The following is a 70,713-nucleotide window of genomic DNA, read 5'->3' as shown; positions in this document are numbered from 1 at the left end:
TATTGTGGGTATTCCGTCAGAGGCAGTCCAACCTGGCATTGTAAATATTGTGTGATATGTTTGATATTGGGGTGCTGATGGCCTAGCGGTCTAAGCACCCCACATACAGAGGCTATAGACCTCGTCACAGAGGTAGCAGGTTCGATTCCAGCCTTGACCATTTACTACATGTCCTCCCCCACTCTCCACTCCCCACGTTTCCTGTCTCTCTTCAGCTGTCCTATCCATAAAGGCACAAAATACAACTTTAAACATGTTTGATATTTATGATCCAAGATCGGGGAGGCTCTGACCCGGTCTGGACAAGTAAAAAAAAGCGTGTTGACACATCACACTTGGAAGTTATTTGGACAAATAAAAGGTTGCAATGAGCCCCAAATCAGGCCGAGCCCCCACGATCGTTGGGGTGGCATATCATTCCTAAATCTGTCTTTAAATGGTCTAGTGTGCAAATAGCCTGAGCTGGTCTCTGCCTTTAAGGTCCATTTAATGTTACAACACATATACCATTCATATCACTCATGTAGAGGAAGACACTGTTCAGGAGTGGTGTAGTGTTTGGTCCAAGCAGAGACACTCTGTGCAGCCTCATGGTAGAGTTATGCACATGTCAGAATTTATTGTAAATACCAGGCAAGTGTTTGTCTGTGTCCAGAACTCAATTTTACACAGACTGTCATGGACTGAATGAAAAAGCCAATCACTGTCTCAGTTTATTTATTTGTTTCAAGGTCAAGGTCTGACTGAATAGAACCACTCAGAGCGGGCAAAGTGCAGCTGTAGAGGTTTATTGTCGCTGTTGTAACCTTGAGGCTAACTTTAATAGCCGGCTGTAATTCAAACTTTTGCTGAAACATTCACTTTTTGTCTGACCTCGGTTCCTCGAGTGTGAATCCTCCTTGGACAATCAGTAACCAGGAATAGTAACCGGCCATTACCTAACGCTCAGATCCTCCTGCCTCTATTCTGTTTTTATGAGGTGGCATCTTGTAATGTGCATGAAGACAGAAAGAACGAAATAAAGAGGACTATGCTGAGCTGGTGGTGAAGATGACTAAACAAGAGGAAAAACAAGAATATGAACAAGGAGTTAACGAAGAGCGAGAGAGGGGGAAGAGGGAAAAGAAGAAAAGATTCTAAAGAAAGATACATATAGATAGATTCCTTTTATCTACAGCTATAAAGAGGGGATTTGCGATGGAGGAATTAAAGGAGGGGAAGCCTTGATATGCAAATGAAGCTGCTGCTAATCAAAGCAATAAGATTAGCCTTCCAAATTGAGATGAAGAAAGGCTCCATTATCTGGGCCGAGTGTCATGTTTAATAACGCGGAACGGCATGGTAATTCACCAGTGATGCAACTAGAGCCTATGTGTGTGTGTGTGTGTGTGTGAGAGAGGGAGTCTGTGTATGCGTGTGAGAGAGAACGATGTGTGTATTTAAGTGTGAGAGGGAGAAAGTGAAAGAAAAATCATATAGAGGGAATTAAACATGTGAAAGACAAAAAGTGACCTTGTCTGTTTGTTTGTGTGCACTGTGTCACCCAGCAGGAGTGTGTGTGTGTGTGTGTGTGTGTGTGTGTGTGTGTGTGTGTGTGTGTGTGTGTGTGTGTGTGTGTGTGTGTGTGTGTTGAAGAGGGAGAGATAGCGGTGCAGGGAAAAGGAGGGTGTATTAGGCTGGTTCTCATGAGAGACGGAACAAAACTTTGGCATCAAAGCGATGTGCACACACACACACACACACACACACTGAGTTGTATAGCGTGTTTGATAATGATATGGGGAAGCTTGATGCTTTATGCTCACACACACAACAGTGCCTCTGCTGGTTTGACAAGACGTCGTAATTAATATTAAAAGAGCGAGAGAGAGGTGGACAGGTGTCAGACGCCTGCAGGTGAAACATGATGCAACACATAATTATGCTTCACATGTTCAATATTTTAGATTTGGGTGGACTTAGGTTGGAGTTTTCTATATGCATAAGGACACATGTTTGTGTTTTGCAATATCAAAAAGCATTTCTATATGAGACACTGGTTTAATGGTTAAAGCACACGCGCCATACACAGAGGCCGTAGTCCCTGTCCTATAGTGGCTGTGAGTTCTGACCTCTGACCTTTGCTGCAGGTCCCTCTGTCAACTGGAATCTGTTTCCTCCTGATATGTCTTTTCTCTCTTCAGCTACCCTACCTATGAACCCCCCAAAGAACCCTTCAAAATAAAATCTCTATATAGCTTGACTTCTTTTCTGTCACATTGGGAATAACAGAAGCAGAAAAATAAAGATTTAATAACTAAAGAACAAAAGGTACAAACAAAACTTACTACAATGTTTAAGAAACTAAATCCAAAAGAAAACATGAGGATAAAGAAACATACGATGAATGCAAGGAAGGAGTACAATGATCCAACACAGGACAGGGGAAGCAGAGAAACTGAATACACAAGTGATCAACACATGTGTGGAACACAGGACACAGGTGAAACTAATCAGGTTAATCTTCTTCTTCTTCTTCTTTTTTCATGTTTTACAGCGGTTGGCATCCAGCTTAATGGTGCATTACCGCCCCCTTCTGCTCTGGAGTGTGGATCAAACAGTGAGCTAAAAAAAAACACCAAAAAAACAAAAACCTAACCAAAACCACAAACACACACACACGTTTATATACTCCCTATACACCGCTTTACCCTAACTTCTCTTTATCCAAACTATCTAATCCCCTCAGTATCCTCCCAATTCACCTCACACCCTGTTACAAAAATCAGGTTCATCAATAGGAGGGAAACACACAAGGACAGGAAGTAAACTGGAAAAACAGGGATCAAGAACTACAAAATAAAACAGGAAACACAACAGACCACACTAAAACACAAGAGAATAAACAAGAGAATACAACAGGAGACATGGATCACTAATACAAGGAAGACATTGGATAACTTATACAGAACACAGAAGGAGGAAACAAGGCATGAAAGTCAAGACAAAAACAAAACTAAAGATCAACTCATGTCATCTTCTCTCATGCTTTTCTCTGGAGCCCGGCAAGAACAAGCTGTCTTGATTTCATCTTTTGTTTCTTTAGGAAACCTTCATTGTTTTCCCTGATATGAGAGTCTAATCTGAAATTAGATGAAATATGCCCTTATCATGCAGGCACGCCTAAAAATTATAAGTCAATGTTTGGAACAGACTGTCCCTGAAATGTTTCAGAGTTGCTGGAAGCTTGTTTCAGGAGGCAGAATATGTCATTAAAAAGGAAGTTACAGTTGTACAATGTATTCAAGACAGCAGGTGAAGCAGAGTTCAGGGGTATGATGACAGTCTTTTGTGTTGCTTTGTGTAAACAGATGTATTCACAGTATCTAATGTTACTTATGAGTGGAAAAGAAAAGACTGGAGATCACTCGTCCTGCTGACATAGGTTATTGCAATGGAAGCATCACCAATCATGGAATTTGAGGGTCTATTTTTTTTTTAAAGCTGTATAAATAAAAAATTTAGAAATCAATAACATCATCTTTCAAATTATTTTTTGTGTGAACATGTTTAAGTTTTTAGTTTGTAGCTGAGTAATGAGCATGGGGTCCTGCTCACTCTGTCTGGGTTCTAATTCTCATAACCACCTGCTCATTATAATTAATTTGAGTAGAAATACGTTAGAGGCTTAAGATAAGATAAGATACTCCTTTATTCGTCCCACAACGGGGAAATTCATGGAGTTACAGCAGCAAACAAGAAGGTGTACAGTACAAGAATTTCCACAAGAATATATATAGAGAAGAAATGTCCATCAAAGACGACAGCTTGGCCATAATTCTCCTGTCAGCCATCACCTCCACAGGGTCCAGGACTGAGCTGGCCTTCTTCACCAGTTTGTTCAGTCTTGCTCTCCTGCATCCTGTCCACCCACAGCAGGTGAAATCCTTCCAATGTGGCGTTGGTATCCGGTGTTAGCTCTGTTAGCATGATGCCAGTATTCCCTCTGGTGCTGGGTTAGCTCGTCCACCTTATCGTAGGTAGATCGTACATTCTCAATAACGGTGGGTGGTAACACATACAGAGGAATAATTGTGTGCAGTGCTAAAAGTACAAAGTAACTTCCTTTTCAAACTTTAGACCTGTGTGCTTTCTGAGAACAGAAATATCAGACGATCCAGAAAACTGCTTCTAAAGGTCCTTGCAGACTTTGAACCTCACTGCTGCACACTTAAGCTGCTCTAACATTGTGTAATAACGTCAGAATTAGTGTGACATGAATCAGAATAAAGATGCTGTAACATAGATTAGCTTCTCACAAAAGCACGTGGTAGGCGGCGTTAGTCATTTATGGAAACATCACATGCAGAAAGACTTCCTTCTACAGGAATGTAAATGTGGAGTAAAGGGATGTGAAGGAAGAACGAGCAGAAACATCTTTGCAGCAAGGCGGTTTATTATAAATATGAGACCAGAAAAACCACTGGTGTGCAAGAGAGCCTTCCAATTGTTTATGCTAATTATACCAGTCTATCACTACTGATTTGAGCATGACTGTTGATGGCTGAAAAAACGCTGCACATTGCACCTTTAACTCTGAAAGGCCTGACAGGACGAGCTGCCTCAGTAACTCGGGCAATGAGCCAATCTAACCATTAAACACTGAGACAGAAATAGGCCACGCGAGCCGCCAACAGTAAGCACTCTGTTGTTGTTATCTTTACTGTTTCTCAATCCATCCTGACAGCCTTACCATCCTTTGGGGAAGGAAACGGCAGTCACTGGTGATTATAAAGCCCCCACCGGCAGCCACCTCCGCCCCTCATCCAGGGAGCCAAATTATGCCGGCATTAATATTTCATATTACACAGGACTTGCAGAGAAACCACATGTGTACTCAGGCCTTTGTCTTGATGTCAAATGAAATGTGCTCAGCAATCATCAGAGGGTGAGAGGAGGGGAGACAGCAGGAGGGGAGGAGGAGAAACGATAGAGATGAGAGGAAAGGATGGAGTAAAGGAGACAGGAGAGGAGAGGAAGAACATGGAAAAAGTAGATGGAGAGATGGGGACAGAAAAAAGACAAGAGAATCTACGGCTGACGGGAGAGATGAGGCAACAAAAGGAGAGGAGTGATGAGAAATGTAAGCGGGGGAAAGTTGAGTTGTTAGCTGAGATGAAAGGCAAAAAGAACAAAGAAAAAGTAAAGAGAGAGAGAGAGAGAGAGAGAAGATGGGGGAGTGGATAAATACCTCTGTGCTTTAAATAATGTAAAGAGGTGAAGGCGTTTGCTGGGCTGAGCAGAGGACAAAGAGGTGTGTAATACATTTAAGAGCCTGACAGCCATGGGGTGTTGTGATGTTTTTAGCTATCTTAATTAATCGCTAACCTTAATATTTTATTTTAGAGATAATTTAGTGTTGCAGCAGGACAGAATAGTGGTTAAAGGTATGAGATAGAGCATTTTGAATGTGGATACATTTCTCTAGCAATAACACATGTACTCCAGCATTTCACTGATGTGAGTTTAAAAACCCTGAACAATCCTAATCTGATGTAGAACACATTTCATGACATTTGTTCATGCAAACCTAGTTATATAAAACACTGACTGTTAATAGAGATTGAAGACATGTAAGTACCTTCTCCTGTTGTACAAAAGTGAAGCCATGATACACCTGCAGCAGGCGCTAGCATCTCTTACAAGTCTTTGAAGCCAGAGTCTGAGATTTAGAGGTCGGCTGACCCGCCCTTTTAAAAACACACCAAAACACAAATCAAACATTTCATTAAAAACAACTTCAATCGCTGGACTGTACACCAATATGTTATCTTTTTGGTACAGAACTGAAAAAAACACTGGATCAAACACAAACACACAAAGAGGATTGCTATAATATCCTACATAGCAAAGAAATGTATTCTTCTCAGGTGGAATCAGCACAGACCCCCCTACATTTAACCTGTTCAAACAAACTTTGAATGAAAGCTTACGTCTGGAACAACACACACACACTCTGAAAAACAAGGGGGATGTTTTCCTAAAAGTTTGGCAGCCGCTTATGGACCTCTGACATTTGCCCAGCATGGTTGGCCTTGCTTAGACTTTGAGTACAAAAAAGACAATGTAATATGACCATGGTATATGTATTTGCACTTATTATTTGTACTTATTATAATGTATGTATTTGTGTTTTACAAGCTGTTATTATTTTATTTGTATTGATTTATTAATTTATTAGTTTATTTATTTTTTCCTCTTTTTTTCCATCTTCTTTTGACTTTCCTCTCTTGTGTTTGTTTTTCGTCTTGTATGTTATAAAATGTTGAAAATAAATGAAAAGATAATTGAAAAAAAACAACAAGTTCAGGACAGTAGCCTTCAGATTATAGCATAATATATTTTTGTGTTGGTTAGAAGCAGGCACTGTGTTATAGAAAGTTTAATGAGTTTGCTACATTTCTGGTGCACACAGAGCTGCAGGAGTCCCATTTGTCAACAGAGCTGTCAGTCATCACGTTAACCCCAAAGCACTAATGAATCAATTAAAAAGAAACTCCTCAGAAAGATGAACACTCGGACATAAATCAGCATAACAAGGGTTAATTATAATCACAGAAACCTTCCTTTAGAGCAGGGGTTCCCAAATTTCTCAGCCCACGACCCCCAAAATATAGGTACCAAAGACTTGTGATGCCCCTCGAAGTGATTAAATGTTGTTTCATACTTCATTTAGCTGTTCTGCAGAAAATTAAGCACCTACATGCACACCTGGCTGTATTTCCTGTGGTGCTGTGAATTAACTTGCTGCTACTGATGCTTTTATTAATTCATTGTTAACTTACCCTAACCTTAGGAGTCATTAGGCAGTAAAAAAAGACAGAAATTTAATGAAGCATTTTTAATTTTGCAAGATTTTATTTGAAATTTAAATATTTTTGTCAATATTTTTAGAATAATGGGTAATATAGGCAACTTTAGATGGTTTTATAAAGAAAAATAATACTGGAAGACATCTTGCGACCCTAAATTAGTGTCTCGCGACCCCCCCAGGGGGTCCCAACCCACACTTTGGGAACCTCTGATCTAGAGGAATGTCTTCGACGTGTGTTTGGGTTTTATATGTTCCACTTGTTAACATGACGGAGGCAGGCTTCCTGTTCTGTACTGCAGCCAGTCAGTGGGCGGCAATGTTGTTTATCTTTTTATAGTCTATGATTTAAAGTGTCAACATGTGTGACAAAAAGCAAGGAGGTGTGGCATTTAGCCTGAAGATGTACTTGTTATTAAAATTTGCATTGCCGGACACAACCATCACATGTGTGTTACTGGAGGATACCTCTAGGGGGCATACCAGAGACCCGAGGCCATATGCAGCTACCAGATGCACTGGATGTAAACAAAATACATAGCAACACTTGAGCAAGTTACTGTAATGTTAATTCTGAGATCCAGTTGAAAAGGCAAGTGATGCCAACATAAGTGGTGAAGCCCTTAAATCAAGTCTGTCAGGACAATGATGAGTATGTTTCTCTCGCACTGCCAACAGGAGAAATGGATGATGAATAACATCAGCACAATTCTCAAATGTCTGCCAGGGTGTTTGATGACCTGCTGTGTTGGACTGGCCCTGCAAATCATGCACCACAAAACGCACAATGAGCCTGTCAGGTCAGCAGAGCGACTTGTCCTCAACCTTCGTTTATAACCAACAGGCAGCAGCTTTCAGGCCTTGTCAGCGATCAGCTACAGTGGGACAAAGCATCAAAGCTATTATTGACCGCTCTGAAAGATGAGGTTGTAGCCAGCCGCAGTGAAGCTCAATGTAAGAAGATACAGAAAGACTTCTTCTGTTTCAGAATTACACATACTGTTTTGACAGGTACAGATGGTACATCTCTGAATCTGTGCCCCAGTTAAAAGTGAAAGTCTGTAACTTTAATGGATGTTTAAGCTCCATTCTCATCCTCAAGTTATTATGTTATGCCTGATGCAGATTTACAGTTGTGGACTTGGGGCATACAGCTGTGACAGTGATGTAGGAGGGCTTTTGAGATGTGCCTTTGGATCCCAGCTTATTCTGCCACCTCAAACTTTCCTACCTGGGAAAAAATACAACAAAATACAACATTGTGTATTTTAGCTCTACAGCATACACTCGCAATGTACTGGGGCATAACTTTACAGTCTACTAAGCTTCTTTGCATATTTATGCAAGTAATACTTATGTCCCCATTTTTGGATTTCCAAATGTCTTTCCTGGGTAACACACATAAACTGGCTATATATTACCATATTTGGATTTGGATAGTCATGTGACAGGTTATTGCATTAGCCAACTTATTTAGGACCCCCAAAACTAACCACAAGGTCAGAAAGTCTCTCTTAAGATGTTGATATTTTGACCTTTTTGGTCACTGGTGCACTATGTCCTCAAATCCTGGAGATAAATCAAGAATAATTCCTGCTATGGCTGCATGGTGTATGATGACACCATGATGGCGGCTATGAAGCAGAAAAAAAACACGTTAAAGCTGTGGAATCTTAAAAGCAATCTTCTCTCTTTGTCAGACAGATTTTCTCAGCACATTCACTGATGTATAAGTCCTGAAGGTGTTTTTACTAGTCTTGAAGATTGCTCAGAATGAGAATCAATTAAGCTATCTTGTTGTTGAAGAATCTAAGGCTTAGAAAGATGTTAATAGTATAGTTTTAGAATAACTTTGTGTCAGAAAAATAAATGTAACATCTCCAGAGAAAACCAGGATGCTAACGAAAGAGAAGCTAGCTAGCTGAGCAGGTGGTAATTCAGCCCTCAGTAAGCTAACATACGAATGTAAAGCTAATGTATGCAAGAAAACATTTTAATTTGTTAGCGTCTCCATTTCTATTCATGTGTGAGTGCAAAAGATTTTTTTTTTTTACTTATAAGTAGTTAGAGGACATACGGTCTTTGTCTTGCTTTGCTTTTCATTTTTCAAAGTGTTTTTTAAGCTAGCCTGAACACATCTCTGATTAGCTTAACATTGAAAGCAGAGGAGAGAATTTCAGAATAAGCCAACAAACCAAAGACTCTTCTCAAATATTGATGTGTTATTTCTCCTTTCATTTATGTCCTGTACTAGCCTTCAGTTATTTTCAGTCTGTTTATAAAAACTGCAAGTGTTTTGGATTTTGTGTAAACCTCCAAATCTCACTGAATAGAGAGAAGTCTATTTAAACACGTGAACCAGGGACAAGAGAAAAAGAGGACATACTGTTTATACTGACCTCAAAGTGAGCTTAACTCTAATCTGCAGCTCAGTTGCACTCGTATGGAGCATTTTTAAGGTGGAGGAGAGATTACTGAAACGTAAATATGTTGGCTAAAGATAAAAGACAAGCCATAAAATGCTTTGTGTGTACGATAATCTGCATATTGAGGGACTCTTTGTGCAAGTTAAAAAGCTTCATACCTTTGTTGTGTGAACTAGCAAACAGAGAAAAATCCGTCTTAAAGTTTAGTCTGTCTTGTGTCGCAAAAATCTTTCTCTTATCACTTAAATGTTGTCAATGGTTCAATCCAATCCGAGCGCAGAGGCTGTAGGGGCTAATTTGGCTCGTATGTGACGGATAATGTCACTCTTACCTCCAGTTGCCTGAAATAACTGCTAAAAACCTGGAGAACAAAATGGGAGAAAATCATGTACCTTTTTTGTTGCAAATGTGAATAGAAGTGATTAGAGAAGAGGGATCACAGTTTTCGGCACAGTAATTGGTGTAGTGATTGGCTTTAAATTGTCATAAAATGTTAGGTTGGTGGTGCCAAAGATAGTAATTTTCATTCTGAGGTCTGTTGTTCACTCTGCTGTTTTTGCTGGGAATGACAAAGGAAGTTCTTTTTATAATGCAAGAAACATCTCAGAGGCTGTGGATTCTGAAAGCTGGGCCTCTGCAGAAAGTTTACTTGTTGGAAAATGAAGTTTCTTTTAAAACAGTGCATAACTTTATCAGCGGCAGAGTGTGTCAGAGGGAGGTTTGTTTCAGTTTCATAAAACTGCTCACAACATGCTCCAAATCTCTTCTTTGTATCAGGCCGTGTGATGATTTGTATCATAGTCAAAATGACCCAGTGCCACAAGAATTTTGTTGTGATTTAGTGCAAAAATACAACAAAAATGTATTGATTGTTTAATTTTCTGTCGGATTATGAATTCTGATTATTTTTTCTTGGATTATATCTCTGACTGCACTGTCTCAGCCTATTTCCTCTTTAATCATCTACTATCAAAATGCATTTCCTCTTACTGAATAAATATGGACTTCTTTTTTTTATTTATTCAAAACATACTGTATGATGGGGCTGCACAGCTAGAAGGTTCCTGGTTCAAATCCCCGGTCGGGCAGGTGCCTTTCTGTGTGGAGTTTGCATGTTCTCCCCGTGCATGCGTGGGTTCTCTCCGGGTACTCTGGCTTCCTCCCACAGTCCAAAAACATGGTTGATTGATCACTCTAAATAAGCACACACTCTAATAAGGTATGAATGTGTGCATGAATGGTTGTCTGTCTCTCTGTGTTAGCCCTGTGGTATGCTGGCGATCTGTCCAGGGTGAATCCTGCCTTCCACCTGAAGCCAGCTGGGAAAGGCTCCAGCCCCCCGTGACCCCTAGCAGGATTAGCAGTCAAGATAATGAATGGATACTGTATGATGCCTATTCTTATTTCTTAATGCCTTTTTCATACTGTACGTGATGTAAATGAGGAAATTTATTTAAAAAACATTGAGCTGGTGGCCTAGCGGTCTAAGCGCCCCACATACAGAGGCTACAGTCCTCGTCCCAAAGGTCGCTGGTTCGACTCCCGGCCCCGACCATTTCCTGCATGTCTTCCCCCACTCTCTACTCCCCACATTTCCTGTCTCTCTTCAGCTATCCTATCAAATAAAGGCAAAAAGCCCAAAATATAAATAAAAAAAAAGGAAAAAGAAAACATTGAGAATTGGCATCATAGTCAACGTAAGGGATAATGTACGGTTAGCAGGTAGTTATGGGAAACAGAATCCTGACAGGGTGAGACAAGACCCTGACGCGAAGCTTAAAGCGCAAGCACATTGATGTCGATTACGGTCTATAGTGTCAACAAGCAGCAGCTAAATGTGTCTGAACTCTTTCCCACAGATTGATTTGACATGACGTGTGATCAGTTTGCCTCTGGCGTTGCTCATGTTAGTGAAAGTTAATAACCATTGTCAAGGGGTTTGGACCAATCAGAATCAAGCATCTAACACAGCTGGAAGATCAGTAAGACAGACGGATAATAAGATCTGTTATATTACAGTTTTATGGGTTTAATGTAGTCATAAGCATATTATTTTATTATGGACTGTATATAGTGATGCCTATTTTACCCTCTTATGGGCTCACTTTTCAGAGTGTGTCGTATTACACTTTTTTTATTGAAGTTTTCCATGGCGGACCGACTGACCGTCAGTGTCCATCCCTGGAGCCATGCCATCAGAAGGGCTAACAAGATTCAGCTGCACCAGAAATCAATTTAAGCTAATGGAGGAAATTAACACAATCAGGTTCACTCTAATATGAATGAAATCAAGAAATACCCAGAGGGACTGTGTCCATCTGAAACAAACCTCCTCTCAAACAATGAAAGCCATAAATCAAACTATCCGCCTGTCATACTAAACGACACATCCCCCCATTTAGGTTTGATAACACTGATACAGGTGGCATCAGATTCATCCCATTGTCCACAAATGGGGACAATGTCGCCAACAGATGGGGCTACTCTTGTTGGAGACAAAGAAACACATACACAGACACACAAGAGATGACTAAATGACTGGGAGATGCTTTCAGGACAGGATTTATACGAAATGTTGAAATGTAGAAAGAGAGGACGAGACCGTCTCTGTCCAGCTTCATGCTTAATTACACACACAGACAGACACACACACTTGACAGGGAGTTACTACCTAGTTGGTTGGCTGATTAACACTAGCCTGCCTGTAGTCGAGTGCGCTCCCATCACGCTGAGATTGCTGCAGCCTCTTGTTAACCCTCATTGTACGAAACAACCCAGTGGCTCAACCTCAAGCACACTTATCAGCCTCTTATCGCCAAACCTCTCTCACTATCAACAATTATGAATGTTTATGTGCGCGTTCGTGTGTGTGTGTGCGTGTGTGTGTATCTCTGTCCTCTCACTACCTAGGAAGTTAGCAGCAGCAGCTTCAAGAGCGCTTCAGTATCCTCTCCCTCTAACCTGATTATTAATTACAGTCTGCCTCAAGCTGACCGCAGCCAAAACATTGTCTGACACTGTTACCAAGGAGACGAACCCAGAGTCATTCATAAACAAGATTCGGGAAACAAAGATTTTAGCTCATTCATCACAGCCTACTCTTATTTTTTGAGCATATTCAAGACTGTATGTAAAGATGGGCATCATGTCAACTCTCTGGAGTGAAGCCAAAATATTTAGAGCTCACCCTGTGTGACTACAGTAGAGGTCATAACTGGTTTATGAGCTGTATCTGTGCAGCTCTGGTTCTTCAAGAACATGTCAAATCTTTCAATCATAGACTGCATAAAAAGACAGACACTGTGGCAGCTCTCCTTCGATGATAGTCTGAACATTTCAGTCGCCCCCTGCTGACTGGCTGCAGTAGGTCACAAAGTCTTTCCTGCAGGCCTTGTGACTTGAGATGTTCTTTTAAAATCATAGACTGCATAAAAAGACGGACAACCCATTAAAACATATACAAATGATGTTATGTTGACTTCCTGTCTAAGCATTTTCTCATCATTCTTGCACAAAGTCCACAATGTGCAGATTTGTGCAGGTGTGTAGATCTTTCTACTATTATCTGTTTTTGCTTTGTGGATTTGCCTCCTGGTACGTACAAAGGATATTGAGCTCAGCTTATGGTAGTGCAGATAGATGTGAGGATGAGGGCACATGTCCGTAATAAAGCTTTTAGCTAAGTTATAAAAATAAAATACAGTGACAGTAAAATACCTCCCTCTGCATTTAAGACAGGTACATTGGTCACACCGGGAAGAATCTGTATTAGAGGGGACTTCATTCCTGTGTCTCCACCTGCCAGTCCCTACTGCACAGATCCCAGCTCCAAAATAGTGTCACTAGTGCAAGATATCAAAGCCAAGCACAGGGGTATTTGGCTTCCTACAGTGGGAGTAGCTGAAGGTGTGTCACCCCCTTTACACACTCAGTGGTTTCAACAGGGAAATTCAAAGTGTTTAAATTGACATGCATGCTGATCAGAAGTTATTCACTCATGCTGTATATAAATGAAAAGCATTAATGGGAAGGTAATACCTGTCAAAAGCGCAGCATCATCTCAAAAAACGTCGTAACTCTGCTAACACTCAAGATGAAACCTATCATCTGGATGCAAAATCACACGTTGATCAAAGTGACTGTGTGCCAGAAAGTCAGTCACGCCTGAGCTGCACGGCACTCAGCAGTAATCAACCTGGAGCGCTGCCTGCAGCGAGGCCGAGGGACATCACTCTTTAAATGGGCTGCTGGCAATCAGCTGTGTGTGTGTGTGTGTGTGTGTGTGTGTGTGTGTGTGTGTGTGTGTGTAAGTGCATGTATCACACTTGTGATAAGATGGAGAGCAGATTAAGCACTTGCCAGCAGTAAAATATGGCTTATAATGCTACACTAGTGTGATCTGCGTTATTTAAGTACAGACCATACGGTGACACACACACACACACACTCACACACACACGCTCACACACTTTGTAAAATGTTTTAAGTCTGATGTCAGCCAAGTGTCAGACATCACACGGCCTTCAGAAGAGCTTCTCATCTGCCAATAAAGAAAGTATGCAGAATGTGTTGTAATAAATGCAGACCCTGTGGAGCTTTGTGCTACATCGTTAGCTTTTGATTCTGTGTTTTGAATCAAAGGGAAATGTGTGTTTCCTTAAGGCCTTACAAAATGTGTTGAACTCCTGTCTTCCTAGTGTAACAGAAGATTATATATGGTAAGCCGTTCAGGAAATAAAAATATATTGAATGGAAGTCTGAATATATTGAATGAAAGTCTGAATATGTGGAATGAAAGTCTGAATATGTGGAATGAAAGTCTGAATATGTGGAATGAAAGTCTGAATATATTAAATGAAGTCTGAATATATGGAATGAAAGTCTGAATGTCTGAATATATGGAATTAAGTCTGAATATATGGAATGAAAGTCTGAATATATGGAATGAAAGTCTGAATATATGGAATGAAAGTCTGAATATATGGAATGAAGTCTGAATATATTGAATGAAAGTCTGAATATATTGAATGAAGTCTGAATATATGGAATGAATGTCTGAATATATGGAATGAAGTCCGAATATATTAAATGAAGTCTGAATATATTGAATGAAAGTCTGAATATATTGAATGAAAGTCTGAATATATTGAATGAAGTCTGAATATATGGAATGAATGTCTGAATATATTAAATGAAGTCTGAATATATTGAATGGAAGTCTGAATATATGGAATGAAAGTCTGAATATATAGAATGAAGTCTGAATATATGGAATGAAGTCTGAATATATGGAATGAAAGTCTGAATATATGGAATGAAGTCTGAATATGTGGAATGAAGTCTGAATATATAGAATGAAGTCTGAATATATGGAATGAAAGTCTGAATATATGGAATGAAGTCTGAATATATGGAATAAAAGTCTGAATATATGGAATGAAGTCTGAAAATATGGAATGAAGTCTGAATATATTAAATGAAGTCTGAATATATGGAATGAAGTCTGAAAATATGGAATGAAGTCTGAATATGTGGAATGAAGTCTGAATATGTGGAATGAAAGTCTGTATATGTGTAATGAAAGTCTGAATATATTAAATGAGACCCTGAATATATGGAATGGAAGTCTGAATATATTGAATAAAGTCTGAATATATGGAATGTATATGTTTATATTTAAAAAACCAAACCGAATAAACCCTTTTTTGTGAACAAATAAAACCTCAACTAACACCAAGATCCTAAAAATACAAATGATAAAAACATCAACTATTGAACCTTGTTACCTTGTTGAATGCTGTGAGGGACAAAGGATGTGGTGCCTCTTTAAACTCACACCCAGGGCAGTCTGTTTTGATTTCCATTTGGTTTGGTCTGGATAAAGTCAGGGGGGGAAAGCTGCGATTTGAGAGATATTCACAGCTCTGATGAACATTTTACCTTCCATGACCATCCATTACCCATTTATCTATAAAAAACACATTATACATTTGACCATACAGCAAAGGGCCATACCAAATAATGCAACGAGTAGCAGAAAACCTTTACAAGATAATCCTGTGTTGTTGTTTTGTTGTTGTTTTTCAATCTGATTCATTTATAGTCCACACCACTGCAGTTTCATTTCAAGGACTGAGGGGGCTGTTTTTCACGCTGAGCCGGGGTCTGTCAGAGCACAGCCAAAGACCGCCTGTGGTCTTGATTCCTCTGGCCTTACTGCCATGAAATGTGCGCACATCTGTGCACGAATGTGTGTGTGTGTTTCCTCAAGAGGGAGACTTCTTTTGGAGATGAATGGGTGGAATCACTGTTGTACATTTCAATAAAGCTCCAGCAATGTTTTCATCTGCTGATTGGAGAGCAGAAAGAGTTTTACTTCATGCTGCTGCTCTGATGTTGAACCTGCTCAGCAGGGGGCCGCGGCTTCAGTTTCATTCTTCAATCACATCACAGACAAAGGCACAAAGACATCAGCTGTTCTAATCACTCCCACAAGATGGCTACCAAACTTTCTTAAAACATATTTCTTGTTTGCACACGATCAACGGTTCAGAGTTTGTTTACTTTTTTAAGTTTATCCGGCTTCATCTCAACCCTTCAATATTGCAATACGGGGCAAAGCAGACACCATCATGGGGCTGTCCTTACAGCATTATGTCACAGTATCCTTCTCCCACAGTGTAGGTAACAGATGCCATGTGTACTGGTCACAATGGACACTACAATGAGTCATGGGTTGACTTGGAGGAGCATGGAGGTCAGTGGCTCATTGACATTTCGGCAGATGAGTGTATTTGTTGTAGAGGTCCAATCATGTGATGTTTCCATGCATAGATCTTCTGCTATCTTCTGCTTAAGATGATGACGTGATCCACCCAGTGGCGGTTCTAGACCAATTTTACTCGGGGGGCCAGGCTGGGGCCAAGGGTGTTGTCAGAGGGACACATTCAACCCTGACAAAAGAGATTGAGAAGGGCGAGGACCGGCTGAGAACAAACTGGCAAAACATCAGTGCATCCCTATATACTAGACATATAGACTACTGTGTACTAGATCAACATGCAGACTGACAGCAGCTGTTTGGCTGTTTACACTCAACATGAGTCCCTTAGCGCTCTAAGGGACTGGAACCAAGTGCCACACACGTGTTCCGCCTGTAACATTGGCACGATACTGAAGCTTTTTTATTGTATAATATTATTTTGGTGTGGAGGGGGGGGGGCACAGGGGGGTCCAGGTTCAGTTTTACAGGGGCACTGACCCCTGTTGGCCCCTCCCCAGAACCGCCCCTGCATCCACCATTATTCCCATCAGTGCTATATGTCAGCACCCTGAGGTGGCATTTTAACAAGGAGTTAAAGGCTCACTGTCCCTGGTAATATATTGTCAATGGAAGGAAGGGTCACAGTCTGCAAGCAGGCTGTAGGGTCAACCTATAATTGAAAGGTTGGTTTGATCTCCAGCTCCTCTTGGGCAAGTTACTGAACACCAAATTGCATCTAAAGTCAAAACCAACAGTTAATGAATCCGTGTGAATGCTGATGTAATTAGTGTCCTTCACTGTATGTATGTGTATATCAAAGATTGAATGTAGTATGAGCACAAAACACTAAAAAGTGCAGACTATCTACTTTTTAAAAAACAACATTTTTGCAAACACGCTGGCTCCTGTTTTCTTTTTAACTTGTTCTTTTGTGTTTTTGGATAAAGTCAGATGTTGAGGGCTGATTGTTTGAACTTTGTAAAGTTGCCCCATTGTGCAGATGGATATTGAAAGAAGTAGCATGAATAGTTGCCTCTTAAACATTGATTTATTCCCTTCAAAGTGCTTTTTCATGTGGTGATCTGTTATTCTTTGTCTGGCCCCTGCTGAGTGAGGAACAGAGGACAGTCCAAACCAATGTGCTGCCTGAGATAAAAGCAGAGACATGGATGGTGAACAGAATGAGAATAAGTGACGCCAGCAGGGGGGGAACAAAATGCATGGGAAGCAGATATGAGTAATTCACATTTTAAGGGCTCTTTCATTTGTGTCCACAAGGGGGAGCATGTTTTGGGCAGTTACATTTAAACATCATGACAGATGGAGCTGAGGGGGCTCGCAGTGGGCTGGGGTTTCCCAGTTGGTAAGATGGATTAAATTTTAGAAACTGGGGAGGGGGGACCCTGATATGAAGGAGGAGGAAAAGAAGGACTGTGGAGGACACAAAGCTAATGGTAGCCTACTTTTGATTGGCGGTTCCTGCCAACCAATGGGTGACAGATAAGAATAAAGCGACTCAGTGGTGATTAGAGGGTCTCATCTATTAGCAGCTGGGGGAAGGGGCTGATGAAACAAGGGTTAATGTGTGCTGAGTGGTTTTTTTTTTTGAGAGGGGGCTTTGTGCGTGCTGAATGACCAGAACAGATAAATGATTATAGTAAATCTGAGTATTAACGGCAAATATATGATTCTGGAGACTTAAAAATGGTGACAAATCTCATTTATTATAAACATTAATGCACTGTATTATTTTCAGATGTCATCGTAAAGGTTTTCATATGGTAATGTTTTTGTTCGTATAAAATCAAACTGCAATTACCATCAAAAATTAACATAACAAACAAACGTTGTTTTTTTTAATCTCCTCTGTTGTCTCTCCTTTGTCTTCTGCGCACCACCTTTCTGTTTTTAAATCCTTTCATGTCAGCTCTTTTCTCTCCTTCTGTGTGCATGTTATATGCACCTGATTGGTCTCCCTCTGTCTCTCTCTATGTCTATGTCTTCTTGTCTTTCTTTTTGGCGAGGTAGCTGTGGTAGTAGAAGTTACTGAAGAGCGCAATGAGGCTGAGTGAGTAGGCCAGCACCACCACGTTCATGGAGTCAGGGAAGTCACAGTCAGCAAACAAGTTGTAGGTGGTGTGGATGGTTACAATGAAAAACTGGATCTGGGAGACACAGACAGACAGACAGACAGACACAGACAGGAGAAACAAGAGAGAGATCAAACCAAATTATCAGAGCAGACAGACACACATTTCATCAGATGAACAAAAATGTTAGCTAAATTCAAAACATAATGCTCAACTATGAAAACAACAGTGTACATCATCTTTTCAATTATTGTCCTTTTCTCAGTCACTTTAGATACATCATGTTTCTTTATACATTAGTCACAGTTGTTTGCTGCAGAGCATGTACTATAAAATGCAGAATTTTCAAAGTAGGGATGTTACGTTTAGTCAACTAAACAACTTGATGTCATTCTTGCAAGACCTCACCAGAGTTACTAGTCTTTTAAACAATATTCTAATACTAGTTTTTCTTAAAATTCTAGATCTGAAATGTCATATGTGTGGAAGCTGTAGTGCAGCCATCCTCCTCTAACTTGGGTTAATGCTACTGATATTGAGGCGACTATAAGCAAGGACAATTCTGCATGTGACTGCAGGAGCTGGGATCGATTTCCAGCCACCATGTCTCTAAAGACATTCAATGATGTCCTGTGTCATACATTTTGATAACATAGAAACAAGGCAGGGCTGACGAGAGCATGACAAACTCACAGCAGTTTGATGTTCTGTTTTACAAATAAAGTCCTTCTAAATACTTTAAATTGTGTTTATGCTTGAAATATATTTTATTTAAAGTCTGTTTAGGTAGTCAACAAAGAAACATAAAGTACCTGACACATAAACCTGGGTAACAATCAGTTTCTGGAGGTTTAAATTGCTGGGGTCAAATTAACCCTAAGGATAAAAGATGTTAGTACATTTGAGGGTAACAGGAGGGTTAAATAAATTGTTCTAAATGTTGACTATTTACCAAGCTTGTTCTTATTTTCAGACTATTTGGTTAGTCATAGTTTAAATTTTCATTGAAAGGACGAAGAAATGAGTCTCCTCTGAGCATCCCGAGGTCAAACTCTCCCACAGTAAACAATAATAGAGGCCATTATTTATGAAAAACCTGAAATCCAAATTGCAAAGTGCTTTACAGAGGCGACAAAAGGTCGTGAAACTACAAGGAGAAGCACAGATTGAGTTATAAAATATTCTGAAAGACATCAAATTCTTAAGAAATAATAATTTTGATATTGAATACATCCAGGTAAATTCAAGTAAATTCAGAAAAGGCTAAACAGACGATAGAAGTATGTTTTGAGAAGGATCTGTTATTGCCCTTTTCAAATTTCTGAATGCATCTTGCACTATGTTCTACTTAAATATAATCGCCTACATTTCCAACAATGGCAAACTATCTGTCAGTCTTTCAGGTTGTAGCAGGTCTTCCAGTGTCTCACATCTACAAAGTGGCCCTTGTTTTTCAGTATCTTTGAACAGATAATCAAGTCTGAAAACTCTTAAACATGAACTGATGAATGTGAGGTTTGATTGCTAATTCATGCAAGCAGAAATCTGAACAGAAATATAGGTCTGCATAAATCTAGTCATGTTTAGTTAATATAAGACATTTCTACTAAGACAACTGTTACAATAGGTCAATATGTAACCGCCAATATAGGTTATTGTAGTCTGGTCTATATCCATACGTTTATTGTGGCTAACAGGCTGGGATTATGTGTATGAATGGACACAATGAACGATGCTCATCCAAGTTTCCCACTCCGCACAAACACCTCTTCTTTCAGTGTAAAATTATAATTACCTCTCATAAACACACAAAAGAAAACCTCCTTAAACACACAAAGAAATCTCCAATCTCCTCAATTAACTCCCCAGTTTCAGCCTCAGTTCAGTAAACTGTGAAGCCAACTGTTAATAAAGGCTGGGGGGGGTCAACTCTGGGGTCAGCACAGTTATTGTTACATAATGGCAGCCAGTCACCATACTGACCTATATATGTTGAAGCCACACAGAGAGAAAAAACCCTACAGGACGCATGTCTCCTCATCAGTGAGTAGAAAACAGATGGTCCAGTAGTTAGCTGAGGAGCATCAGTGCGGCTAAGTCTGCTAGTTATTAAAACAGCCAACAAGGACAATGAGGAAGCGAGCAGGTGGCCTCATTTTGGAGGAGGTTGAACTTCTCCAAACAAGCTTTTTTGTGGTTCTGGGTATTTTGGACACATGCAAACTGATTTCAGTTGGAAAGGATGGTTAATGTGTTGAAACAAAGACAACAGCACAGTTTCACATACCCATGCAAACAGTTATATGTTCACCAACTAGGGACCTGACTCTCTAAATGCTGCTTAAGAAACATCAGTTCTCCTCTGTAGACCAAAAACAAAACAATATGGCAGTTTACCAGAGGAGCAGCATAACAACATAGAGCTCCTCCTACTGACTGGCTGCAGTATAGGTCATACACCCAACCATGTTTTATGTCAACAATGTTACACTGGAAAAAAATGCAGCTCCAAAAACAAGAAAAAAAGGTGAAATAAGCAACAAAGTCTGCCAATAGAACAAGTGAAAATTGGCTTGGTAAGATTTTTTAAAATAAGACATAATATTTAGAAAACTGTGATCTTAAAATTAGCAGGGAAAACTTATTGTAAGCAAGATTTTACCAGTACTTTGAAGCTTAGTTTCTCAGGATAAGCAACAATTAGTATTTTTTCACTCAAAGATTTTTGCACTAATACATTTCATGTCAACTTCTTAATTTGAGATATATTCACCTTAATTTGAGTTGTATTATAGCAGCACTTCTCTAGGTTTAAGACCATCTTGTACTTGAAATAAGATTCCAAAGTTTAATTTGAGCATCTTGAGATATAATGTCTTCTCATAGTTAGCTGGATATACTAATATTCAGTCATGTTGTTTTTTAGGATAAGCAAACAATGCTCAAAAGTAGGTGTTTCATTGTGTGCATGTAGTTTGAGGATGTATATTTGAATCTGATTTAGAAGAAACAGTGCCTGAAAACTGTAACCCACACTTAAAAAAACAACTTTTCTTTCTTTCTTTCTTTTATCAATGGAGCTGTTTTCTGATAGATTCTCCAATAAAATGCATTTACTTAAAGCAATTCTAATTCTGTAATTCTAAAATTACAACTCAAAACAAGATCATTTCAAGATCGTTTGAATTGAATTGTTTGATTGTTGTCGTCTTTTCTCTGCAGGTAAAAAGGCCGGCAGTAGTGATAATTGATGGTTTTAATTGCAAGATGCATATTGTTCACCTGCCTCATTTTCCCCACAGAGATGTTGACATGTTGCCACATTATGAAGCAAAATGGTTCATTTATGGAGACAAAACTCAGAATATCAGAGGTAGGACCATGAGAAAATGAAAAAGAAAGAAGAAAGGAAAGCAGAGGCAAAGTAGATAGGAATAATGGCACACACACAAAGTATATCAACGCATACTGACCAGCTGCAGAGTTGTGAGGTAGCGTTTCCACCAGAGGTATTTCGTCATTCCCGGTCCAAAAGCTGCGAGGCCGTAGTACAGATACATGACCACATGGACCAGGGAGTTAATCTGACCAATCAGGAAAGCTGTGGACGGATACAGAGGATGAGATTTTTATATCATCTACTTTTCTGAATACACATGAGTCGAGCAGTTTGTCTTCTTTTTCATTGGGGGTATTCTGAGGGTGTGTTGGCACGCACTCACACTGGCCACCAGCCACATATTTAACCCCGGCCCACCAGTTGAAGATCATAGTGGCGTGATGGTAAATATGGAGGAAGGTCAGCTGACTGTTCTTCTTCCTCAGAATGAAAAACATCTGAAGCAAACACACACACACACACACACACACACACACACACATAAACACACACACACACAGAGGCTTATTGCAATATCTTGCAGCTGTATGTGTTTAGCATTTACTGAAACACATGCAGGTGAGCATGCTGGAGAACAAATTTCTGTAACTATGTGTATTTGGGGATTTGAGAATACATTCTGAGTTGTAAGTAACAAACTAGCTCTATTCAAATGAAACTCTAAATTTCCCTCCTCTCATACTCACAGTGTCACTGAGCTCTATGACTTTAGAGAAGTAGAACCACCAGCACACTTTGGCCATCTGTCAAACAGGAGGAAAAATGCTTTATCAGTCAACCCACAAAAATTCATATCTGAACTTTTTATATACTGATTTGTCATTGTTGTGCATTTTTTTATGTATTCTAAATACTCAATACTAAATAACAAGTTTCATACATTTAAACTGCAATTTCAGATACACATAGATATTTTGTGAAGTACATTTTAAGAACATTTGAAGGTCATTTCACCAAAGCCTCTGTATGCTACAGAATAATTCTAGAGTTGAGCTTAATCCAAAAAGATAGCATTAAATGTACTTCTGACGTAATGAAAGATTTACCCTCATGGCCAGCGGGCTGTCACTGTAGTCCACAGGCTGGCACAGGAGACTGTATCGCGCCAACCAGGACGAGGCTGTGAACTGGACAGAGAGAACTTGTTTTAATTTGGCCTTTTTTTTTTCTCAGCTCAGTCATGACAGGGACGTGTTGTCCTATTTTGAAGATGAAGATTACACATGGAATAACATTTTTTTTTAAAGCAGAATCAAACTATAAACACACCAGTGATATAGTATCCCCTTGTATTAACACAGACAGTGTTTACAGATATCTAGTACATATGGAGCGTTCGGGGTGGTCAAGACCCCTCCGCTTCACATGTCTTGTCTCACACTATCTGGGATTCTTTTTCCCATAACAACCTGCTAACCATACATTATCACTCATGTATCTAATATAACACCTCTTCTTAAAACATACAAACAAATAAAAAAAACTCTCCTGGTGTGTTTACTTTGTGTTGTTTTTTTTAGGATATAGTTAATGTATATCCATTCTGCATGTTAACAGCTGCTTAAAGTTACAGATGTTCAAACAAACTTCCTTTTGCCTTCAGCAATCTTATACTGCCATCACATTTCTGCAAAATAAGCTTCTCAACTTTGTACATCCTTCAAGAAGTTTCCACTCACAGTAAAGTATTACCTCATAGAACATGTATGCTGACAGGCAGACCATGGCAAAGTTGTAAACTATCAACACAGGTTTGAGGTTGACGGGCTGCCTTTTGGCCATCAGCTTTGGTCCCACCCAGATAATGAACAGGTAGCACAGGAAGATAGAAGCCACAGGCACAGGAGAGTGGACCAGAGGCCAACTGTCTGTCCTCTTGTCTACACAGAGGAACAAAGCAAAGATCAAGCAAAGTTCTGCATCAAAATATCTCATCAGAAATTACTGAAATATGTGAGTTATTGTACAGATTAAGTAACACTAAAGACTCGCCTCCATTTCCCAGAAGCCCTTGGTAGTATAGCTGCAATTTCTGCCACATGGTGAGAGCCTGAAAACCCTGCAATGTATACCCAAGAGCAGAACAGACACTTCTGTTAGCAACACAATTTCAATAGAAACATAACACAATGTTCAAAAGATAACCTGGGAAGACTTGCAACTCAAAAGAAGGATGGTAATAAATAAAAAATGAACATGCTGAAGGAAATATACAGCATATTCACGTTAACTTTGAAGTTATAGCTTTGTTTGATTTAATTTCTAATGCTTTTATCAGTCTGAAGAAATTTTTCCTTATGATACACAACAGAGAAATATTACTGCTACTCATACTGGGATTTAAAGTCAGCACATCATCAAGTTTAAGCAGGAACATCTGATGTCAAAACAACACTTTGAAGTGATGTGCAATATTCTCTGTATTTCATGTGCTCATAAATGAAACCATCTTTTGAAAGGTCTTACATAAAGAAGAACAAAATTAAATGAAGCCACCCAGACATAATCCGGATTATAATTCAAGGATTATATTGACTAATCCAAACGTATCTCCTGATGATGGATAATAACTAATTATCCTCTTGGTGAGTGGCAGCATGAGGAGTTGGACTGGGAGATAGATTTTTAATGAGAGTAACATGGGACAGTGCTGCCACCTGGTGTCGGCTTAGAACTTCATCTTCAGTTACACACTGTAAAAAAAAATCCGTTGTTTTTACGGAAAAATACTGGCAGCTGTGGTTGCCAGAATAATACTGTTAAAAATACAGTCAAATGTAAACAGCATTACGGTACAACTTGTACATTTTACTGGGATTCCATGTACAATTAATGATAACTAAATGTAAATTTTACAGGTATGCAATGTACAATAATCAATACATAACTGTTAATTTTACGGATATTCAATGTATAATAAACAATGATTTCATGAACATTTCACCAGGATTCAATGTAAAATAAGCAGTTTTAGGACGTAAAATTTACAAGTTGTTCCGCAATGTTTAATACGGTATGTACTGTATTTTTAACAGGATTATTCTGGCAACCACAGCTGCCAGTTTTTATCCGTAAAAACAACGGGACATGTAAAATAAGCAGTTTTAGAATGTAAAATTTACAAGTTGTTCTGTAATGTTTACATATAGTATGTACTGTATTTTTAACAGGATTATTCTGGCAACCACAGCTGCCAGTTTTTATCCGTAAAACCAACGGGACATGTACACATGTATTACAGTTTTCTTCTTATCAGCAGCGCTTTAAATTACTTCTAAATGTTAAGTTAAAGATAGGCTGTAACAAACCACTCGTTAGTCAATGAATGATTCAGAAGAATACAAATTTATTTTTGTAAAAACAATGGAGATATGAGCACTGTGGTCACTCAAAGGAACAACTATGGGAATAGAGAAGAGAAAGAAACACATAATTGAACTCCATTAGTTTCATTTGTTAAGTCAGTCAATAATGAAAGACAACAGTAGCACTAGCACTAGCACACACACCTTTTTAAATTGCTCGCCAATCATGGGCGGGAACATCTAGAAGTTAGAAGTCTTGCCTTACTATCAGCCCCGTATTTTGGTCACTCAAAGGAACAACTATGGGAATAGAGGAGAGAAAGACACACATACACGAACTCCCATTAGTTTCATTTGTTAAGTCAGTCAACAATCAAAGACAACAGAAGCACTACCACTAGCACACGCACCTTTTTAAGTGGCTCGCCAATCATGGGCGGGAACATCTCGAAGAACACTCTGAAGAGCATTTAGGGAAACATGGACTGCTGTGGTCACTCAAAGGAACACCTGGGGAATAGAGAAGAGAAAGAAACGCATACATGAACTCCGATTAGTTTCATTTGTTAAAGGGAAACTTCGGTTTATTTCAACCTGTCTCCTATAGTCATGAATTCGCTTCGCGTGACTAGTGAGGTGTAAATATTAGTTGTCATGTTAGCCGTTGTCTAGATACAGCCGGGACGCTGCTACCAGCTTCAGACCGGTTGAAAAGAAAGTGAACGGACATACTTTCATGGGCAAAGTTAGTCCACTAAACAAACTTTTTTCCACTAAAACCACCTCACATCGTTAGTATAAATGTCAGAGATTATATAGAAACTACATGGAAAAGTGTGTGTTAGCTTACCCGTTTTAAGACGTCTTTGTTTACATGTTTGAGCTAATTACCTCTACTCGTGTGGATGAAAGTTGGATGAAAGCTGCATTGGGTAACAGGTAAGCTAACATCGCACATTTACATGCCATTTCTATATGTTCTGACATTTTCTAACTATGTGTGGCGGTTTTAGTGTAAAACAAGCTTGTTTAGTGGACAAACTTTGCCTGTGTCCGTTCACTTTCATTTCAACCGGTCTGAAGCTAGTAGCAGCGTCCCGGCTGTATCTAGATGATGGCTAACATGACAACTATTATTTACACGTCACTAGTCACACGAAGCAAATTCATGAAGATAGGAGACAGGTTGAAATAAACCGAAGTTTCCCTTTAAGTCAGTCAATAATCAAAGTAAACAGTAGCACTAGCACTAGCACACGCACCTTTTTAAGTGGCTCTCCAATCATGGGCGGGAACATGTAGAAGAACACCCTGAAGAACATTTAGGGAAACATGAACCGCTGTGGTCACTCAGAGGAACACCTGGGGAATAGAGAACACACACACAAGTCTCCATTAATCAGTAGCAGTGGGAAAAATAACTTCTGTATGGTTGCTGCAGTCCCATGGACTGTCCCAGTGCCAGTCAGGCACTGTCCTGGGACACTAGGCAATGTGCCGAGACAGCCAGGCACTGTCTGTCCTGCACAGTCAGGCACTGTGCCTAGCACCCCTGGACAATACCTGGCTGTCTCAGGATGGCGGCAGTGCCTGTTTCGTGACAATGCGTAGCATCATGGAACAGTGCCTTGCACAGGACAATAGCAACAGTACAGTTACCGTTCCCACTGTCTCATTAATTTCATTTGTAAAGTCAGTCAATAATCAAAGACAATAGTTGCACTAGCACTAGTACCTTTTTAATCGGAACGCCATTCGTGGTCGGAGAGGTCCTGAATCAACGTAATGACTCTTGGATTGACATGCAAGCGCTTTGCATTTGTTCGCTCCACTTTCGTCCCCTTCTCTGGATTAATGGAGAAGAAACAGCTAGGAATACAGAGGGAACACATATCACTTATACATGATACAACCGTCTCCATTAGTCAACAAAGGAAACCTGCATCAAAACACCCTTTGCCCCCAAGGTATTTGCATTAGTGTACTATGACCACTGTATTTTGTATGATGAATACCGCCACCTTGTAGAAAACTACTTACCTCTGTAGGAACTCCAGGGTGGATGCAAGTGCAGTTGGGTAATGGATGTTGAAGCAGTAATAAGACCCAAACAGCATGCACAAGGACGAGATGAAGGAAGAGATGTTCTCATTCACGATGACGTGATCCACACTCAGCATCATCCTTCTGGAGGAATAGCAGGATTGTCCTTAAAAAAAAGGGGGAAAAAAAGGAAAATTAAAAATAATCCAGAAATCAAGTTTACATTTTCACATGTCAGTCACTAACTCGTGTGTCAAGCGTGAAAACAAGTATGTATGAAAAAACCCACACCAACAGAAAAAAGAGGTGTGAATCCATTATTCCCAGACAGCATCTACTGTATGTGTAAGCCTTTCCTCTTCAACTCAGGTGAGTGAGGTTAACTTACCACATACAACAATTGTGGGAGTCAAGGGAACTCGGTCCATGACCACTTCGCCAGCCAGGCAAGTGTCCTCCACGTAATGGAACATCACATCATCTCTCTCGTCAAAATAAGCCAGAAGAAGCAGCACCATCTCTGTGACCTGTGTATTGCCTGGGTGTTCTCCCATCATCATCTGTAGCTTTGTTGCAGCTTGATAGAATCTTTTGGATTTGTTGACAGCAACTGTCTTCATGAAGTTCAAGAGCCTTTCCCCCTTCTGTTCCACATTTTTCAAGAAGGTTTCCTTCAGGGCAACTCCAGTGAGCTCGTTAAAGTGAACATTCATGCCATTTTCATGAAACCAATATGGCCAGTTTTCCAGGAGGTACTTCATGTCTTTCCCTTGGTTCACGTCTTGTCGCTGGCTGTAGAATGTGGACTTCATCAGCATTTTCAAAGGACCTGGGCTTTGTTCATTCTGGCTGAACAGATTTTTTAGCTCCTCTTTCTTCTGCTGCTGGCTTTCGGGCGTTTCCCCAAGGGGCAGAAACTTGACATGCCAACGGATGCACCCATAGGTGTCTTGAATCGCTGCCCGTTTTTCAGGGGGGACTTCGTCGGTGTCAGAGTAGTGTGATTTTCTTTTTTGAATTTTTGGTGTTGTAGGTCTTTTCACATTTTCGATCCGATTTTGAATTTGTTTCACGAGGGAGCTGTACCCTGTGCCAATTATGTCGCCCTCAATGACATCTTGGAGTGACTTGGGGTATTTTGACACTAATTGCCTAGCCACATCAGTAGCATTCTTCTTACTTAATGAGGTGGCTGCTTTCATCATTTCGCGGACCACAATTCTGACCATCTCTTTCCTCATACTTGGTTTTGGACGCCTTCCTCTCTCCAAATCCTGTGTCAAAGCCTCTGGGAACTGTCCCCATGGTATCATGAATGAGTCTGGAAGACTGCCTCTTGGGCTCTGACTGCTGGATGATGACGTTGAAATTGGCGACAGAGACACCATGGAAGGGGAAGGTCCTGGTGAGGCAGTAAGGCTTGAAGAACCACTTTCTTGGAAGGGACCTTTAAAAGCACACATACACAAAACAGACATAACATGGATGTTTTTACATTTTAATTTAACTAAATAGCAATGTTGATAACTGATCACATCTTAAACGGGGACAGGTCTCCATTTAGAAACCCCACTGTTCCGACAATAGACTTTCGTACTTCGGAATGGCAGGGTTTCCTTTTTCATGCATACACTAGTGTTGATATTTTTCTTCTGCATGTACACCTCTTCTATGATATTTTTACCAGTTTGTTCAGTCTGGAAAATAATATCTGCGCCGTGTGGAGAGAGAGAGAGAGAGAGAGAGAGAGAGAGAGAGAGAGAGAGAGAGAGAGAGAGATTCGGAATGGGGGGTTGTCTAAATGTAGACTTGTCCCCGGCTCTCTCTGGCTACACACACGGCGCAGAAATTACTTTCCAGACTGAACAAACTGGTAAAAATATCATAGAAGAGGTGTACATGCAGAAGAAAAATACCAACACTAGTGTGTGTGTGTGTGTGTGTGTGTGTGTGTGTGTGTGTGTGTGTGTGTGTGTGTGTGTGTGTGTGTGTGTGTGTGTGTGTGAAAAAGGAAACCCCGCCATTCTGAATAATGGAAGTCTATTGTCGGAACAGTTGGGTTTCTAAATGGAGGGGTGTGACCATCTTAAACAACCATGTTAGACTTACATTTTAGACCCCACGCAGCAACCAGCTTCCGGGCTTGTATGGGCCTCAAGGCTGACAACAAATCTTCTTCCTTAACAAACTGAAAGTCATCATGGGTCTCTACACCTAGAGATTGAAGAGTTTCTTGCAGGATATCCTTTGCTACGTCTGGAAGGTCAGGCAAGGCCTCCGTGATGGCAGAGCGTAGAAATGATTCAGACATCTGTATTTAAATCATAAGGAAATATTTACAATATGTAGCTGATTTACTACATTTACTTCAGAACATTGCATTCATATTAGGCACAACTCTAACTTCAATATGAATTAGGCCCAAACTAGTCTGTGAAAATCTTGAAATACTTCAGACTCATCATTCTAGCCACCATTTCTGACCAAATCACTTTGACAAAATGCTGTGTTTCAGTGGGATGACTCTGTGTCCATCAATGATGTATGAGGTCAATGGGTAAAAATCTAACAAGTCGTTAATGTTAACACACTTCATTTCTGTACTTTGTTGTGTAATGGCGTACAGGTGATATTTGGGAAGACAGTCTGATTTGTGTAAATCCATAAGAAAATACACAGCATTATCCTTAGTTAAAATGATGACAATCTCGCCAAATTCCATAGACTCATTCAAGACCAAAAAATCCCCCTTCTTGTATGCTGTACCTCTGTACTGAATTTCTGTCGAGACAACTGTATCTTTTTCTGAAAATCCGTATTCACTAACAGCATGATTGACTGTGTCGCTGTAAAGGTTGGGAATGAAAGCACAACCATTTTTAATTAGCAGAAGCTCACTACATCCTGGTCCTGCTGAGACATATGCTTGAAACATCTGATGCCTTTCAGAAAGAGTTAGGCAAATGTTCTTAAAGTTTTTCAAATGCCTGGCACATCGCTTGAAATAGCTGTGTTTGCTTTCAAAACGCATCGTCCATAGACGAATGAGGGGTCCAAATTTCAGGATTAGTGAGGGATAATGTCTCATGTAATGGTGTTTTGGTTTGAGAGTACTATGAGGAAACAAACACGCCCTTGAATCCAGATACTCCTGGATTATGATTTCAAGGTACGCTATCTGTGGCAGTGAAATCTTTTGTGCACAAACTAGGTCAACAATATCTTTGAGGAGGAGAGTCAACTGCCACACGTCATCATCAGCATTTTGCACCTTGTCGCCAATTAGAACAGGTAGCAACCTCAAAAAATTCCAATTCTGAACCGCATTACCAGAGAGTTTGAGTGTACCAGATGGGACAGTGCATGGCTTGGAGAGAGCATCTGAACCTTTGAACTGGAATTGTTTGATTCGCCTGTTCAAAAGGGTATATGTGAACCATTTCTTTGTCTTGATGAAATAATTCAAGTACAGACCAAGGTCATAGGACAACACGCCCTCAAAAATGTCATGGCCTAAGCATGGTGGGAGACCAGGTTGGCATACATGAAAGTTTGGGACATCATTGAAAACTGACCTCAGTTTTATTCCTTTGACTTCTCTGCTCTCCTCAGACAGAGAGGCGACAGCAGCGTCATAGGTATCAGCAGTTCGTTGCTGGCCGCAAAGATTGGGTTCCTTCTTAAATTCGTCTCTGGTTACCTCACAGTACCTGCAAAAATAACGAGACGTGAAGTTTTCGTTAAAGCCTCCAATACCATGTGACCCTAAATTATCCCCCGCTATACAGTACAAAGCCCCACGGACTGTTTCCCCTCCTACAGTAATTCCATTTTCTGCCAAATCTTTCAAATCAGATATCATGTTAGCAAATACTTTAGCACATCCAAACTTTTTTAGATCGTTCTCTCTACACAACAAGACTAGGGACATGTGATCTGTGTTGGATCGCAAATGAACTGGCAAATTTGCAACAGAAAGATAAACAGCGAGAACTTTGTGTGTCTTTTTTGCTGAGCCGAGAGGATTGACTACTTCAAATGCGTCTTGGTACAAAATAAGCTGCAGGGCTCCTGGGTTTGCAATGAAGAATGGATTGGACTTGTAGGCCTGTCCGTCACAAGTGTCACTAAGAACGCATGCATCTGTGTCAGTAGTCTGTTGCAACACAGAATTTTTCCAAAATTGTGATTCTAGTAAGTTAGTCAGTGTTTGCTTCACAGGTATGTAATAAGCATTTCTTTGTCTCATATTATCATCATATCCTAATCTTACTACTTTGGGCTCTACATATTTAAACATGCGTTTGAATGTCTGAGCTCTTGTGTAGGCTGTTCTCAACGGGCCTTTATGAGATGAAGAGAACAGATCAGAATCCTTAATACAATCAGAGACTTTCCCCATTACATCATCAGTTAGATTTAACTCATCTTTCATGAGGGAGTGTAATTTGCTTAAAGCGTAATCAAGTCCTAAATCATGTAGATTTTGCATCTCTTCAACGATTACCTGTATCGTTGAATCTGGAAGCAGGAGCTGTCCTTGCAGTTTTAGATAGAACAGGCAAACACTCCTAAGAAAGGTTTCATCGGAAATCTGTGTTGGTTCAGTACTTACTGGTACTTCAGCTGCACCATCCACCGTCTGCGAAACCTCTTCACAAGCCGTGGCAGAGGACTGCGGTGTGATTTCTCTGTAAAGATCATTTATGTTATTCACTGAACAGTGTGGATGTTTCCTGGACAAGTGCGCTGTAAATGATGACTTCACAGCAAATGTGCTTTGACAACCTGCCACTGGACACTTAACAGATCTTCCCTCCACTAAATGTTTTTTTAAGTGTACAAGAAGTTCCTGCACGGTCTGGAATCGGTGTGAGCAAAGTGGCATGGCGCACACAAAAGTTGATATAATGGCTGTGTTAGCAGTAACAGACGGTGCTGGGACATTGTGCTTCCGATAAAAGTGACACTTAAATGATGCATACGTGCAAAATGTCTGCCTGCAATTTGCACTCTCACACCTGAACACACAGCGTGGTTCGTTTCTATGAATCCTACAATGCAACACATAACCCTTCAACGTTTGCAAGGTTCTCCCGCAAAAACGACAACGAATCATGGCAAGGGGAGCTCGAAACAGGTAGCTATTCGTTGCATGGGGAGCTTGAAACAGGCCAAATAGCAATTAGCTGCTAGCAGCCAACAGCAAATCAACCAGCAGTGATGGTTGTCTGCTTATCAATGAGTGTAAAATAAAATTAAGACAGAAATAACAGCTACCTTAAACTCTGACTTAACAGAACGAGAGGCTGATAGTTTGACTAAATTACCTTCTAACTTTGACGACAGGAACGTTTCACTGGCTGCGCTGCCGAACTACTCCAAGGGACCAGTGTGTGAGACCATAAGGCACTGCGATGCGTGTGACCTCACATCGCCACGCACGCGCACGACTCACTGATCTCCAGAAAACCATGGGCTACACTAGTCTTTGTGAAATAAATTATCATGCACAAAAATAGCATTGTTTACTTACCTTGAGATTATCGTTGTCTATTTGCACCCCTGATACAGATAGCCTTGGCCACACCTCCTTAGATGTATAACGTGAAAACATGACGGACATTCTTCCAAGCCAGCAGAAAAGAGCACATTTACAAAGGTTTCATCTCTGTTTGTTCTAAATACATTTAAGCTGTATTATACTTACATAATCTATCTTTAGTGATTGCATGTACAAGCCTACCTTTGCTTGTTGTTCATTTCGCACGCAGCGAGCCTATAGCGCAATAGGAAGAGTATCCGGCTGGGAGGCAGGGGATGAGTGTTCGAACCCAGCACGTGCAGGTTATTTCTGTTGTTAAATTTATCATTTTTAATTCTTTGCGCTATATATATGTGTGTGTGTGTGTGTGTGTGTGTGTGTGTCTGTGTGTGTGTGTGTGTGTGTGTGTGTGTGTAATCATGAAATGTTCATTCTTAATTTCTACAACCCCCATTTGCCTTTTTTTTTTAGTGGCTAATAGGCAGTCTTCCTTGTAGCATTTTGGAAACCATGCATGTTTTAAGTCTACAGGATTTAATTGTAATTTTAACACAATTTTACTGTTATTTAATATACATTGCATTGTTTTTTGCAATACAGTATTTATGTGTCAATATAACATCAATAAGTAATTTTAACAACGAATTTATGTTTTAAAAACAGCATTTTCATGTTAAATTTACAGTTATATTTAGTTTAAAAAATTACTAAATTACACTGTAAAGAAAACAATGTTTTGCTGTAATTCCCTTTACGGTTTTTTAATGTTGGGATTTAACAGTGTTTTTCTGTTATTTCTACGGACATTTTTTACAGTGCAGCATGCATCAGATAGAGCTAAGTTTGAATGTATCCCAGTGTTTGTTTATTTATTCATTCATTCATTCATTCATTCATTCATTTATCTATTTATTTATTTATTTATTTATTTATTTATTTAGACAGTTCATGGGCTCCCTGAGTGCTCTTGATTCTTTCACAGTTTGAGTTTTTTGTATGCAACTATAGGAACACTAAACCAGTTTTTTAATACTTGCCACGATATTGTTGAAAGTCATTTTTATATATATACATTAAATATGCTTGATGATCCAAGAGGAAAATTTGCTCTGGGCAACAGTGCATTGATGCATTCTCTTTAGAGCTAAAACACAGTCTAGTAACTATAAAGTCTAGTCTAGTAATATTAAAATAAGAATATGCTTTAGCAAGTGAGATGATGTACAAGGATTTGCTTACAATGAATATTGATAATGAAATGTTTTTTGATGAGTAAATGTGGTTTTTTAGTGCTGCAGGCCTCTTTTTCTGGAGCTAATCAATGTTGGTATTAAGGAATGAACATTACTGTCACATTTTCTTTTAAAGTAAACTCAAGACATACATTTTAACTTGGCTTTTAAATTGGATTAATTTATTTTGAGCCTTGGACTACATTATTACCATTACTACCATTGTGTTAGAATCATTTTTTTTATTGTATCTTATTTTCTGTTATTTTATTTTATTTTTCAGGTATTTATCTGAATTGATTTTTGTTGTAACGGTTTTATTTTTCACTTCAAGTATTTCATATCACTTTCTTGTTTTACCGTAGTCTCATTTTACCTGCTTCTTTTGTTTCTGTCTCTCTGTGGGGGTTTTTTGTGAAGCACTTTGGGCTGCATGCTTGAATTTAGGAAAGGTGCTCAAATAAAAATGAGTTGGGTTGAGTTGATTATTTGATTTAGCAGCTTCTTACAACAGTGACCACTTGTAAGTGTTTTTTTTTTTTCTTGCTTTTTGATATAAATGCAATCAAACATTGTTCTGTTTATTCATTTGTATTTGTAGTTATTTGTTATTTCTGCAGACTGTTTCAATGTTTCATGCTTTGTTTTCAGAGTTAACACTAGAACAGGGGCGTCAAACTCATTACAGTTCAGGGGCCACATACAGCCCAAGTTGATCTGAAGTGGGCTGGACCAGTAAAATCATAACATAATGACCTATAAGTAACAACAACTCTGAATGTTTCCCTTTGTTTTAGTGCAAAAAAAGTAGAGGTAAATTCTGAAAATGTTCACATTTAATGAATTATCTTTCTACAAAAACAGCTGTTGTATTTATTGCCATGATGAGTCTCATAGTGGGGCCAAATATTTTACTCTTAAAGCCCTTAAACCTGCTGCGAACACACCAAACACACAGGTTATCCATTCACCTGACACAGAGTGTAATGTTTACTGCAAAAGAACAGAGAGATTATGATAATGAAGAAGGTAAAGATGACTATTATGGACCCCCCGCAGCACAATGATTTTATGCAAACCCCAGAGGATAAATTTGAAATAGTAGTTACTTTTATTGAAAAATGGCAGTTAATGTCTTCTCTGTAGTTTTTTCACTTTGCAAAGTCATTCTGCGGGCCGGATTGTAACCTCTGGCGGGCCGGTTTTGGCCCGCGGGCCGCATGTTTGACACCCCTGCACTAGAAGAACCACAATTCCATTTAGAAAGGCCACAAGAGGTCATTTTGACTGTCAGATTCCGAATTGTATTATCTGTTATGATAAATACCCAATATAGAGAATGATGTGTTCATTGTTTAAGGATATACTATATATTTATGAAAATATACATCTATTTATATGAAACATTCCTCAGCGAGTCACTTCAGCTTCCTATTCAGATAGATCCCCGGTCTGCGTTGTCCAATTCCTGGACAACTGTCAGGCTTCCTCAGCAGTCATCTTTCTCTTTTTGCTTCTATTTGCCATAAATGCCAAAATAGAGTTGTCTATTTTTCTCAGTTTCAATTCAAAAACCTTACAAATTTCTTTATACTCTTCAATAGTAGTAGCCAACCAACCAAGAGGCATATGCGTGAAAATGTATCAATCTGATGCAGGAGTCAGCTCTGTAATCTTTAATTAAACAAAGTTACATGAGATGTCATGTGAAATGTGAAAACAGTCAAAATGACCCCCTTGGCATTTTTAGTGTTAAACAATATGTGGCATAAATCTTCTCAATGTGCTGTGAGCATTGACATACATTAGGTTCACACAGTTATAAAATGGACTTTATGAACAAATATATTTCTATCCTAGTTATCGATAGTGTCAAGCCACTGAATTTAAAACACTGGTACTGTATCGGCAGGAGATGCAGGCTTAAGCAGTTTAGCCTCTCAAGTAGCTTCCTCGCTGGGATTTACCTGACAATCCCTGACTGTAAGGCTTCTACAACCTGCTCTGGTTTATGGTCTAGGTTTCAGCAACACAATGCCGTTATATGTAAACCCAAAGAACACATTTTCAATCAGGAAACATTAAGGTCGTTTGGGAATAAAGTAGAATCTGTGCATTTGGGTTACAATAAACAATAACATGAAAGGAAAGAGTCACCTCAGCAATCTGCAGTTTACAATAATCACAGTGAACAGGGGTCATGATACTGTATTATGTATTCTATCTGGTCTTCAGACAGAGTCCCTTAAAGCAGAGAATCATGGGAAACTACAACAATAAGTGGACATTTAGTAGTTATAATTGTTGCTTACAGATATATAGAACAGCTTTCAGAAAGTGACCTTACCGTCATTGTGATGATGGCTGTTTTTTCCTCCTCAGCTCTTGTCAGTCAAAGCGAACGGCATCTCGGCCATGTGTTAAGCAGCACTGAGGTAATCCACCTGCTCTCTCTTTGTGTTTGTATACACGTGTGTGTGTGTGTGTGTGTGTGTGTGTGTGTGTGTGTGTGTGTGTGTGTGTGTGTGTGTGTGTGTGTGTGTGTTTGTGTGTGACCCGAGGATGACATATGGCAGTGTTTCCTTATTCTTGTTATCCGGTCAAGTACCCTGCAGCAAAATCCTGTCAGAGGTATTCACAGCATGTGACCAAAAGTAACTCAATGTTGCTGTGAGAAATGGGAGCACTGTTTTTGAATTTGTAATTTTAATGTTTAAATTTGATGTTTTCTGAATTTTTTAGCACTAAAGAGGTTTTCATTCTCAATGTCTTTATCTTCATAATTCAGATAGAGCTAAATTTGAGAGTATTCAGTATTTGGTGATGTTTTTTAGTCAGTATATTATTAAACACCATAGTCAAATGGGGTCTCAAAAACCTGGAACCCAGATCCAGTTGGATCAGTTTACTGTGACACAGTAGTTTGACATTTTGAAAAATATGCTCACTCACATTTTTGTTAATGCCACCAATGGTAGCTTGGCTCAGCTTACTCACTCCACAGGCACTGTCCAAGACCTCCACACAACATTTTGGAGGTGTTTCCAAAGTGTTTATTGTCTCAGAGCAAAACTCATCCACACCTGTTGCCCTGCCACTGAGGATGTTTTTGACTACCTCAGCAACCTCTACCAAGCTGTACTGTAGGTGAGACTTCCCCTTGATCTTTATCCTCCTCATCAGAAGACGTGTCTGTTGGATTCAAGAGTTCCCTTATATGTTTAATCAAATAAAAACAACAATATCCCAGGTCTGAGTTAGGAGTCCTGCTGAGTACAGCCTGAGCCAAGCCCCTACTTTTCTTCTTGAGCTGTCTGACAGTTTGCTAGAACTTTCTCACAGCTAACTGAAAGTCCCTGCCTTCACTGCAGCCTCAGCCTTCCTAGCCAACATGTTAGCTGCTTCCAGAAACCCCCCAGACTTGTTTTCAGACAAGGCACAAACCATATAATGAGAAGATTTAGATTTGCTTCCCACCCCTCCAATCTAACTCTGTTTGATGCCATAACATTATTAATTCAGATATGACAGTAGTATTAATTTTCTCCTCTAGCTCTGATAAATACATGTCCAGGCTTCTGAGCAGCATCAGGTACAGGGATCATGTCAGACCTATCCTCCAGCCTCTCCTCACTAGCCTCGTATTAGCTTAAGGGTTGATTTCATGGCTGGTTTGTTTCTGTCTCCTCTGATGAGTACTTCACACCTTGACACAAATCATACTTGTGTACATCACTGTTTAAGTCCACTCAGCAAATACTGATTTTAGTGTTTGCTGTGTGAGTTTATGACCCACAATTAGAATTTCAGTTTCAAGTTTGTTATCATTCTACTCATCCAGAGGTCATTTCTGAATACCTGACATGAAAAACACTACACCGGTGACAGAAAGAGTTACAACCTTTATTATTTGTTTTTAAAACAGCTTGAATCAAACACTTTTAAATTGTGGTTTCAATGGAGAAGGGAATCCTAAAAGATGCTTCTACATTCACAAATTGATTGAAAATAAAGTTACACCATCAAAAACTATTGGCACAAAATGTACCACATGGAGAAATGTAAAGCTGCATATTAAACATCAAGACAAATACAGTCAGAAACACGGATTGGACTAAAGTGATTCATGATATCTAATTATTTAGCTGGATATCAAACTACTTGATAATCTTACTGACAACATCACTTTTCAAATGAATAAAGGAAAGCACATTCAACTCTTGAAGCCCTTCTCATATATATAAAATACAGCAGCATAGCTCATCACTTCCAGATGCTACAACAGGCAAAACTGACAGAAACTGAGCAGAGAGGGAAATGTGCAAACGGTAATCTGAGTGAGCCTCTCTCACCAGCTGTGTGCAACATCCTCTGACTCTGTATGTGTGACAACGACCACCAGTCCATCCAGTCTCTCCACACACATCCATCTACAGCCTCCTGCAGCAGGTTTTACACAGTAGACTTCATTAATGGGAGAGGACCAGGGAAGACTAAGTGACATTATCGACACAGAAGAGTGAGGTGAGAACATGTTGGTAGAGAAACTTCAAACTAATCACTGCTCAAACACATTCCCTACCGCTCAGTGAACCGCCATTAAAGTACAAATATTGTAACCAGAAGTTGAAGTCTAAATAACCCATCACAAGCAAAAGAAGAAAAGAAGCAAGTCCAACACTATTAATGATAATATTCACACACAGGGAGCACATTCCTTTGACATCATGCTGAGAGTGTGTACCTCAAATACTATCATGATGTTGAATTGCTGGGTTAGGCTGGAAGTTATAAGACATGTAACAAATCTGACACATTCATTTCATTTCACCAACGCTTGATTAGTCGGCAGCTATAAGACAACAGTAAGAGATAATCTGGAGGGACATCAGCCTTGTTTTTAATATAAAACAACACATTTGCTAACTTACTTTGCTGATTATTTATTGTTTAATTAATTTAAAAAATGTTCATGTATTTCTTTAATGTTCCTAATTTATTCTGAGCACTTTTTCTGACTTCCCCGATGTGATTTCGTCCTCTTGTTCTGAAAACCTCTTTTATTGTCCTTTTAATGCTTTTATTTACTTATCCATTTTTATTTATTTATTTGTATTTATTTATTCTATTCATTTATCCTTAAAAAAATCTCTCAACAACAATTTACTTGTCTACTGTCCCACCACTTCATTCTGTTTAATTGACCTGTATTCCTTTTAGCGTTGCATTTTGTTTTGCATTGTTTAAGTTCCTCCTCCCTGTCGTTCAAAAAATCTGCTGTTATTTGAACCATGCTTTGTTCGTCAAAGCATTCTGTAAACATTTGTTTTTAAAGGTGCTTTTATATATATAGTTATAATTATATTATTATTATTTTTATTAGCTACTATCGGGCAACAGCTAATTTTAGTATTCAGCAAAGTCCTAGCTAACATAACAGTTTCTGCTGTTTTAAAGTTAGCTTGGAATTTATTACCATCAACGCTGTCATACTACAATACATGTATTCAGCCACGTCCTTGCTACTAGCAATGTAAGCTAGGAAGCTGCTTAGATAAGCTGTCGTACAATCTTGGCTATTGGGTTATGAAATATGTTGTTTCTCCTTAAAACTTGCCCCTATTTCTATTTTGTTTTCACTATCACTACTATTACTACCATCATTTTAAGGACTATGGCAGATGAAATCTTGAAGGACATCGGACCATAATCTAATGCAAAACATCTTATTGGATAGTTTGTTAGCTAACATCAGACAAAAGCTAATGCTAGCATTCAACCAGTTCCTTGCTTAAGTTAAAGTTAGCAAAAAACTGGTCAAATGGTTTCAACTGCTTTGTATTATTAGCTAGGTATTCAATCATTTTCTATCAAATGGGCAGATGGGAGCATCTTTAAATGTTATACTACATTTGTCTTAACCTTTACATTTAACAACTACTAATGTTTGTATTCCTCTTTTTGGAACAAACTGCCTGCTGATCTCAGGTCCATAACAACTGTCTCCATTTAAAAAAAAAGACTCAAAACATATTTATTTTCTCAATTGTATGAATGATATAATGACTGTTGTGACTGGATGCATGTGCAGCAACAATTGCTGTTTGTTTGATTGCTGTGTCTGATGTATGTTGGGTGTATCTATTGTTTTTCTGTTTTTACTTATTCTATTTATTTTTTTGAAAAATGTTTTTATGATTTTAATTCTCCATGTAAAGCACATTGAACTTACGTGTAATGAATTGTGCTTTATAAATAAAATTGCTATTGCTAATGTATTCAACTAATTCCTATTGAACATTAATGCTAGCAAGGAATTCCACCCTTTTTCTTTTGTTTCGTGTCCCAATCAAACTATAATGTTTGCTTTCAGCTACCACCCAGCTATCACTTCCTATATTTATATATTTAGACACGTGGAGGAGGCTGAATTCTAACATTAGCAATTGTTTGGTTATAAAATATATTGTTTACGCTTGGGAAATTGAGTTATAACACTCTGGTTTTTAATTCCCTATTGCTTCTTACTTAACTGGTCGATCATAAGGCTGTAAAATGATCATGATTTGTCAAATTTGTTACTTCCATACTTACAGCCTGACACAGCAGAACTACATCAGGAGTTCAGCTCCACACCATAAGCTTAGCATCAAAGGAAAACAGCAGCCATGTAAGTATGCTGTTGTGTATTAAATGTGCATCTTATTATCCATTGCCAATCCCACCATGATGACTGTGGTTACCATGATGATGATGATGATGTTGATGTTGATGATGATCCAAGTGATCGTGATGAAGAGTTGTCTTCTGTTGTGTATTGCTGGCAGGCGTGGACTGGATCCGGGGACTGCTGTGGTGGTGGGGTTGGTGTTGATGATGGTTGTGGTTGTGATTTGGCCGGGAAGGGGTGTCCATTGCTTCATCATCAGTGTCCAATTGACTTGAGGGTGTTGTGGTATTTAAATGTGTTGTCATGTCTTGTAAGGTGCTGCTGTTGCTGCTTGATGAAGTATAATTAGCCGCCTAGGGGAAGAAATAAAATATGTGTTACAATTAAGTTCTGTTTTAAGAGTTTAAGTCTGCTGTGCTTATTTTTTGGCCACTTAAAAAGAGACATGACATATTATTGTGTCATACAGACACTATTTCAGTTGCCTTCTGTGTTTGTTTGTTTTTTGACAAAGTTGAGTTTGTAGCCAAAAAGGCAAGGCAAGTTTATTTTGTTAGCACATTACAGCACCAAGGCAATTAAAAAAAGTTTCAAAAGACATTGAAGGCATTATGACTTCAGGCAAAATAAACTTAATGTAATTAAAACAAGTCTAAGGATAAAGTAGAGATCAGAGTACAGTGAGATATAAAAGAAGCGAGCTTAGCCAAACTTGATGCCAATCATTGGTTGGGAACTCGTGTTTGGATATCTCTAACCTCAGAAGGTAAATGCCTCTGGAAATGATGTGAGTATTTCCAATGTAGCCAGTCATAAGTGGTCAATGATTTTCAGCCATGACTTTCTTTTCTTTAGACCGCTTAATTATTGTCCAATGAGCTTCTTGAGAAAGGACTGTGGGTTCACATCAAAAGTAAAGCTAAATATGCCTCTCCAGATATGTTTGCAAAAATAAAACTTAAATAAGATAAAACATTTATTTATTCATGTTATCCCCCAGAGTGATGTCTGTTTCTATGTGTTTTGTGAGTCTCAGTTTCAATGTGATTAGATAGTCACACAAAGGCTGCACCCAGGCTTAGAGAAACAACTCTGGAAAAAGCCACAGATTTTATTTAGTTTGAACTGCAGTTAATGATTACTTGATTAATTTGATGAAATAACATGATTGTTCCCTGTTGTTGCTCAAGTTTTAATCCCTGATCCAGAACGGTTGCACTTTCATGCATGTGAGGAATGTGTTCCACCTGCTTTTGCTCTCCATACAGACTATTGTTCCTGCTGATCCTCACCAGCACTTATGAGTAACCGCTTGTGATTTGATCCACCATTACAAAAAGTATTGTTTATTTCATACAGTGATTATTTATGTGTTTCTTCTAAAAAAAACAGGAATGCTTTTGTGGGACTTAAATAAGGAAATCCTGGTTGAAGACAAGGAGCAAGGAGCACTTGAACCTTACAGGTTAGCTGGTAACAAATCATGAGACTCAAGTTCTAATCTCTGGTTTACACAGCAGTTACTACTTCTGAATGTAAAAGCATTCACATACAATCATAGAGGTGTACCATAGCAGCAAACTAGCTCATTAAACCTGTGCATCATGCAGGAGAGACATGCTCATTCAAGGAAGCATTTCAGATGATTTTCGGTGAATTTACAGCAGAGTACAGGATGAGTCATCAACATTGGTAAGATAATGTAAACATCAGTAGCTGCAGTTGTTGGATCTGTTGCAGGTATAAAGGTGAATATTACTGTAAAACTTATGAGAAAGAAAAACTTATTTCTTATTCATGGGGACTTTAAGTAAGACACAGTATGGAAAATCCCTCGTCAATGATTATGTTACTTTTCACATCCACTTGTTTATGTGCAAACATCTTACTGTGTGAGTGTGTTCAGTGATTACTCACAGAGCAGTTGCAGATGTTTTTATAGTAAGTGGCTCTGATTGCAGCTTCTATGTAGGGGTAATGCAGGTAACTGTAAGGCAGCACGATATGGAAGGTGAGCAGTCCACACCTGGGGAAAATGAGACAGAATGATAATGTAGAATGAGGATTTAGAATTACTGTTAATGTTATTGGGTCAGATATTAGTTTCACAATGTGTTGCTTTGAAAAGTGACCAGGTTTGTCTGTACGACATGTTTGAATATCTAATCATTGTTGTAGTCTTAACATCTATGTTGAATCATGTATCTTTCAACAGCATGAACTCCAGTTTATAATCCACAAGAACATACTGGCCAGCAGAGCGTTGGGATGAATTCAAGCATTTTAAGAATGTTTTGGATGCACTCTAAAATAGTTTTAGGTCCTCTTAATAACTGAAACTGGCTAGGGTTGGAACACTAAAAACAATCCAAGTGTAATCTACATGCCTTGAGAAGGGGGTTTACCTTACCGATCATAAACCAGGAAGTCATCCTTGTCTCCATCCAGAGCCTCCCACACATCATTCTGAAACGCAGCCTGCTGATACACAGGAACACCAGGGGGCGCTCTTCTCTTAAGCTCCCAGTACATGGCTCTAGACCGAGCCTCACGCTCATTTACTATCATAAAGGACACCTCAGTCAGGTTGCTGCGGTTCAGCTTATCACGCAGGCCTCCGATTCTACAGAGGGACAGGAAGAGACAAGCAGGAAGCTTTAATATTGATTTATGTTAGAAGTATTAGAATCAGTCCTTCTGTTTTTAACCCTGTATCATGCACACAACACAAAACACATGCTACACTAGGACACTATTTTATATTCTTTACTAAAGCTTTGCATTCAGGAAAAAAATAAGTTGAAAAAGGTCATATCGAGGGACTTAATGTTTTGCACAATGAACTGAACACAGAGTGTAGCTCAGGTGAGGCAGCATACAGAAACGATTGCCACAAAATGAAGGCCTTCTCTGGGAGTGAAGAGACCAAATGTTTCATCGAAGAGCCTTTTGAACAACTGAACTGGATTCACATAAAAAACAAAATACTACAAGGTAACAGACCAAGAGGGGTAAGACTTTCTACAATCATGGTACAATCAAGAGTATGTGAGCTGCAGTCACTAAGTCATGCACTTCTTATGTATGATTTTATGGCAACAAAAGCTTCTCACCTTTGTTATGATAACATGTTAGATTACTTTTATAGCATTAAATCTATCATAAGAGTTTTTAGAAAGTCTACTTAAGCTCTCCAGACATTGTTCTTGTTTTTTAAAGCACCCATTGTCATTTGTGATCCTGACATTTATTTTAAACTTCAAATTTGTTTTGATATGTCTTATCATCACTTCCAGTCGTGGCATACAAAGAAAAAAACCAAACCAGGTCAGTCAAACACTTCCTTACTTGGAGGCCTGAGTGAGACAGAACTGTCAGCTAGCCTTCAGCAGCGCCACCACGGCTACATTTCCTAGCAGCTCTTTCATGGGTGTGTTTCCCTTTATCTCCCAGTGGGGGGCAGGTTTGCAGATCATGGAGGCATCATTGTCCCCCTCCACAACCAAGCTCACGTGTGAGGCCCAAAGGAAACCTGGCAGGGTCGCGCACAGCCACAGCGACAAGAGAGAGCGCATTGTGCCTCTCTGGCTGGACTGGATCTACCTGAAACAGAGACGTGGAAGAACACATGAAACTTTGACTAAAAAGCTGTTTGTTTACTGACTCACAGGTGCCACATGTAGTCTTTTTAAACATCAATACACATAAACAAACATGGGGACAAATATCTAGAGGGATCAAGGCTCAAGGTTTCTTTATGAGTACCTAAGAAAGGTAGAAAGTTTGGTCATTAACAAGCTTGGATCTTTGTTTATAATTGAAGTTATGACAGCAGTGCAGGGCAGCATGTGCAAACTGGGATAAAAGCAGCTTCAGTCTTTGGCAGCCCCCCCTCCCCACCAACGCTGAACAAAATCTGGGGTCAGTCTGATCCCCAATAATTAAAAGAGTAAACCCTCATTGTCTTTGTCATCACATGTGGAGATAATCTGCAAAGAAGAGTTTATTATGTGATAAACAGAGGGAAGAATGTCGGGGAGCGGGGGGGGGCAAAGGGACAGACAGGGTGGCCGGCAGGGAGACAAAGAGAGGCTGGGACAGATATTTACAGCCTTAGTAACTGTACTGTCTGCAAAAACAATAAAGAGAAAGATACAAGTCTTTTAGACTTTTTACATTTCATTTGAATTCTTTGAATTTTGTGAATTTGATCTCAATCAGTGTATCATGTATGAGAAACATCCTCGTCAACCCAGTTTTAAAAATATATGAATGGTGACATAGGTCTTATTAACAATGTGTGCTGTGCTGTATTCAGATTATACAAAGAGTAAAAGCTTGAACGAACCATTAAAGGAATTGCTACTTTCAGGATAAGAGGAGTTTTTGAGAAAAACAACAACAACAATCATTCTAAAAAAAATAATAAGCTGGTAAGACAATAAATAAGAGTTGGTTACAGTTGTTAATTTACAACTTTTCAAAATGAAAGACTAACAGTTATCAACATAAACAATTAGGAGCCAGAAAGAAGCTCTTACCTCTGTCCTCTCTCTGTGACCCACATAAACAGACAGTAAACGCCTGATGTTTTTAAAGCCTGTGGGGTTGATGAAGCACTTCCCCCAAAACAAACAGAAAGATAGAGGAGGAGGAGGAGGAGAGAGAGAGAGAGAGAGAGAGAGAGAGAGAGAGAGAGAGAGAGAGAGAGAGAGAGAGAGAGCTGACATATATGATTGTAAAATATCAAATTAACGTTATAAAAATGTGAACAAGTGTCATACTTGTGTCAATAATTTGAGTCTTATTAACCAGGGGATCCTTAAACTGTGCAACAACTGAAATCAATACCATTTATGATGACTGTTTTCCATTTTAGTACTCACAGGGACTGTTTCTGTGCACGCTGAGTCACTGTTTGCCATCAGAACCATTGTATTTACATTGACTGGGCGTTGTTTTGCAGGATGCAGCGGTGTGCGCTTTGGTAAGCTCAATGACTGTCACAGCAGAAATTAATCCTTCACCTAGAGGACCACTGTGTCCTCCTGTAAACCCTATACCGATGCTGATGTACAATCCAAACTCTTATATTTCAAACTAACTAAACAAAACTGAACTTGCAATTACATTTTGGCCCAAAAGTTTCTGAATCAGGCGGAGGGGAGGCGGAGGGCAGGGAAGGGGGGTGATTGCCTTTAATTCGAAAGTATCTGAATCACTAGGGGAGCCATACATGACAACGGTTGTTCATTTCACTAAGCATTTGCTTAAAGAGTAATAATCGAATAGAGCAACAGCTTTGGGTGTGTACATATTATCATTTCAGACTTTTTAACCCAGAACTATTTTCATGTTTTGATCCATGTTAGCAGCTGCTTTAAAGGCTTTATGTCAGTCAGTCCATAATTTGGCCTGCACAGAAATATCAAATGCATTAATTGAGCTGCCTTATATGGGACGCTGTTGTAAAGTTGTGCACACCGAAAATAACAGCAACATTTCTCCACATTTATCTCCAAAACGTCATAAAAATGTAGAGTGCATTTTTAAAAGTCACTTTTTTTATCACATTTAGAGGAATATTTGTGATCTTCACATTTCATTTTGTTGGGAAAAATATATTAAGTTAAAATAATTGTTAAATGCAAATGCTAAATCTAAATCTAAATGTTAAATCTAAATCTAAATATTAAATCTAAATGTTAAATCTAAATCTAAATTTTAAATATACATCTAAATGTTAAATATAAATCTAAATTTTAAATATACATCTAAATCCTAAATATAAATATAAATGTTAAATATAAATCTAATGTTTTCGGTGTGCACAACTTTAAAAACGGCGCCCCATAGCCTTAGAGGTATTTAGGTTTTCAGTTATAAGCAAGTGTCAGCATGCTTAGACTTGCATAATGTCCTTTTATTAGCATTAGGTTAGTCTGTTGGCATTCAGCCCTGACCTGGCTTCAGAGCCTCAACGCTTTGTTTACATTAAAAAGAACTTCTCTCATTTCATGTTGATCTAATTATTGAGCAATGTTTACATTGTGATGTGTGCATGTAGGTGAATGCCACCATGTGACAGAGAAAACCACAGTTCCTCTTTTAAAAAAGGGTTGAAATCAATGACAGCCTGAGTGGGTCAGTGTCCAGTCCACTGCAGAGAGTTGTATCATCAGAAGTGTAAACTGTGCTGTACATGTTAGGTAATAATAATCAGTTTGTATGAACTAGTATGCACCTTTCTTGCTGTTTTAATCGCTACACTTACATTGTTTCTACCATATTCTAGTTCAGCCCAGGTAACAGGCCATCTGCCAATGAACATCTTATCTCTAATGAAAGTGATTTGCTCAAAGTCCATTCTGGGCCAAAGTATGTGTGTCACTCAATGTCATCCTTTGCTGTATGAAGGGAAAGATAAAGCTAAACACACAGCCTGATAGGACAGTGAGTGTTTGGTTACTACAGAAGAATAAAGAACACAAGTGTTTGTTCACTTTGAACTGATGTCAGCGTTGATACTGTCACAGTGAGCTGCCTCATTTTCAGTGCAGACCTGTGTGCAATATACCTTTTAAATTTAGTTTAATGCATACAGTATATCTGTAATGAATTCACACACAGTGAAATACTCAAGTCCTTTATTTCTCAAGACACCAGTGTTTCAAAATGGAATGGGATTTACTTGAACAAGCCTTTTTTAGTTTTATACACGTTTTGGTTTTGTACAACTTCTCTGAAAATGTGTCACTGCTGGGAGTTTGAAACAGTGGATGGTTTATATGTATATCTTTGTTGACTACGTCGGTCTACGTTCCAACCCTCACCTATGGTCATGAGCTTTGGGTCTCGGATAAAGATCTCAAATACAAGCGGCTGAAATTAGTTTCCTCTGAAGGGTGGCTGGGCTCAGCCTTAGAGATACAGTCAGGAGCTCAGACATCCGGAGGGAGCTCAGAGTAGAGCCGCTGCTCCTTTGCGTCGGAAGGGGTCAGCTGAGGTGGTTCGGGCATCGGATAAGGATGCCTCCCAGACGCATCCCTTCAGAGGTGTTCTGGGCACATCCAACTGGGAGAAGGCCCTGGGGAAGACCAAGAACTTGGTGGAGGGATAATATATCCCGCCTGGTCTGGGATCGCCTCGGGATTCCCCAGGAGGAGCTGGAAAGTGTTGCTGGGGAGAGGGATGTCTGGGTCAATTTGCTTGGACTGCTACCTCAGCGAGTTTGGTTCTGGTTCTTCTTGTTTGAGTTGGATCTGGTTCTGTTTGCTTGAGTTGGTTCTGGTTCTGTTTGCTTGAGTTTGGTTCTGGTTCTGTTTGCTTGAGTTTGGTTCTGGTTCTGTTTGCTTGAGTTTGGTCCTGTTTGCTTGAGTTTGGTACTGGTTCTGGTTCTGTTTGCTTGAGTTGGTTCTGGTTCTGTTTGCTTGAGTTTGGTCCTGTTTGCTTGAGTTTGGTTCTGGTTCTGGTTCTGTTTGCTTGAGTTGGTTCTGGTTCTGTTTGCTTGAGTTTGGTTCTGTTTGCTTGAGTTTGGTCCTGTTTGCTTGAGTTTGGTTCTGGTTCTGGTTCTGTTTGCTTGAGTTGGTTCTGGTTCTGTTTGCTTGAGTTTGGTTCTGTTTGCTTGAGTTTGGTTCTGGTTCTGGTTCTGTTTGCTTGAGTTGGTTCTGGTTCTGTTTGCTTGAGTTTGGTTCTGGTTCTGTTCTGTGGATATTTTTTGCAGTTTTTTGTTTATTTGTACAAAAAAAAAGTTTGATTAAAACACTAAACAAAAGTAAGAATGGTTTTGTAACAGAATAAATGCACAAAAATTGGGCAATTATAAGGCTTCTCATAAAAACACTGAACGTAAAAGGGTTTTCAACACAAACCATTTTTTTGCAAAGTTATGGTAAAATATACGACTACAAAAGATCCTAAATTAAGAGCCGTTCGGGAGTCGAAAGAGCCGGCTCTTCTTTGGGAGCCAAGTCAAAAGAGCCGGCTCTCTGAAAAGAGCCGAACTTCCCATCACTACTGTACAGTGTGTGCCGATCGGAAAATGAGCTATCCAGACTACACTCGTTTTTTTGTACCAGGCTGTAAACATGTTTATTTCTGCTGTAAAGATCTGCTTTTCTGAATTCGTGTTTATGTGGTTTCCGGTACTTCTGGAGCCAGCCTCAAGTGTAAACTCAAGGCACTGCAGTTTTTAACACTTCCGCATTGGCTTCAACTCTCATGCCCGGAGGTTGCCACTTGGAGTTTTGGTCTTTTGCTTTTTCTGGTCTTATATGAAGCACTTTGGGCTGCATGCCTGTATGTATGAAAGGTGCTATCCATATGAAGTTGAGTTGAACTGAGTTATCTCTTTGTCCTGCACAGGTGTAAGTTGTGTTTCCTGATTACAAAAGTCTCACTTTGTTACTAACCCTTTTTAAATGATTCACTGTAATTTTGTGTGTATTAATAAATCACAGCACAAGTATTTCAGGTGTTTTATGTGTTTTTATTGGGTCAAACTGTGGGTTGTTGTTCCCTCCTCAGGGCCACCTTAGTTGCACGAAAACATCAGAGAGGTAGTTTGACATGATCAGCAATGATGACAATGTGCTTCACAGCTCTCTACTCTTCCGTTGTCGACCCCAGTGTTCATGAAGCCGGTCATTGTACTGACCGTGTTGTTTGACACTGACCAACAGAAACGGCAAACATTTTCCGTACACATTCACTTTAATGCCAGTTGTGTGATGCCGCTTTATGAATGCCATCAAATGTTACATAATGTGGATACATTTCTCACTTTAAAATGTAGATGAATCAGCTCACAGGGTAAGATCTGTTTAATTACCCAGTAGCCCTCATAAGGTCACCACACTCAGACTCAGATGTGAGCTGGGAGTCTGCCACCAGTACTTTGGCCTGTAATATCAGGCAGATATGGAGCTATCATGGAAATATCAGTATGCTTGATTCTTTTTCTGATGTATGAAAACTTTTCACCGAACATGTTACACTGAGAGAAGATTCTCAGGATGATATGAGACTGAAGCCATGATGTGATGCAGCACTTTGAGTCTTTCAGCACTGTCTGCGGGACATCGAGCAGAGAATCACAGACGACAGACAGCGGATAAAGCATTTGTTGACAGACAATGTTACACACTCTTCAATGAAGTTTAAGAATGCAGTCTTATAAATATATCAACATTTTCATATTAGTGCAAAATCCATGCACATTTTACAAAGGTGACGTCTTCATTCCAGCTCAAAGAGGAGTGTGTCGGCCACTTTATCTGGAATCAACTATTTCTTTTCTCCCTCATAAATCTTTATATATCAGTTCCCCACTCTGGGATGGTTTGATCCCACTCAGGATATATAAGTATCTAAACTACTATCAGAGCTTAACTGTGTAACGTCTGTCAGTGAGTCGCTCATTAGATCCTCAGTGAGACACCGGAGCATGTGCAAATGATTTCCACACTTTTACCCCCACTCCCCCAGTCCAGTTAATCTACATTGTTCTCCTCGCAGAAGGAAGCACATCTTGTTGCTCAGCTTCTTCATGATAAGAGTCAAGACAATGACAATCCTAGATTAACTGCAAAACTCTGCATTTGCAGATTACAAGCGTGACCATGTGACAACTCAAACATGTCACAACTCACAATCTCTGTCAAGCGAAGCGCACATTCTATGACGCTCAGTCTTTCAAAGATGGAATAAGAAGCATGATCTGGCTTTCTTCTTGTTACAGCCTCCAAAGTTTTGTTCAGCATATTCAACATCTTCCTCCATCAGGACAAAACGCCGATCAGTTCCTCCTCGTCATTGTCCACGACCCCTGCTGAGGGACTGTCACATGTGGCCATGAGCCCGAGGCCGAGCTCCGCCAGCTCCTCGCAGCTCATGTCAGTCGTCACCATGATCTTTGTCTCCAAGCGGTTGCACAGAGTCCTGTAGGAGGGGAGAGGGTACCCCAGCTCTCTCAAGTACTCGTAGCCTTTCGTGCCGACTGCACAGCGGATCTTTCGGGCTTTCAGGATGGTCTCAGGAGACCAGACGGCCCGGCGGGAGCGCTTGCTGAGAGACAGGGCGCGGATCTGATCCTCATACAGAAAATTCTGGAGACCCTTCTCGATGCGGTCGAGCCGGTACAGGCGCTTCTTCATCTCCTCTGCCTGACAGAGAGACAGTGAGATGTTTATTTAACATTTAAGCTTACAGTTCACTCACAGATTATCACTCTTCATTCAAAAGTTAAATTACTACACCTAAAGTTAAACTTACAGACCTCTCATTAAAACATGTGGATTACTTTTCTGACATCTGATTCAATGTGCAGAACTTGAACTTCATCAACATGATACGGGGGATTTATGTCTCATTAATTCAAGTGAAAATAAATAAATGACAAAAACAAAAAAAAGAGGAAAAACAAGAAAGCAGAGTTATGTGTTTAAAGAGACACGGACAGCCTCCTTACCTCCCTCTGTAGCCTTGCTGTGTGCTGCATCTCCTGCTCCAGCTGCTTCTTGAGGAGTTGACAGCGCGTGCAGGGCTGATGGTCTTCAGCATCCTCGTCCTCCATGCCAGGCAGAGGGGTGCGTCTGGCATACCCATGGTCTCCAAAATTCAGCTCCTTCTCTACTACAGACACAGAGCAACGTCTTATTAGTGTTGTATATCTTGGAATGGTATGTGTGATCAAAACTACACATACTTATTCCTATTAAGAGAGACAGCTGCTCGGAACTTTCTCAGGTTCTGGGGGCTGTAGCCAAGAAACTTACCAGGCTTCACTCATTCCCTGCCTCATTCAACATCACACACAAACAGTCTAAATTAAAACTAATAGCACATTCAGTTACCTGGCTCGGGCTTCATGGGTAGTATTATGTATTGAGCACTGGCTGCAGGGTAAGGAGGTTCTGATATGCTGAACAAAGTAGGGATGGCATTGGGCTTCAGCTTCCTCCCTCCGGCTGGAGACCTCGCAACCTCCTCAAACTGGTTTTGTTCAAAATGATCCTGGTAAAGAAAAAAAGAAAAAAATATATATATATATTTAGATAGATAGATAGATAGATAGATAGATAGATAGATAGATAGATAGATAGATAGATAGATAGATAGATAGAACAAGAGAAGAATACACTTAGACTGTATCAAATGTATGGTTACAAACAAGCACATAAAGCGAGGACATGTACACAATAAGTAAGCTTACAGTTCATTTGAGGGTGTAGCATAAAAAATGTGCGCACACACAAAAATATATAACATTAATTTACCTATTCTGTTTCCACCAATCAAATCATACGAGTGCTTTATTCCTGTGTACATTTGTTCCACTTTGTAAAGTAGCATAACAGAGAGGCAACATTTAAATCCTCTAAGATTTATTCTTTAAGGATTCAAAACTAATTGCTCCATTCAAATGTAATGGAAGCTATTTGACTCCCCCCTGCATCAAAACTCAAATAATCTATTTTGACAAAGCAGCAACCTTCAGCCGTGTGAAATGAAGCCAATGTGGAAGTGTTAAAAACTGCAGTTCATAAAGTGTCCACTTGAGGCTGGCTTTGGAAGTACCAGAAACCACATACACACCAATTTAAAAAAGCCGATCTTTGCAACAGAAATAAACATGTTTACAGCCTGGTTGGAAAATTTGATTTGGTCCGAAGAGCTAATTTCTGTATCGACCATAGACTGTATAAAATAATGGACGTAGTATCCGCGACATCACCCATCTGTTCCTGAGCGCTGTTTTCAAGCCAATTAACAGCGGCAGCCATATTGGAAATGCGGAACTCAACCAGGCATAGTGGGACGTAAAGGGGCGGAGTTTGAGCCTCCTAGCCAACACAAGCGGCAACCTCCGGTCTCAAACGATGAAGCCCATGCGGAAGTGTTATAAACTGCAATACATTAAGAATCCGCTTGAGGCTGGCTGCAGAAAGACCGGAAACCACATAGACATGAATGGGAAAAAGACGATCTTTGCAGCATTAATAAACATGTTTACAGGCTGGTTCAAAAAACGGCTTGGCCCTACGAAGATAATCTCTCTAATGGCACACACTGTACGGGGGTGAATTTTTTTCTAACTTGATGGTTCAGCAGATATTAAGATTAAGAGTTTTTGCCCAAATAAGGACATGACTGACGTGACTCCCGGTCTGGAACACATAGCTGTTGGCTAGGAGGCTCAAACTCCGCCCCTTTACGTCACACTATGCCTGGTTGAGTTCTGCATTTCCAATATGGCTGCCCCCGTCAATTGGCTTCAAAACAGCGCTCAGGAACAGGGTTACTACGTCCATATTTTATACATGATCCAACAGCTATGTGTTCCCGTCTGGGAGTCAAGTCAGTCATGTCCTTATTTGGGCAAAAACTCATAATCTTAAAAATCTTTTGACCCAACCCCCCCCCCGTACAGTGTGCCGAAAGAGAAATTAGCTATGTAGAGCCAAGTCGTTTTCTGAACCAGGCTGTAAACATGTTTATTAATGCTGCAAAAATTGTCTTTTTTGAATTGGTGTGTATGTGGTTTCCTGTGTTTCTGCAGCCAGCCTCTAGTGGACACACTATGAACTGCAGTTTATAACACTTCCGCATGGGCTTCATATTTGAAGACCGGAGGTCACCGCTTGCTCTGGGTTTCCTCACAGAGATCTAATAAATCTCGCAGCTTCTCCTTATCTAATGTATCTGTCATTGTTTTGACACATGCGCAGACTCGAGTGTTGACTGAAACAGGTCTTTACAAGAGACCTCTCACAAACAAACAAACATGCACCTGTGTGTGTGAGCTTACCTGACACAGTCTGGAGTGAGGAGTTGGTTCAAAGTCTCGTTTGCAGTTCACCAGCCATTTCTTCTTACGGATCGGGTCTTTGGGGAACCTGAACAGTTGCTTCCCTATGCTGGTTGAATTGGAGCAGTTTGGAGCAGAGCAGCCACCCATCGCTGCAGCACTTTGAGTCAAACAGCAGAGCTAAATTTAGTAAAACGCCAGGATAGCTCTGGCTCTGCTGACAGAGAGGCTCAGATGGAGATTTTAGTTACTTTTTTCCTACTACTGACGCGGTGTTAAAAGCAGCTAAATATACACCTGCATTAAACAATCCCTCGTGGAAACACACGTGGTGTCCTGTTTACTTTTATGAGGTCTTTGTGGGTAAAAGGCAGAATATTACTGGGAGATAAAATACTTCTGACTTTGTTTGAGCCAAAATGGCGGTCTTCTTCTCGACGGTTAACTATCGTGACGTATTGTTTATGTATGTCCATCGTAAACGCCTGAATGCAAATGATTTAATCTCGAACTAAAAGTGAGGAAAAATCAAATGTCATTGAACTAAGTTTTTTACGGAAGAGTTATTTAGGTTTATGGATAAAAAAAAATAAATTGAAGTAAATTTTTTTTAAATTATTATTATTATTATGAAAAGGTCAGAATTCTGAGATTAAAGACTGTATAAAATAGGATTAAAGTCAGAATTTTGACTTTAATATCAGAAGAAAAAAAAGGTAAAATGTTTATTATTATTATTATTATTATTATTATTATTATTATTATTATTATTATTATGAGAAAAAAGTCAGAATTCTTACTAATAATAATACTAATAAAAAAATGACCTTCATTTTTCCCCCCACTGGGCTTAATCCTCTTCCGTAGTTTTCGACATAGAAGTTGATAGCCGATAATATTTGTACATTTTGTTTTAATTGAATTTTAAGGACTTTTTTTGAAGGACTTTTTTCCTTCTACTTTATCATAGATGTAAATAATAAACAATGGGTACATTCAGAAATAGCATCATACATAAACAATCATTAAAGATAAAGAAACCATACAGCTTCAGTTGGTGGTTTAAGGTAAATGAGGAAATTACACATACATAGAAAATAAATAATAAAATAAGTTGAGTAAGGAACAGGAATAATTTTACAATTCAATGAGGAATTATTTTAGGGAATCATATTTTAAGTGCTCTTGGTCCTTTCATTATTTTCAATGATTTTAGGTATATTTGGAATTCATTTAAAAAGAAAACATATTTGGGGGGAGATTTCATAGTCCTGTTTTTAGGAATAAAGAATTTTGAGAGGCACATGATTATGTTTCAGCCATACAGCAGACTTCATCACTGTTATTTTTGAATATCAAACCAAATGTTATGTCATTTATTGAAAAGGAAATTGAAATTGTTGTTGTTGTTTTCGTATTGCGGTTGTTTTTTTAATTTATATTTAACTGTGGGTTTTTGTTTCAATAATTTAATCGTTAAATGTGTTTAACTTTATCTATCTGTTCATTTATATTACTATTATTTTATTTATATATTGTTTCATGTAAAAAAAAAAAACGAGATATTTGATTTTCACCCAAATGTGATAAGTCTTATATAAAAATCCATAAAATACTAATTACAAAAAAAGAAAAGGAAATTGGAATAGATTTAATTTTTAATTTTTACCATTCATAGATATCAGTCCAGAAGGTTTTCACAGTTAGGCATGAGAAGAAAACATGGTTCGTCGACTCCACTTCAATTTCACAAAGGAGGCATACATTGTCTTTTAATTTTAAGGACTACCGATTATTATTTTTGCTCCGGCAGTAATGGGACTACTAATATTTCTTGTCATAGGACCCCTGAAGCACGTTGGAATGTTTACGGTGAAGAAGCTGTAGGCTGTAGGCTCATAGAAGAGCCATAAACAATAGTTATAACATTCACTGAATGTATGACGACAATTTAGAAGAAAGAAAAATAATACATCACAGGGTTAAAATATAAAAAGTGAGAATAATTTCAGTATTGGTGACGTTAGCTCAAATAGCTATTTCTCCAGGAAGCTGTAGAAGACAGGAGGGAACGTTTCACGCGCGGTTCAAGGGGGTCTGCTTTCCACAGAGTAAAGTTGAGACCTTTATATAGTTTATGGTTGAGACCGACATGACGTCCTCATTGGTTGTTCCAGTGGTCGATGTCCAGAATGACAACTTTAAAGAGCTTTGGCCTGCTATGGTTATAGCAATTAAGTCCTCTTCCTTCATTGCAGTGGACACGGTGAGTTTGTGTCCGCATGTCTCTCTGTGTGTGTGTCTGCTCGTGTGTGACAGTGGTGGGAATCAATGCCTGCTATCGATAACAATATATAACACTAATATCACGATACAGTAGCCTGCAGAAATGATTGAATTGCAAACATATATCCTAATAACATAATGGTGCATCATGATTTTGGAATAACTAATGTCACTAAAAGGTTTAGAGCCAGTCATTCATGCGCCCTTAATTGCACTTTTCCCTTATTATCTCCCTTTAGTACCAGGATCTGTTACAAACTTTTACAAACATAATGACTCTTTTATAAAAAATACATCCAGCTTTACAAATATACAAAACTTATGACGGATTAGAAAACTTAACTCAGTGTTACTTGGCAAACAAATTGCAATATCTAGCCATCAGACTAGAATAGTAGTGAACTCTTCTATCTGATGACTCAGTTTCTCAATACAATCTTGAAACAACATAAATCCTGACATCCAAACTACTCTGATAGTCTGATGATGACTTAGACCAGGGTTTCCCAAACTTTTAAGCCCATGACCCCCAAAATAGTGGTGCCAGAGACTGCTGACCCCATGGTTGGTCGAGGTGGTTAACCAATACAAATCCTTACAAAGACAGAGATCAACAAAGAACAAATCATCATGATATGTTGTAGATAGTTTAAAAAGTTTAGAAGTAGAATTTAAGTATTCTTATATATTTACAATAACGGATAGAATATGCAATTTCAACTCATTTACGTTTTTTCATTTTTAGGAAAGCATCTCGCGACTCCCCTCCATCACTGTCTAGCGACCCCCCAAGGGGTCCCGACCCCCCACTTTGGGAACCTCTGGCTTAGATTACCACTTTGTAAATGAACCTATATTCTCATCTGATACAGAAACAAACCCTACACTGCTTTACATGACCTGGAAGAGGAGTATCTGCTGCCTCCTCAATAAAAAATATTTTTATTGATACAATTATTCTCAAGACATCTCTGTAGATCAGAGATTTGTTGCTTACAGGTCTTTAATTATAATGCTGACACATATTACTGCATCCCATACACTAACATAATACATCACTCATCTCCCTCTACATTAGAAACTCAACTAAGCAGATCCAACCTCTTAAAACTCTGCACATGCAGCATCATCAAATTCATCCTTTTATCCACATTTTTGTCTCTTTATCACTTCAGCTACATTTAATGCATGTCTTTATATTCAAATGTAAACACTAAATGTGTACACTGTATATAAAAAAAAGAACAACAACTAATGACTGCACCTTGCATTGTTTCAGGAGCTGAGCGGTCTTGGGAACAGGAAGTCCCTGCTGGCTCAGTGAGTATTAACATCAGTGTCAGTCTTCACTAACAGCCGGCAGTGATGGATGAAATACCTGAAAGCTATCCTTCATGCCACTGTGTATAGGTATTCACAGATAACTTATTGTTACTAACTGTCATGTTTCAGATGTATAGAGGACAGATATAAAGCCATCTGTCATGCAGCTCGTTCTCGCTCCATCCTCTCTCTGGGAATCAGCTGTTACAAGAAACTTGACAACAAGGTATGAAAAGCTTCTGCCATTTCCCACTGCTTTAAACTAGTGGACATGAGTGTTCGTGAACTCCACCATATTCTGTGTAGAGGTCTGCTGGTATCTTATACACCATATTAAACAGGTCAACTTTAACTTGATTCTTTAGCAGTTAACTTAATGACTTTTTTCTGATCATCTTTGACCCTCCAGGCTGCAGACACATACCTGGTTCAGGTGTATAATCTCACCCTGCTGTGTTCAGAGGAGTACATCATTGAGCCGCAGTCAGTGCAGTTCCTGGTGCAGCATGGATTTGACTTCAACAAGCAGTATGCGTGTGGGATCCCCTACTGCAAAGGCAACAATAAGGTGATCTTTGATCCTCCTGTGTTCTTTGTCATACCCATTGGTCTGTCTGTGTTATGCCCTTATTTCATTTCAAGCTCACTCCTTTCTAAATGTACACCTCTATCTCCATGAAGGTTCCTGGTCATCTGGGCCATTGTAAATAGAAGTTTAATCTGAAATACAGTGGCCCTTTGGGTCAACATTAGAATTTTATACTTTGAGTTCTTCTCATTTTCAAACTGGAAGTCTCTTGCCCCTACGGATAATAATTCAAACTGATACTGAGTGGTGTTAACAGACCTCACACAGCTTTTTGTGGACTGTGCACAACTTGTAGTACTCTCAAAAGACCTGTTAACAGATTTAAATGGGCAGATTATTTTAAAATCACAAATGCACAACATGTACATCTTTATGATAGTTTAGTTTAAAATACAGGATTTCTCTTGAATTATATTACTTCTGCTTTAGACGTGCCAACATGCACACATCATGGCAGAACCATAGACATTTAATGGCACAGTTTTGGAAATACAGACAAAACTGAGCACCATAGGAGCATGAGCATTATGAACATGCTCATCCTCACATGTTAAACATGAACGTCCAGCTGAAGTCTCTCTGTATCTTCTCTCACAGGCAGGATCAGACGACAGTGGCGTCCACATCAGAGCTCTCTTCACTGAGCTGCTGCGAGCCAGGAAACCTCTTGTGCTTCACAACGGCCTCATCGACATGGCCTTTCTGTACCAGGTACCACCGAGCTGTTAGCGTTGCTGTTTAATGAATCTTTTTTGTGTTCCAAGGCCTTTTTGAAATGAGACAGTTTCCCTGCATCTTGTCCGTTAGATAGCTTTTAAAAGATCACTTTAATTTTAGTTTCATCCTTCACTAGTATCCAGTTATCTAAATGTGGTAAGATATTTCTGTCATGTTAAAGCTGACGCCTTGTATCACAACATGCTTCACAAACTAATGATTCATCTATTGTTCTCCTACCAGAGTTTTTACGCTCATCTTCCAGAGCAGTTGGCGACCTTCACAGCCGACCTGTCTGAGATGTTTCCTGCTGGTATTTATGACACTAAATACATCACCGAGTTCGAGCTGCGACTCACCGCCTCCTATCTAGAGTATGCTTATAAGAAGTGGTGAGTATTGTTAAGAGCTCTTCAATAAAATCACAATCATTGTTCTCCTGATTCAAGCAATAAACGTTATTTTCTGCAATTAATAGGAACAAATATTTGATGTAAACAAGCAATGCTTCCTTTCACATGTTTTCGATGCAGTCAGATGAATCTGAAGCTAGCCTCACAGAACAGCAGATAGATGTAAAACCTGCAAGTTGTTGCCAATATGCACTCTTTCATTTAGTTTTTTTTAACACACTGCATATCTTTTCTTGCAATATTTAACAATGTTATCTCACATTAAGTTTTGTCTCATCCCCAGACCTGGTTTTGTTTTATAGAGCAGAGCTGAAAAGCAGCTGGTGCTATGTTCATTATTTACTGTATCAGGTCACCTCAGAGTTTATTGTGCTTGTGTACTTGTTTAAAAGGCGAGTTATGTCTCTGTTTCTTTAATAAGTCATAACCATCCTCTCATATTATCTCCTCTCCCTGTAGCAAACTGGATAACAGTCGCAGGGTGACCTCTGGAGTCGACGGCTCTCAATTTCACGTGGAGTTCTGTCACTATGGAGGTCAGATGTCCAGCTACATAGACTATAGGACATGTCCGGACTTGGCTTCTCCTGAGGGACAGACTAACCTCTGCCAACAGTTCTCTGTGAGTTTAACAATCTTTATTTCCTTCTTGTATCAAGTGAAAACTCAGGAATCCAGGTTTGAGCGCCAAACTCTATGACTCAGTCCTTTTTCCTACCCAAGTCTGTTAAAAAAATATATCATCAGCTCATATTCTCATGATACATCTGTTAAATTTTTAAGTCCATGGTATGTGTTTGTCCTTGTTTCTCAGAGAGTGCCAGGTGGATCATATCAGGCAGGAACAATTAGTTGTGAAGAAATACTTGGGGATCATAGAAAAGAGATGGAACTAAAATAATGCATGCTACAAGCAAAAAAAAGATGCCTTTAAAAGATAAACATAGGAAGAATTACACTTAATGAACATAATATAAAACTAAGAATTAAAAGCTGATTACAAATAAAACACAGTCTCTTTAATTGGCCCGATGTGACAACATGCTGGAAAGTAAGCACTGGTCTCAAATAGAAGCTGGCATTCATGAATTGTGGAGCTTTGATGTTGTCAGCTGTCAGATTTGCAGAGTAAATATGAGGAGCTGCAGCAGGTAGACTCTTTTCTGTCGATCTAAGTGAGACCAAGAGGAAAAATCTGAACCTGAACTTATGAGGGACAAGAGGCTGGCTTCATAGAGATAACTGATCAAATAACAATGATCAAAAAGTTTTACTCTCTCTGAAGTGAGATGGTTATGATACACTACAAGCATCTCTTTTGGCAACTACACACAAACTTTAACAGTGATTCACATGATTTCAGCAGTACAGGCAGGGACTGAGATTACATCTGATCTAAACTACCAACAGAGAACATCGTCATGAAATAATCACTGAAAGGACGACACTGTTCAGGCGTAACAACTGATTATAACTTAGTCCTGACCAGTGGCTTTGCAGAGTAAGTTAGCCTGGTTATCTAGCCAGATTAAAAGAGGAGAAGCTTTGTTACACTGAAAACTCTGACTTAAAAATCAGCAGACCCCCTTCACACCACACCCTTCAGCTCTTTTTTAAGATGTCTTTTTTGTGTGTTTTAGCAGCATTCAAGCTGCAGGCTGAACACTGAACTATGGATATGACGCAGTGACTCTGCATACTGTGATCTCACATGCAATGTGATCTTTTGTCTTATCTGTCAGGGGTTTGGCTGGTGTCCAAAAGGCACCCAGTGTCCGTTATCCCACGACATTGACCTGATCCTCCTCCAGGACGAGAAGTGCTCAGGGGACAAGAGAAAAAAGAGGAAGAGACACAGAGTGAAGAAGAAAGGTGGAAAAAACGCACCAGAGGCACCAGACTTTGATGGTGCCCCAGAAAACAAGATTCCCCACATGGAGGTGGATCCTGCAGAAACACCAGAAATGCCTCTAGTGGCCAATGAAGGAAGCACTCAACAGAGTGAAGGAGAAATCATGAAAGTAGACGGTGAGGGGAACGGAGCGTGTGACTTTGTAACAACCACCACAACTGATGATGACACCACAGCAAACACAAAGGAAGGAGAAGACAGCAGAACAGAAGAAGGAGGGACAGAGAAGTCAAGTCCCCTTCCGTCAAAGTCTAACAATCACAACACGAAGACAGACTCAGGAACACACAGGGCAGGGTTCGATGCCTTCATGACCGCGTATATCTTTGCATACTCCTGCTCACTACTGGAGAAGGATGGAGCAGGAGCTGAGGAGGACAAGGGGCAGCAGAAGGAGGAGCAGACGATGCTTCCTTCCTCTATCAATAAAGTCTACCTGAGCGGTAAGGCAGCTCCTCTGAACGTGGTCAAGAGCACCTTCTCCAAATCGTCCAAGGCTCATGTGCTGAAGATGGAGATGGTCTGGGGAAAGACTGTTTAGTGTGGTCAAATGAGAAACATGCAGATTCTTATTTTACTTTATTATCATGTTGTTAGGGATGGTCTAGACTGAACTGTCCTCACTGATTTATAGATAACTGAAACATTTTGTACAGACGTTCATGTACACCAAAAAAAAGGAATACTATGATTACCTTGCTCCTCTGATTTCTCTGTTCTATGATGTTGACATTTGTTATGAAACATCCTGACAGCTGTTTTATGAGTTGTCAATAAAAATGTGTTGAACATGTTTCCAGTGATGTTCTGAAACCATTTCTTTCACCAGTATTGGCCCTGATATCTACACACGAGCACAGACAGACACCAAGTACACATCTGATTCTATAGATACAAATCACTGCATCATCATGCCACCTGCAGGTGATGTGTTTTCTGTTAGTTTTAAGATTAGGGGACAAAATGCTCTTTTTATGCTCTTGGTATAAAGTCTGTGAGTCTGGGGGATGAAATGCAGCATATATTTCATCCACTATGTACATTGAGTACAAAACAGCAGTTGTATGTAGCTTTTGGACACTTCTAACTAAACTGCAATAAAACACAGTTGTTGCATAAGCATAAGTCACTTAAAGCAGGAATACGTTGCAGTGCAGAGGCAGCGGTTTCCATCTGGTCCCCATGTTTCTTTTTTTTCTTTAAGGTTTGTTTTGAAAGTGCTAAATTAGAAGGATGATCTGTGTGCATTAATGAGACATATCAGTTTTTATATCACTTCCTATGATTCTGATGAACTTTAAGAGCTCTTTAAAAATGGTTATTCGGCCTAAGTGGCTTCGTCCGCCTCATTTTGTTGTCTTTAATCTGTTTTTTTCTCCTTATCTAAGTAGCCTTCAGTTATGACATTAAGAGTTTGGATTGAACTGATTTTGGAGTATGTCCTGAATAAGCAGTAAAACTTGGGAATTATTTCATGAACAAAATAAACCACCAGATTTAAATGACAACATGGCCTTCCCTCTGTCGCCTCCCTCAGGGTTTAGCACACATATTGCAAACACCATTTTAAAAGTTACTGGCGTAAACCCACACAAGAACCAACAGCATCACTGAAGTGTGGTGGGAAATTAGAGGTTCTTCATGCTTCTTTCATTAATACTTAAAAAGGGAACATTTCTAAATCGATAAACATCCTTAAGATGTTCTTTGAATATTAAACACAAACCTTGTCTGTGACCTAAATAATATTATCAAACCATCATCTGAATGTTAAAGACAAAATGTTTTTCTTTTATTAACAGTTAACAAAAAAGGAACATTATTTAATCCGATAAACATCCTTAAGATGTTCTTTGTCTTGAAACATTATCAGAACTTATAGGGAATGTTAGCCAATGTAGTGGGAACATTCCTTGTATTAACTTATCATCATACTATCACACAACTATTCAGGTTTGCACAAATACAAGCATCTTTGCTTCGTGCTATAAAACATCCCTATACCACAATTAACTTGTTTTTAACTTTTTTTTGTCTCTCCTCCCTTTTTTCTCCCCCATCCTAACTCGGTGGAATAAGGTGCAATATGGAACCAAAACGATGACTTTAATGTTTGGTATTGAAAATAAAATTTGGCATTGAAAACACACCCTGAAACTGAAAAAAACCATTGGAATTGAAACACCTGTATTGTTAAAAAAAATTGTAACAGCAAAATCACAAACATCAAATGTAATATTATTTCATTTCTAGCTATTTTTGCATTCCAATATGTTTTTGAATGACAATCAAATAAAAAAAAAGAGATATCAAAGAAATATAATATGATTGTCATACAAAAACATATTAGAATGCAAAAAAAAATCTAGAAATTAAATAATTTAACATTTGATGTTTGTGATTTTAACTTCAGTGAAACGTTTTCAATGCCAAAACCTGTTTTGATGCCTTTACATTTTTACAATACAAGTGTTTCAATGCCAAATTTGATTTTCAATACCAAACATTAAAGTCCTCCTTTATGCTCCATAGTGCAGAATAATATATTTTCTCGATTTTAATGTAATAATTGTTTTGAACAGAGGGGGCGCTGTGGTGACATTGGCTGTGCGTTACCCGTTATTCAGCTAAACATAGAAGAAGAAATGTTCCAGTAGAGAAGGGAGCCTGTGGTGACAGTACACCGACCTGTCTACAGTGTGCTGGAGGTGTTATAAAATATAGCGCTTTGTTGCTCGTCATTCATCTTTTTACGAGAGCCAAATGAACAAAACCACAAAGTTGGAGAAACGCAGCTGATCCCCTCAAACACAGAGATGGCAGACGAGGAAATTGACTACAACATTGTGTTTCCAGATGCAGGGACGCTGGGTGAGCATCATTTCATTGTACTGTATTCTCATGCCTCAGCTAGCTTAGCACACAGGCTAACGTTAGCCCATTAGAAACAGCTTCTTATGGCTGTTTCTTTAGCATGCTAGCTTAGTGAAGCTCTGCTCGTCGTGACAGCCTCGGTGACATGCTGCTCTGTCGTCTGGTTTGTTTTCAGAGAGACACTGGCATGGGACAAAGGAGCCAGTTGTGATCCTGCTGGGCTGGGCTGGCTGCAAAGACAAACACCTCTCCAAATACAGCTCCATCTACAATGAACAGGTGAGGAAAACAGGGTTCATTCAACTTTCAGGAGGAGCCTGACAGCAATGTGAAGGTGTGTGAAATATGACACATCCTAGTAATAATTAATCTACAGTGTAAAAAAACCACAGTGACATTCAGTGGGGAAGAAACTACAGGATAGGTTGGTATAATGGTACTCTGGTACTGTACAGTACAATGATCCTTGCTTGTGGAAAACAAAAGTCATCATACATTTTTAATAGATGTAATCTGTCATGGAGAACACACTAAGCCCCCTGCCTCTCTTCATCATCCAAATCATCCCATCTTTTAACAATGCGCCATGATAACTGGTATTTTACAAGGGACCTCACACCTACTTCAAAATATGTGTAAGATCAAAGTTGTAACTTATGCTCATGTTGACACTGTCTCAGCTGGTACAACCCAAGCAGCAACCTCCAGTCTAAAAATATGATTCCAATGCCGAAGTGCTAAAAACTGCAGTTCATTGAGGATCCGCTTGAGGCTGGCTCCGGAAGTACCGGAAACCACATACACACTAATTCAGAATCAGAATCAGCTTTATTGGCCAGGTATGCTTAAACCATAGACTGTATAAAATATGGACGTAGTATGCATATGCAGCCATATTGCTGCTGTCGAGCCAGTGTGACTTAAAGAGGCGGAGTTTGAGCCTCCTAGCCAACAGCTACAGTGTTCCTGCAGGTAGCTGTGCCTCTCTTTGGAAGACTCGTAATCTCAATATCTTCGAAATTGCCGCGTTAGAAGGTGAATTTTTTTCTAACGGGGCAATTTCGAAGATATTGATATTACGAGTCTTCCAATGAGAGGCACAGCTGACTTGATTGACAGGCGGGAACACTGTAGCTGTTGGCTAGGAGGCTCAAAGCCCGCCTCTTTACGTCACAATCGCTCAACAGCAGCAATATGGCTGCCGCCGCCAATTGGCCTCAAAACAGCGCTTCAGAAACAGATGGGTGACGTCACGGATACTACATCCATATTTTACACATGGACAAGGATGACCAACTGACGTGCATACAGCAAGAAATTATGGGTGAGGGCTAGAATTAGGGATGAACCTGAATGCGTCATGACCATAGACTGTAAATAAAAATGGACAGCGTTGCTCCGCCTCTTCCCGTTGTACGGTTCTGAAGCCAGAAAATCCCGCTCCTGGGCGCCGCCATTGTGCAGCCAGAGCCTGTGAAGCCACTGTAACGAGCTCCGCCCTACAGCGAGCGCCACAAGACGCTGTGTGTCCTTTGAAGTTTCACTCTACGGCGGCTGTGATTTAAAGGAAACCCGGAAGTAAAACCCCGTTTTTAAACTCTAATAACTAACGAAAAAGAAACTTTTCAGAAAAAAGAGGACTTGGACACAAAACAGTCAAATACTAACTACATATCACCACAGCATATGGATGTGAGAAACATTCGTACCACGTGTCTTTATTTTTTAAAGTTTGACTGCTCCCCCATTCAAATGAATAGGGGAGACAGATTTTTTGACCCATACTGCAGCCAGCCACCAGGGGGCAGACACTCCGCTGAAAGCTTCACCACCAGCCGAGCGAGCTGCTCCCCTGGTCATGACACACAGTGCAGAGATCAAACAGGCTTTGAGAAGAGATGTGTGTGTGTACAACACACCCTCATTGTCTATCACAGACTTAAAGGAGGCAGTCACCAGTGGCTTCCACAAAACATCGTGCTCACAGTTTGTTAGGTTTTATATTGTGATATTAACGGACATGTCAAAGTTAATGTCTTTTCTTCTTTCCTTTCCTTTGTTTTCTTGACCTGTAGGGATGTGTGACCATTCGCTACACCGCTCCCTTAAAGACCGTCTTCATCTCGGAGTCGTTTGGCTACAAGGAGCTGAGCAGCACGGCCCTGAAGCTGCTGGAGATCCTGTTTGACTATGAGGTGGAGAACAGTCCTATCTTCTTTCACATATTCAGTAATGGTGGCTTCATGCTGTACCGGTACATCATCGAGTTGTTGAACAGTGATAAACAGTTCAGCTCTCTGCGTGTGATCGGGGCCGTGGTGGACAGCGCCCCCGGTAGTGGGAATGTCCGTGGGGCCCTGCGTGCACTAAGAGCCACTCTGGGGCCCAAAATAAGTCCTGTTTTAAGGTACGTCCTCTTAGCTCTTTTCGCCGTGACAGTGTTTCTCCTGCGTATCGTTCTGTACCCTTTGACCAAGTACATCCACAAGAACCACTATGACGCGGTCCAGGAGAGGCCGCCCGCCTGGCCTCATTTCTTCCTCTACTCCAGAGCCGACCAGGTGATCCGGTACAGTGACATCGAGGTCTTTGTGGAGGCCTTGAAGCAGAAAGGTGTCCCCATGGACAGTTTTGATTTTCTCTCCAGTCCCCACGTCGGCCATTATCGGGAGTTTCCTGAGCCGTATGCTCTGAAGTGCCGGGACTTCCTGGTTGCCTGCATGAAGGACTCGGACGGAGCAGAGACTAAGAAGAGACAGAGGGTTCAGAATCAATGAAAGTTGGAGAGAAAGTCTCAAGACTCTTGACCTTCTGTTAAGTAATCTAAACCACTGGCTTTTAAAGAGAGGAGAAGACAACAACAACAACAACAACAACAACAACGTGTTCTCTCTCAGTGGTCCATGAATCGGTTCAAACATCAAGACAGCTGGAGTTTGAGCTGAACTGGTTTCAGATCTCACTAATGTGTATCACTCCTAGTGCACATAACTCATATTTACACAAGGCCTGTTTTCCTGTAACATGAAGCTTAGTTTGGGACACTTTAAATGCTGTTTTGATGTTGCTCCAGCTTGAAAACACATCCTTTTTTCATATCACTGCTTCTCTGTTGAGCAGCAGCCACCAGAAGTGAAAATACAGAGGTACAGTGGGCCACATTTCAAAGTACAGATACATCTTTAGTAACTTATTAGCTACCCTCAGACAGCAGCCACTAACACAGTTTTCCCTGTTCCTAGCTGGCATATAAACTTCTGGAAGTACCTGAATGCGAATGTTAGCTGTTGTTTAAATATAGCCGCTTGTTTATCAGACACGTTTTCCTCAGTGTGTGGCCAAGATTTCCCCCAGACTTTAATATTGACTGTTTTTCAGTGGCTCATCAATCAGGAAGAGGGGGAACGATAACATTTTGTATAATACTTATACCGGGAACAAAGCTTGTTTTAGTGGTAGCTCTAATCTTCCAGCCCTGGGTAATAGCCACCATGTGTAAATGTTTGATGGGAAGGTTCCCAACCTTGAATCCACTCCTCAGCATTATATGAAATACTGTAACTCACACACTCCTGAGTGTGTGGCACCCTGGTCTAACCCTGCCTGTGTACAAATAATGATACAAACTATTGCTATACACTGGAGTATAAGTCCTTTAGGATCATTTCAATTGTATTTAATATTGCTGTGAACATGTGATGCATTGTAGATTAGTAGTAGTGATTGATTCTAAATCTGGGTATGGGTATTGGAATAAATATAATCTGTATCTTCTATTTATTGAATTTGACGATGTATTCATGGTTTTAATCTCACAATATGTCAGTGAAATGAGGTCATTAGGGGGCCAACAATGAAGGCAACTGTGTTCATTAAATGACTAATTATCCATTACATGTTTTTCTAAATACAAGAAGGTCTAAAAGTTGTTGCCTTAGACATTAAAACCCTTTTGAATGTTTGTCCTGGTCCAGAAATTGTAGAAAACTCAGCTGTAATATGTGAAACATTAATGATTTGGTCAAAGAAACAAAGTGATTGACGATGAATGTAAATGTTCAACACAGTTACTGTGTTCTTCTAACTGATGTGCCTTCAATAAACCAGAATGATCGTAGAAGAGTCTGAAGCCTCTGTTTCTCTGTCAGGTTTGAGACATGAATGCTTTCAGGTGTGGCTGTCGCATGTTTGGAGGAGGGGAGTCCTGCTCACATCACAAAGGTGTCCTGAAATATAACATATCAACTCTTGACCCAGGCCCTGTGTCAGAGCCTTGTTTACTGGTGTGTTATCATGTCCCAAAGAAAACCAGTCTTCGATTCCACTGTAGTAGATAGAAGATTCTAAATTGTCTTCTCTGGTGCCCTTTCAGTGGAAAATGCATGAAAAAGTACCCACTAGATGCCCCACCAATGTAAAAATCATTAAAAAGTCCCCTCTAGACGCCCCACCAAATTAAAGATCATTTTAAAAAGTTCTCTCTGGATGCCCCATCAAAGAAAAAATCATTGAAAAGTCCCCTCTGGATGCCCATGTAGTTAATTATGTCATGTTATGTTAGTCATATACTATAATCAATAATAAATACATATATTTGTGTTTTCCTTTTTCATAATTCAATTTACACTCTTGCTCCTCAAACAGCCTGAGTACACCACTGCTAGTTTATGTCGCAAATTGAGACCAACAATTCAAAAGTCATTTGTAAGGAATCTCTGAACTATGACAATCAGAGATGGCTCCCAAAGTCATACTGTTTCAAAGCATTTGATTGCAAAGATGATGCAATAAATGATCTGATAATTCAGTTTTCTAGTTGCTTATGTGTTTAAAAAAAATGTAAGAGTTGTCACTGGTCTGTATGATCCACATATCATTGATTGAGACTGTACTCCTTTTAAAACATATTCTGTAGTATCAAACTTTTATTTCTTCCATTTTATCCAGGCCAACCTTTTTATTTTAAGCTAACAAAAGCACCATGGATGTACAGTTTATTCATGCACTTTGGATCTGGATGTGCCTCTCTTTGCTGCAGAAGAATAAAAACTTGTATCTTGTTATATTGCATACAAAAAGAAGTACCAATTGAAGTTGCTATTTTAGTACGGATGCATGATATTATGGGCTTAGCATCTGTGTGGGCAGACACAAGTATAAAAATTGAATAACCTGAACTGCAGATTTAAGAATGTCTGGCAACACGTACAGCTAATAAAGTGATGCATGAATTATGAGCATGCAATGACGGTTTACAAGCTTCAACATGTTGAAGTGTTGGAAACAGACAACAAAATAGAGCCTCACAGTGGATTGAGGACATGTAATCCACAGAAATCAGGATTTTCTTTTTCGTTACTGAATGTCTGGAAATCAAAAAGGAATACATTCTTTTATTTATGATAGCATCAAATGTTGTTTGTCTTTGTGTCTGTTTCTAAAACAGGAGAGACGCAGTGTTCTTTAAATATCAGTTGTTGGAAAAATTACAATGTTGTTCAACACCTTGTTAAAGTAAAAGTAAATTAGTCCTGCTTTAATTTCTGTATTTATTAAATTATTTATTTTTACACATCTAATGAGGTACAGTTGGAACAAAGTCGTAACCTCAGTCTATATTTTGTTTTTATGCCTTTGCCGGTCACCCCCTTTGTTTGAATAACCCTATTCTAAGGGTTCACTAAAAGCACAACCTTAACAGAAGGTGTCCATGATCCTGTACCCAGAGGCAGAGCAAACCAACCTCTTGTCATGAGAAATCAGGAGCAGCCTGAAGAGCGTGTCTCTGAACGGCTCCAGCAGGACGGTTATTGAATGTCTACGACATGTCAGAATTGACATTTGGGAGAGCGAGTGTTTGGCATTTGTCTCCACCCAGGTCTGGCCCGGGCACTTCATGGATCATGCTGAGCTGCTCGGAGGAAAGAGAGACAGAGGAAAGTTTACATATCGGCACAGACAGATGAACATCGCTTACTGGAGTGCACATGAGACTGACTGCTCTAATCTCTTATTGTTTCAATAGAGAGTGCAGTGTCTTTGTTTCTTTTTTATAACAAACTTTTTTATCTTTTTTAACTTGTAAAAACAACTAAAAGTTTGATTTATTTGTGATTTAGAAAAACAGAACTTCATTTGGAAGAAGGATTTCTTGAGTAAAAGTAAGATTGAAATTAAAAATAGCTGAAAAACTGAAAAAAAAATCAGTTATCCTTTTTATTGTATATGTACTTATCATTGGGTTATTATTTAAACTGCATTTAATATCATGGTTTGGCAAAGTTTAGCTAGCTTTCAAAAAGAAATGTACATATTTTATATATATTTGAACGTAACCAAGTAAGTTATAGCTAATTATTTTTATCCCAGAGTGCCGACATATTAAAAAAAAAAACTATGTTAACATGAAAACAAGGAGCATACAGGAAATACTAAAACATGTAATAAAATGATTCTTTACTATTTAACAAAGTGCCATGAAAATGTAATGATTGACCTGTTTAGACATTTCTGGGTTGTTAAGTTTGTACCGTGCAGCACATGGAACAAACCAAGACAATGATTCAAACATATAGTGAGGTGAAAAAGAAGAAGAAACTAGCATCTCCCTCTTTAATGTGACAGAGAAAATATTAGTAGTTTAAAAATCTAGACATAGGTGACTTGTTAGCAATCAATTGATGATGTACATGAGTTGGGCAGGTAACATTATCATTCATTGTATTTGACTCTCCGTCTCTTTAATAGTTTACTTTGTTCTGCAGATTGTCTATCTGCAACTTCTAATGTTATTACATGATATCAGAGCAGCAACACTGCAACTGAAGCTACATACACAGTGAAGCAGCTATGAATGAGAAAGTGCCACTGAGAGTAAGTGGGTTTGTGTCTGTGACAAAAATTAAAAGTATCAAAGTCCATGAAAGCTTTTTGTTATTAACAAAATACTCAAAATAAGTAAATACTAAAGGATCTGAATAAACAATGATAGTCATCGATGAATATTCAAACCCGCTCACCCTCTTTGTCTGCCTCCCGCCACAAAACTGAACAGGAAGTAATAACCATAAAAGGAAGAATCATGATAAATAATCAACACAAAAAATACACACATTATGGATTCTACACACCCGTTCTTTAAAGACCATCTTTACATTTCCAGATTTCTTTTTACAACTTATTACATTTTAACATATTAAGGTTATAAGTTCTGGGCTGATTTAACAGACAGGTGGGCACTTTGTAGATGTTTGTGAAGAGGCTAAAGGCCTACCTCAACTCTGCCTCAATGCTTGTTGCTTATTTACTGAAAGTTAGGTTGAATGAGCCTTTCCAATATGGAGACCACCAACGATGGGCTTCAGAACTGCTTCAGAAACTAGTGGGTGATGTCACTACGACTGCGTCTAGGTCTTGTACAGTTTGTGGTTTGCACTGATGCTATTACACAGATGAAGTTCCTAATCA

At 39.4% G+C, this 70,713-nt stretch overlaps 6 protein-coding genes and 1 long non-coding RNA gene across 9 annotated transcripts; 3 read left to right on the top strand and 4 right to left on the bottom strand.

Annotated features, from left to right (window-relative positions):
* Positions 1–17,742: 17,742 nt before the first annotated feature.
* On the bottom strand, positions 17,743–36,679 carry elovl8a (ELOVL fatty acid elongase 8a). Its single transcript, XM_034704049.1, has 8 exons — positions 36,607–36,679; positions 23,522–23,588; positions 23,222–23,409; positions 22,576–22,656; positions 22,216–22,272; positions 21,852–21,966; positions 21,603–21,730; positions 17,743–18,204 (listed from the first exon to the last, which is right to left on the bottom strand). The coding sequence occupies exons 2-8, from the start codon at positions 23,568–23,570 to the stop codon at positions 18,034–18,036; spliced, it is 789 nt and encodes a 262-aa protein (XP_034559940.1). The 5' UTR covers positions 23,571–23,588; positions 36,607–36,679; the 3' UTR covers positions 17,743–18,033.
* Positions 24,854–32,628, bottom strand: LOC117827434. Of its 3 annotated transcripts, none has more exons than XM_034704047.1 (11): positions 32,414–32,628; positions 31,493–31,568; positions 30,453–30,587; positions 28,987–29,188; positions 27,266–28,324; positions 26,875–27,043; positions 26,570–26,703; positions 26,097–26,196; positions 25,245–25,344; positions 25,039–25,134; positions 24,854–24,929 (listed from the first exon to the last, which is right to left on the bottom strand). In XM_034704047.1, the coding sequence occupies exons 4-7, from the start codon at positions 29,186–29,188 to the stop codon at positions 26,574–26,576; spliced, it is 1,560 nt and encodes a 519-aa protein (XP_034559938.1). In that variant the 5' UTR covers positions 30,453–30,587; positions 31,493–31,568; positions 32,414–32,628; the 3' UTR covers positions 24,854–24,929; positions 25,039–25,134; positions 25,245–25,344; positions 26,097–26,196; positions 26,570–26,573. The 3 variants fall into 3 exon arrangements, with proteins under 3 accessions (XP_034559938.1, XP_034559939.1, XP_034559937.1); XM_034704048.1 differs by lacking the exon at positions 32,414–32,628 and adding an exon at positions 32,208–32,403 and having other exon boundaries at positions 26,570–26,680; XM_034704046.1 differs by lacking the exon at positions 32,414–32,628 and adding an exon at positions 32,208–32,401.
* A 3,211-nt stretch (positions 36,680–39,890) lies between the features above and the next one.
* Positions 39,891–44,883, bottom strand: selenop2 (selenoprotein P2). Its single transcript, XM_034703454.1, has 5 exons — positions 44,866–44,883; positions 43,673–43,927; positions 42,735–42,947; positions 42,242–42,350; positions 39,891–40,677 (listed from the first exon to the last, which is right to left on the bottom strand). The coding sequence occupies exons 2-5, from the start codon at positions 43,897–43,899 to the stop codon at positions 40,360–40,362; spliced, it is 867 nt and encodes a 288-aa protein (XP_034559345.1). The 5' UTR covers positions 43,900–43,927; positions 44,866–44,883; the 3' UTR covers positions 39,891–40,359.
* LOC117827007 lies at positions 41,738–43,993 on the top strand. Its single transcript, XR_004634126.1, has 3 exons — positions 41,738–41,789; positions 43,621–43,651; positions 43,778–43,993. It is a non-coding gene; the product is annotated as an uncharacterized LOC117827007 (long non-coding RNA).
* Positions 44,884–48,791: 3,908 nt separating the features above from the next.
* si:ch73-382f3.1 (uncharacterized protein LOC100151273 homolog) lies at positions 48,792–53,594 on the bottom strand. The gene is made up of 4 exons (XM_034703649.1): positions 53,133–53,594; positions 51,178–51,337; positions 50,793–50,956; positions 48,792–50,487 (listed from the first exon to the last, which is right to left on the bottom strand). The coding sequence occupies exons 1-4, from the start codon at positions 53,280–53,282 to the stop codon at positions 50,104–50,106; spliced, it is 858 nt and encodes a 285-aa protein (XP_034559540.1). The 5' UTR covers positions 53,283–53,594; the 3' UTR covers positions 48,792–50,103.
* A 1,365-nt stretch (positions 53,595–54,959) lies between these two features.
* Positions 54,960–61,165, top strand: toe1 (target of EGR1, exonuclease). Its single transcript, XM_034703733.1, has 8 exons — positions 54,960–55,398; positions 56,698–56,738; positions 56,871–56,967; positions 57,151–57,309; positions 57,928–58,041; positions 58,291–58,439; positions 58,920–59,082; positions 60,203–61,165. Exons 1-8 carry the CDS (start codon positions 55,270–55,272, stop codon positions 60,911–60,913), a joined length of 1,563 nt encoding a protein of 520 aa, XP_034559624.1. The 5' UTR covers positions 54,960–55,269; the 3' UTR covers positions 60,914–61,165.
* Positions 61,166–62,999: 1,834 nt separating this feature from the next.
* Positions 63,000–67,369, top strand: tmem53 (transmembrane protein 53). The gene is made up of 3 exons (XM_034703548.1): positions 63,000–63,243; positions 63,422–63,525; positions 65,322–67,369. Exons 1-3 carry the CDS (start codon positions 63,189–63,191, stop codon positions 66,021–66,023), a joined length of 861 nt encoding a protein of 286 aa, XP_034559439.1. The 5' UTR covers positions 63,000–63,188; the 3' UTR covers positions 66,024–67,369.
* Positions 67,370–70,713: the final 3,344 nt, after the last annotated feature.

This window comes from Notolabrus celidotus, chromosome 15, assembly GCF_009762535.1.
Source record: "Notolabrus celidotus isolate fNotCel1 chromosome 15, fNotCel1.pri, whole genome shotgun sequence".
Lineage (NCBI taxonomy): Eukaryota > Metazoa > Chordata > Actinopteri > Labriformes > Labridae > Notolabrus > Notolabrus celidotus.
This window is presented reverse-complemented; position numbering and strand designations above follow the sequence as displayed.

Coding starts and splice junctions, on each gene's coding strand:
- elovl8a (XM_034704049.1), bottom strand. CDS start 23,570: ATGTGGCAGAAATTGCAGCTATACTACCAAGGGCTTCTGGGAAATGGA. Junction 23,410..23,521: donor AGGGCTTCTGGGAAATGGAG/GCGAGTCTTTAG, acceptor TCCTCTGTGTAG/ACAAGAGGACAGACAGTTGG. Junction 21,731..21,851: donor ATATGTGGCTGGTGGCCAGT/GTGAGTGCGTGC, acceptor ATCCGTCCACAG/CTTTCCTGATTGGTCAGATT.
- si:ch73-382f3.1 (XM_034703649.1), bottom strand. CDS start 53,282: ATGGGTGGCTGCTCTGCTCCAAACTGCTCCAATTCAACCAGCATAGGG. Junction 51,338..53,132: donor CTCACTCCAGACTGTGTCAG/GTAAGCTCACAC, acceptor TTTCTTTACCAG/GATCATTTTGAACAAAACCA. Junction 50,488..50,792: donor CAGCAAGGCTACAGAGGGAG/GTAAGGAGGCTG, acceptor TCTCTCTGTCAG/GCAGAGGAGATGAAGAAGCG.
- toe1 (XM_034703733.1), top strand. CDS start 55,270: ATGGTTGAGACCGACATGACGTCCTCATTGGTTGTTCCAGTGGTCGAT. Junction 56,739..56,870: donor AGGAAGTCCCTGCTGGCTCA/GTGAGTATTAAC, acceptor GTCATGTTTCAG/ATGTATAGAGGACAGATATA. Junction 57,310..57,927: donor ACTGCAAAGGCAACAATAAG/GTGATCTTTGAT, acceptor CTTCTCTCACAG/GCAGGATCAGACGACAGTGG.
- LOC117827434 (XM_034704047.1), bottom strand. CDS start 29,188: ATGTCTGAATCATTTCTACGCTCTGCCATCACGGAGGCCTTGCCTGAC. Junction 27,044..27,265: donor TCCCACAATTGTTGTATGTG/GTAAGTTAACCT, acceptor CTTTTTTTTAAG/GACAATCCTGCTATTCCTCC. Junction 26,704..26,874: donor ACCCTGGAGTTCCTACAGAG/GTAAGTAGTTTT, acceptor CTGTATTCCTAG/CTGTTTCTTCTCCATTAATC.
- tmem53 (XM_034703548.1), top strand. CDS start 63,189: ATGGCAGACGAGGAAATTGACTACAACATTGTGTTTCCAGATGCAGGG. Junction 63,244..63,421: donor TCCAGATGCAGGGACGCTGG/GTGAGCATCATT, acceptor GTTTGTTTTCAG/AGAGACACTGGCATGGGACA. Junction 63,526..65,321: donor GCTCCATCTACAATGAACAG/GTGAGGAAAACA, acceptor CTTGACCTGTAG/GGATGTGTGACCATTCGCTA.